The sequence below is a fragment of the Triturus cristatus genome, chromosome 8, assembly GCF_964204655.1.
Source record: "Triturus cristatus chromosome 8, aTriCri1.1, whole genome shotgun sequence".
Classification (NCBI taxonomy): domain Eukaryota; kingdom Metazoa; phylum Chordata; class Amphibia; order Caudata; family Salamandridae; genus Triturus; species Triturus cristatus.
Window position 1 is genome coordinate 802,434,531 of NC_140591.1, and position 72,089 is coordinate 802,506,619.

A 72,089-nucleotide genomic window follows, 5' to 3' on the forward strand; every position below is an offset into this window, starting at 1 on the left:
GCCAGCCAAATTCCTCCACGTGTCCTTGGTCTGCAAGGGTGGAAATAGGTAGTGAGCAATAGATTCTAGGAAATGCATTATTTGGCAAAAAAAGCTCATGGACTGTCATATAACTTGGGATTGATTTGTAATGCCAATCGAGTGATTAAAGTTTCCCAAGAAGCTTAAAATCAGAATTGGGGTATTTCACAAAGCCAATCTCTTAGAAATGTAAATATATCTGACAATGCCTCAGTGATGCCGAGGCTCAACTTGGGTAAATATCAGCCAAAACAGCGGATGTGGACATTGGGAGGATAGCTGTTGATAGCTGCTGAAAGAATCTGTAGCCATGTTGAAACAACTGTGCATGTCAAGGAATAGCTGATCATCAATAATTACTGAGGAAACAGGTTTAATATGCTGTGTGACAGCTGTAAGGCAGTGATGAGGCGACACTTGAAAGCATGACCACTGCAACTGCATTAAATAACGGAGGTGAGCCATGCCTAACTTCAAAAAGAGTTAACATCATTGGAGCGAAGATGCCTAGAAAACCTGGAGAAAAATAGTAGCAATTAGGGAACAAATAAACAGTATATGGCCAAGATGACCCTCACCCACCTTAAACTAGAACAGTGGTGTTATAATGGGAGTAATAAAGTTTGAAAGCTTCTGACATGCCGTCTAAGGGTTAAACATATCAAGACATGTACCTTGTATGATTTCCTGCTTCTCAGGCATCATAAAACACCATAAGAAGCCCACAGCTGAGGGCTTTGAGTCTCATTCACATGGGGCTGCCATCTTGCCATCTCCTGGTTGCTTGGTTTCTTTTCCTCTCTCCTCCAGCTCCAACATGACAATCACCTATCTCAGTGTATGAAGCTGCTCTTAGAAGCTACTCTGCAGCTAGTCAAGTTCAGGTTTTCGTTCTCTTTCCTTATCCTTTTCCAGAAGAGGATACGACCGCAATCCGCACCATCTCAGGTGCGCATTGCGGTCGTATCCTCTTCTTTGTGGAGACAGGCAGTGGGTGCACTCGTATCAAGGAGTCAGCACGCCACTAACTCCAAGAAATTTACTGAAAAGCTTCTCCTCATCCAATTGGAATGGACAACACTTTACTTTTATTGATGGTATGATTAACCACGCGCTATAGTGACTTTGGACTTCGTGTCTTTGAACCTCTACAGAATACTACGAACACCATCAATACAACCTTCGTACATTTTGTGCCTTGAAAAAGTCTTTGTAAGACAAAACACGTGTCGTCTGGTCCGTGTATTGGAACTTGCAATCCTAAAAAAATAAAGATGACAAGCAACTAATATCTAAGGGGTCTTGGATTTGTTATCAGACAAGACGACCAACTAATGGAACTGATCCTCTCATCATCTTTGTTGACAAGCATATGTGATTTGTATATAGCTGGCAATCTACATTAGTGGGGAATTTAACCTGTATACCGTGTGGAAGTGCCATTTAAGTCTTTTCTTCTGTAATTATCAATGTATGTATAACTTGCACATACTGATGATGCCTCCAGGTAGTAGACATCAATAATAGCTTTGGGCACCCTTTTGCAATTGTTGATCCTCTTACAGTTTGACGCCTTGACTTTATGCATCTATTTATCACTTGTATTCAGTTTGGTGTGCCGTTTTTTCCTATTTGAGGGACACTACTACCTAATTTATCCTTGTACTTGTCAAGCAAGTATCGATATCCACCATCAAAATTCTTAAAAACACAGTCCACATATGCTGATTCATCAACGTTTCAACCCTTTGGCATAAGTTATTTAATGCAGGGTCATCATCAGGACGTAAAAATATGTACAGGAAGCACCAGAGTGATGTATTTTATATTTTAAAAAATAGGAACATTAATTTGGATGACTTAAGCATCCAGCATTGCACCCATTATTCAACTGGGTTAATTGGAAGCTGCTTATTAAAGCACAATGTACAAAGTGCATTTAAAGAAGCAGCTTACTTTCGGATGGTTTTCAACTAGATGTTGTGATAAATATCCTTCCAGAAGTTATTTCACCCACTAGAATTTCAATTTCTATACGACTGTGCAATCTTCTGCCACTATTTTTGCTTCCTGTATTTAATTTTTACGCCCTGATACAGCACATTACAGTAATCCATGTGCAATACTACCAGCGCCTGGATAACATTTTTCTTAGCTGCTACTGGTAGTAAGTTTAAGAATTTTTGCAACAATCTTAGGATACCAAAACAGGTACCTGCGAGTGTGGAGATTTGAAGAACAAAGCTCAAGGCTGTATCAAACCTGAATCCTAAATTCTTCACTCTAGGTTTGGGGGTAGGGGGCTGGCCCAGTTCTGGAGGCCACCACACTGTGGACAACTAGGATGTCTGTTTTCCCAGCGTTCAGTTGCAGACAGCTCAACATCATCCAATTAGCAAGGTCCGCCAAACATTTCCTAAATTTCAGAGCCGATTCTGCTGCATCCTGTGTCAGCATGATAATTAGCTGTGCATCGGCCACACACGACACCATCTGTGCCCTATGGCTCTCCACAAACTCTGCTAATTACATCTTTTATGTGTAATTCTCAATTGTGAAGAGATAGACTTCTCAGGGTTGGTGTCACTGAACTCAGAATTTAAAATTCCAACTTATGGTGAAATGGATTTTAAATTACAGTTTAGCAAATGCCACTTTTAGAAAGTTGGGATTTTCTTACCTTAACCTTTCTATGTCTGATGTCAGTCTCTGAATACACATCTGGGGTGGGTGACAGCTGGGCTTTGTGAATTCCTTCTAAACAACCACCCACAAAGGGAGCTTAGGTGTGACTGATGGGCCATCTATATCCTAATGGGCCATCCTGGGCCGGATTGGAGGGAGGGGGTGACACGTACACCTGAATAGACTGTGTCCTATCCCCACACAAAGGGCTGCATACCTTCCTGTTGTGAGTTTGGAGCCAGGACAGAAAGGGAGGACCTCTGAGCACTTCAAAAAAAAATGAAGTCTCCTCAACTTCCAAGGCACAACTAGGCATAAGTACTGGATCTCTGACACCATGACTGCAGTACACTTCTGAAACTGTGACTACTCCGCCAGGAAGAAGAGCAGCTGAGCTGCTGAAAGGACTGCCACTCTGCTGGACTTCTGCCTTGCTGAGCTGCCCTGCTATCTGCTGTTCTCCTGCCTGGGTGATAGGACTGGACTTGTTTCACTTGAACCCAGAGTGACTCCACTGGCTTGATGGCTTGCCACCTGTACTAAGTCTCAAGTATATCACAGATTTCTACTACCTGCACCTGCATCTGGACTCTCCAGTCTGTGAGTCTGCCTTACCAAGTGGTGCCACCCCAGTCTTGGACCCTTGGAAGTGAGAGCAATGGTGCTTCTACAACCAGAACCCAAACATCCTCATCGAAACCAGCGTATCTTTGCCTTTGCGTGGGTAAAAATTGGTGCTTCTTTGCTTTTGCGTGGATCAGAGCCGGTGGATCCTCAATGAAGTGTGGAACAGAGCCAACGCATTACACTCAGATCCAGCACATCAACGTATCGCCTGCTGCAGGAAAAGTAGCTGGGGATCGTCTTCAGAGCCGGCATCTTGCACTCTGGACAGACGCATCACCGGCATTGCATGGAGAAGCTCAACGCATCTCGCCCACTGTGTGGCTCGTCACTGACACATTGCTCCGGCATACCCTCGTATCTTCTTCGACTTTCGACGCAAGTCTGGATCAAGTGAAGAACCAGAAACCTTATGGGCCTGGCAGCGCAGGGTACGCCTTAATCTCCTGGGTTCTCCTGCTTCAGCTAACAGAGACACGGGAACACTCTGTCGGCGTAAAAGATCAGATTTTATTAGCTGCAGCTACTACAGTTGTCCTAGAAGTACACACGGTATGTTCTCAGGAGACTGCCACTTCACTCCGTGGCGCACAATCTTTTATAGTACATAGATGACATATACATTAACGAAGGACACACCTAAAGCATACATGAAAAACCAATAAGAATAGTCTGAAAATAAGTCAGAGCAAATAGAAAGCTTTGGGAAACAAAGTATCGAGTAACTCGAAGAAGCCTCTCCTCCAACTGTGTTTGCCACCCCTCCCCACAGGTTAAGGTATTAACGTGTCTGTAACTGACTTGCAGGTGGCGAGATACGTTTGTGTGTTTTGGAGGACAGTTGTGAAACGAGAGAATACGAGCAGAGGACAGCGAAGGCCAGAAGATAAGATAAAGTCAGAAGAGAATAGTGTGAACCAACAGATAGTTGAGACAGGGATTAGAAAAACCAGACAGGGATTAGTGTACTCAGCCAGTCTCTAACACAAGCTTTGTAAACAGAGGCACAAGGCTATTTTGACACAATACTGCAGGAAAAGCAGAAAAGACTTCGTTCGTCGTGCTGCCCGAGTGAGGGCAACACAAAATGGCGGCGGAGCACAAAATGGAGGCTCAATACGATCGTGATCGAAAATCGAATTTCCTCAGACGCTCCTTTTGCCAGAACTCAGGCAAGATACACAGACTCACGGTAATCTGAGTCGATGTCGATGGCCATGAGGTCATCGAGCTGTTGCTGTAACATCATTCTAATATTCTCTGTTCTTTGTGTCTTAGGTTTTGGGATGTACACAGTAGCACAAAGGTCGCAGATGGCGGGACCACAGTGCATACAAAGACAACAAGAGAAAACGATGGCTAAAACCATACCAAGGAATGTTAGCACTTTCCAACCCCATTTGGACAGTAGTCCCCAAAACCATCCCAATAACAACCAATCTCCTTCGTCCTGATGAATCGACTCGGAGATTATATGTAATTTAGAGATGGCCTGGTATACTGTCGGAGCATCATCAGGTATATAGATACAGCAACTTGATTTGATCAATTTACAGACTCCACCACGGTCTGCAAGAATAACATCTAAGGCAACTCGGTTCTGTAAAGTCATAAGACGATCCGCCTGTAGTTCCGCTGTAATATTACTCAAAGCTCCTACAGTGATGTCTATGGTAGTCTCTACAACACGAACCAGTTGTCTCATATTCCTGCTGTTTGCCATAGGACCCCAAAAAGGAAGAAATCCTTTTAGGAAGTCTCCTCCCTCTTGTCCTGCTGTGTCTTTGGAATCAATAATTCCTCTGCCATATCTGTTCTTATGAAAATTTGAAGAAGCAGTGTATGTAGGGGGAAGAAGAAAAGCTATATAGCAAGTTCCAGAAAAATCAGTTGGCAACCACGTATAGGCTCTATCGTGATAAAATACGTGCCCTGAGATGGCACTAACGGCGGCGAATTCTGAGATGAGTGGATGTAAGTATGGAAACAAAGGCTTTTTCTCTGTTCGGTGTCAGTAGTCTGGCCATTTATTTGCAAACAGAAATTGCCTTGATGAGGTACAGTCCAAATTGGTGGAGATTTTCCCTGTTTAACCTTATCACTAAGGCTAGTGATATAATGAGTGACGTTCCAATTAGTATATGCTTTTCTCTCATCAACAGAAATTTTACTATTTTCCATGATTTTAGCCATGGCTGCCATTCCCTTTATCAATGAACTATGACTGAAATCTGGACCACCAATATAAGAACTGACAGGTCGTTTAAATCGGCTTTGATAGGCTTTAGAGAAAATTACAAAATAAGCCCAAGCAGAACCTTCATAAGAGAACGGAAGGACTAAATATGGCATCCCTTTTTCTGTGGTATGAGGCATTAGTCCACACACCCAACAATCGGTTGCATTAATTACTAATTGGTGTTGGTGTAATAACTGGATAAATGAATTATTGTAATATTCAATTCTTCTAATGAGATCATGTTGAGGAAGTGTATGAAATAGATGCGGAGAGATAGTAGAATAAGAAGGCACAGTAATAGAAGAAGGGACAACTTTTTGCTGCATAGCATGAACAATCCAACCTATACACGCCAATAAAATACATAATAATATAAAAACACATAATGTTATACTAAAAAGACTGTAAATTATTTTACAATGATTGTCTTTCATTTTGTTCTTTCTCTCTCTTTCGCCTAATGTAGTCTCCATCTTCTAAATGGATGCTCACGGCAATCTTCCTTAATCACTTGGTCACGATTGTCTGCCGTCCTATGACACTGCAAGTCCTGCAGGCCTATTGCCACTACTCAGATCACAACCAAGACTCCTACCATGACCCTGCAACCGGGATAGAAATTACATAGAAGAGAGAATCTCAAGTTTTCTTCTTCAATCTAGGTCTTAAATCGTAATGAGCCTTATCAGGTACAGTCTGATCCTGAAGCAATGTTCATGGATTTGTGGTATTCAGATGAAAATGTGGTGGTACAGCTTCTTGGAGAATGTCGTCGTTTTCTTTTTCTGACTGTGTTCCATTCAAGCGTGCATCACTAAAAGGTATGAATCGTGGAACCTTCTCGCTTTCAGAGTCACTTATACCCTTACGGACCCACTGATCAAAGGGCAAAGGCAAAGGAACCTTCTTGCAGTGCACGCCGTGAATCCAGTTCTTCTTTCCTTCAACCTTCACCGCTGTACGAGTGGTCAAGAGAACCTGACGGGGTTCTCTCCAGCGAGGCTCCCAATTCTTCGTCCTTTGGAAATTCTTCACACAAACCCAGTCACCTGTTTGGATGGAATGACCTGAGTCTGTGGAGGCCTCTGGCAAAGCGCTCTGAACCTGTTGATCGAGAACACGCAATTTAGTTGTGAGGTCGTGCAAATAATCAATCAACAACGGATATGGTATATCAGAATACTTTTTAGGGCAAGGGACTCCCCATATATTAGCTGGGCGTCCGAAAACTACCTCATAAGGGCTAAGTCCCAAACGAGAATGCACAGCCGTTCTGGTGGATAGAAGAGCCAAAGGTAGGGCATCGGGCCAACTAAGGCCTGTACTGGCCTGCACTTTCGCAAGCTTAAGCTTTAAAGTACCATTGTAACATTCCACTAGACCCGCTGACTGTGGATGGTTTGCCGCATGGAACTTCTGTTTTATACCAAGACCTGCACAAACTTTTTGCATGGCTTGGCCCACAAATTCACTCCCATTGTCACTCCAGACAATGCGCGGCAAACCAAATCTAGGAAAAAACTCTTTTAGAAGTACTTTGGCTGTAGATAAAGCAGTATTGTCTTTCAGGGGGTAAGCCTCTATCCATCTGGAAAAGGCACATACCACCACTAGAACATATTTGAGATTGTTGCATCGTTCCATGTGAATGTAATCGATTTGCAACACCTCAAATGGATAGGTTGGAGGAGCAAAATGACCGGCTTGAGTTGAGGTTCCCTTTCCTGGATTGTACATTAAGCAAATAATGCAATGTTTCAATACATTGTCTGCACACTTCGGGATTCCTTCGTTTTGCCACACTGGAGCCAAAAGCTTACATATTCCTTTCGCACTTAGGTGGGCTGGACCATGCGCCATAGTAACTACAGGTAGTACATAAGCGTCTGGTAACAGCCAACGTTGGTGCTCGGACAATTCCACCCAACATCCCATCTCGTCTAACATTCCTGTACTTTCTTTCCACCTACTCAATTCTTTCTCTGTAGCCTCTTCTTGAATTGATTTCACACTTTCTACTGTATCCTCATACATTCCTCTTTCTCTGACCCAATTTGCAGGGCCCGCAACATACATGCGACTTGTAGCATCTCTGGCTGTCTTTTTCGCTACCTCATCCGCAAATGCATTCCCGCGACCAACATTGTCAGTAATCTTCTTATGTGCACTACACTTCACAATTGCTATCTCGGTAGGCAAAGCAAGTGACTCAAGAAGGTCAGTCACCAACTGACCATGTTGTATCTTAGTGCCGTGGGAAGTAAGGAATCCCCTTTCTTTCCACAAACGTCCAAAATTGAACGCCACACCAAAAGCGTACTGGCTATCGGTATACACGTTCACTCTTTTTCCTTTGGATAACACACACGCTCTGGTTAAGGCTATCAGTTCAGCTGCCTGAGCTGAATTATGTCTGATGCGTGCTGTTTCCACGACTGTATGCAAGGTAGTAACAGCATAGGCTGAAGTTGTCTCTTCATTAGGAAGCTTAAAACAAGAACCATCTACCCATAGCGTTCCATCCGGATTCACTAATAGCGTATCTGTTAAGTCAACTCTACCTTTTGTCTCTTCCTCAGTACGGAGGAAACAATCATGTTGTTCTTGAACACCTTTCTCTTCTGGAAGAGGCAACAAAGTCGCTGGATTTAAAGTATTACATCGTTTGATATGCACGTGACTAGCCAAGAGCGTCAGCTCATATCCAGACAAACGAGCACTCGTGAGAGGCTGTGTTTTTGTTCTGTTTAGCAAAGTATCCACTGCATATGGCACCATGACAATGAGAGTATTATCTAGCACCACTCCAGCCGACTGTCGAATGGAAATTGCTGCTGCTGCTGTTGCTTTAAGACAACTAGGCAATGCTTTAGCTACTGGATCTAACGTAGCCGAAAAATAGGCACATGGTCGCTGTTTATCTTCAAATTGCTGTATTAAGACTGACAACGCACAACCTTCTCTTTCATGAACATAGAGCGTAAAAGGCTTACTGTAATCAGGAGTACCTAGTACAGGAGCGGAACACAGAGCAGCACGTAAGTTAGTAAAACTACTCTGACATTCGTCAGTCCATGGAAGGAGCTGAGGCGTATCTTTCAAAGTGAGTGCCAACAAAGGTTTGGCCAACAGAGAGAAGTTAGGGATCCACTGCCTACAATAGGAAGTAATGCCCAGAAAGGCACGTACCTCTCTTTGTGTGGATGGCACAGATATTTGCGCAATAGCTTGGATACGTTCTGGGGTTAATCGTCTTCCCTCCTTTGATAAGAGATGACCCAAGTAGGTAACCTCTCGGCGAACATATTGTAGCTTAGAAGGTGAAACCTTATGATTAAGATTGGATAAGTGTCGCAACAATGCAACCGTCACATTCTTACATATATCCTCTGAATCAGCAGCGATTAACAAGTCGTCCATGTATTGAAGGAGAGCAGCACCAGACGGCAAGGAAAAAGCATCAAGATGACAGTTCAGAGCTTGACTATAAATAGAGGGACTTTCACAATAGCCTTGAGGTGCGCGCTTGAACCGGAAGCTTCGGCCTCCAAGAGAGAAGCCAAAAATATCCCTACTCTCTTCGGCAATGGGAATACTAAAGAAAGCATTTTTCAGATCAATAACAGAAAACCAAACCGCTGTAGAAGGTATCATTGTCAACAACGCAGTGATATCTGGGACAACAGGAAACTGTGGTACAACAACTTTGTTTACCTCCCGAAGATCAATTACAAAGCGATAAACAGGAGGCTGAGAAGGATCAGTGCGTTTAAGAACAGGAAGAATAGGGCTATTACGTTTCCTCAACCACATCCTTCTGAATAAAATCATGAATTATTTCCAAAAGCGCTCTTTCACCTTCAGTGGAAATTCTATATTGAGGAACGCGTGGCAATTCAGCATTGGGCTTGAGAGTAACAACATAAGGTGGAATTTCAAGACAACCAACATCATTTGGACCCGTGGCCCAAAGCGTTGTAGGAAGAGAGAGCAATTCAGGTGGGAATAGATCTTTAGACAAATACATTGGAGAAGTCAGTTTCTGTCCTAAAGTAAGATATACACCAGAAGGAGAGCAATATATCATTGCATGCAATCTTTTCAATAGATCCAAGCCCAATAGATTCTCACCGCAACCATTCGTTAACAGAAGCGGAACTTCTAAATCATAAGGGCCAATTGAAATAGGCTAAGGGCAAGAAACCGGATTACGAACTGGGGCGCCAGAAAAACCTACAGATACATTCGTTAAGCCAGACAAAGGTGCCCCAGGGAGTTTTGAATGAATGATAGAACTTCTCATCGCACCAGTATCTAAAAGAAATGGCTCTGAAACACCCATTGTAGTGACATTAACATAAGGTCCATTCTGATCTACTGGAATCGACACAACTCCCTTACTTTGTCCATGGCTGTCCTAGTTAGCATGAAGACTTTCATTCTCGCCTTCAACATAACAATCCTCATTGTAATACTGTGTAGACCGAACGTTTCGCTGATCAAAGTAGTTCACGGAATTAGAAGGAGGAAGGGAACGCTGTTCTTGGGTCAACATACCTCGACCTCTACCTCTGTGTGCTGACTGGAGGCCACCACGACCTCGTGGAGCAGACAGTGTTTCATTGCGCTGTAATAAAACCGGACAACTATTCTTAAAATGGCCTTCCTCCCTACAATAGGCACATTGATTAGGACCTAACAAAGGTCGCGGAATATATGGCTCAGGCTTTTGATACACCCTCTGAAACTGTGGAGGCTGTTGAAACTGGGGCTGAGCATAACGAGGTGGATAAGCCTGTTGCAAGAGAACCTTAGATTTCAATTATTTAGTCTTTTTCTCTTGCTTATCTTTTTCTTCTTTATCTCTATTTTCTATTTTCATAATATTGAGCAGTAGCCAATATCTGGGCTGAAGAAGAAACAGCCCATGAACTCTCGGAGTCTTTCAGCTTATGCGACAGCTCGGGTAGCAAATTAAATACAAACTTATCTACAAATAATCGCTGTCCACCCTCCACCCTCCGTAGTCATGTCCTCACCACTGTGATCAATGAATGTCTCCTCGAAACGAGTGAAGAAATCGGAGACACTCTCATCTTTCTTCTGTTTACACGCGGCTAGTTTATCCCAGTTAACTCTCAAGGCAGGCATCATTGTTTTCATTAATGTAATAATCCTACCAGGGAGTTCTGAAATCAAAGCATCAGGCTTCGCACCACCCACTTGGGCTCTATCTGCGGCAATTATAGCATCCCAGTCTCCACCTAATTCTTGGGCATGATTCTCTTTACGAATCCTAGCCCATAACGGGACTACATTCCCCATCAACATATCAATATCTGCTAAATTCATGATGCAGGCATCAACAGTCTGTGACAATTCTTTATAATAACCTGCAGGGTTCTTACGAGGATCTGGTAGAGACTGTTTAAGAGCCAAAACTTCAGATCTTTTCCAGGGGACATGTACCCATATTCGCTGGAAGTGAGCAGAAATAGCTTGATTAGCACCTACTGCTGCAACCTCTTCTCTCCATACCGGAGGAACCTCTCTCATTGGGTAATTTTTCAGTGTCAACCTAACTGAGGGATCGAAATCAAGAAAAGTCTGTGAGGTAAATAAGGTTCTAAAGGTAACAAGTGTTTTTACAGCGTCCTCAACCTTAGAACCCACAATGAGTCCCTTATCAAAGTTAGCCTGAATATCTAACAGACCCTGAGGAACCCAACCCAAGTCCATATCCTCCCATCCTTTAACGAGAGTATCATACATAACATTGAAAACATATCTCTGCGTAGGCGCATTCCACTGTGAGAAGGTAGGCATAATGTCGAGTACACTATACTGAGGACCCTTCTCAATCCATTTGCGAGCGAGAGAGTCCAACCTTTCTCGTTCTACGGAAGCTGGGAACTGACTACGAGACTGTCTTCGAGAAAAAGCCGAAGACACATTTAAAGCCTCAAAGAAAGGAGATAAAAGACCAGAGACCGTATCTGTGAGTCTTTTACGCATAGACGGAGAATTGGACATAAGGATAGTGGACAAGGTATTAGGCGAACTAACTAAAGAGGAATCAGTAATTACCGGGGGAGCAGAGGGCAAAGAAGATGAAGGCAAAGGAGTCGAAGGCAAAGCTGGCAGAGGCGGCAATACTTGAGGAGGCAAATGTGGAAGAGCCGGAGCAAGCGGAGGCGCAACTGGCGGCTGAACAGGCTGTAACAACGGGGGTGCATTAGCACCTTGTACATAGGGCGGAGGCAATCTCAATAGGTGAGACATTAAGGGATCTTCCTCTAAATCTTTTCTGTTATCAGAAGGGGAAGCTGGCAACATCGGATAGCATTTATCTATCGCCATAAGATGCTGTCTCTCTGAAATTTCCATCGCATTATCAACTTCATCATCTTTAAATTGCTGAGCAGCCTGTATAATTGTCATACCCTGTGCTTTCCTATCTCGTTTTTCTTGCTTAATTTTTCTCTGTTTGGCTTCCTTACGCCAAAGGCGGAAAGAGTCAAACATTGCAGGCCGGGCTTTTCTTTTAAATAAAATAGTTTCCAAATTATCTAGTATGTCAGGCTCAAAGCTACCATTTTCTGGCCATTTTAAGACACCATCATTCTTCGTGTATCGGATCCATATCTCGTTAAAGGCAATGGGGCCAACACCATGTTTAGAATAGAGCTCATAAGTGGGAGTTCCAACCGAAGGAATCGGACAAGAGTCCTCCAGCCGGGAATCCCTATTACAACCAAAGCAACAAAGTTTCTTAAACTTAGTCAGACCAGGCATCGTTATTTCACTGGACTGTTCACAAACATCAAGGGGGTTAACTCAATTAACACAGCACAAATATACTTACCCCTCGGCTTCAGTTATTGCAATACCCGAATCAAAGACCCAAAGAACCTAAGAACCAAAGAACCAAAGAACCAAATGTGGGAGCGACCCACCAATACTTAACTAAGATGTCTTCTTACACCAACAGAGGCCCGTCTATCATCTCGCTTTACCATACATCACCAAAAAGAGGGCCAAGGCAGGGCGGCAGTCAGGGCAGCAGTCATCAGTATCCGTCAGGAGGGAGTAACCACGCTGCAAAAGACCTTCGGACCACTTTCGACATACAGGGGTCGCTTGACGTGGTTCGCGATTCCTCCAGAATTTTCTTGCGGGGTTCCTCACGACCTTCAGGCAGAACCACTACCTCTGAAGCCGCCCTACGTTGGACGCCATTTGAAGAACCAGAAACCTTATGGGCCTGGCGGCGCAGGGTACGCCTTAATCTCCTGGGTTCTCCTGCTTAAGCTAACAGAGACACGGGAACACTCTGTCGGCGTAAAAGATCAGATTTTATTAGCTGCAGCTAGTACAGTTGTCCTAGAAGTACACACGGTATGTTCACAGGAGACTGCCACTTCACTCCGTGGCGCACAATCTTTTATAGTACATAGATGACATATACATTAACGAAGGACACACCTAAAACATACATGAAAAACCTATAAGAATAGTCTGAAAATAAGTCAGAGCCAATAGAAAGATTTGGAAAACAAAGTATCGAGTAACTCGAAAAAGCCTCTCCTCCAACTGTGTTTGCCACCCCTCCCCACAGGTTAAGGTATTAACGTGTCTGTAACTGACTTGCAGGTGGCGAGTTACGTTTGTGTGTTTTGGAGGACAGTTGTGAAACGAGAGAATACGAGCAGAGGACAGCGAAGGCCAGAAGATTAGATAAAGTCAGAAGAGAATAGTGTGAACCAACAGGTAGTTGAGACAGGGATTAGAAAAACCAGACAGGGATTAGTGTACTCGGCCAGTCTCTAACACCAGCTTTGTAAACAGAGGCACAAGGCTATTTTGACACAATACTGCAGGAAAAGCAGAAAAGACTTCGTTCGTCGTGCTGCCTGAGTGAGGGCAACACAAAATGGCGGCGGAGCACAAAATGGAGGCTCAATACGATCGTGATCGAAAATCGAATTTCCTCACAAGCACCTTTGGTTCAGTGGGCCCAAGTGGGTCCCTGTATCTGGCCCATGCTCAATCACTGTCGTCCTGAACATTTGCCCCACTCCAGCGTGACCAGATAAACCATTTAAGAGCTTATTGCTTCTAAGTACTATTTTCCATTTATCCTTCAAAGATTCATATCTCAACTTTTTAATGTTGGATGATTGCCGTTTTGGTCTTGTTTTTTAATGAACATTAAGCTCTACGTTTCTAACCTGGTGTGGAGTCTTTTTGCAGTGTTTTCGCTGTGTTACTGTTTGAAGTATTGCACAAATTCTTAACACATTGCCTTCTAAGTTAAATCTGACTTCTCTGTGTCAAGATACCAAAGGGTTAGCACAGGATAATTTAATAATTTAGTGTGTGTTGTGATTTACCCGGACTAGGATTGTGGTTCCTGCTTGGACAGGGTGCATTCCTCTGTTACGTGATGCTGTGACGTTTTGTGCTATGACGCTACCTTTTTCTTTTGCACCCGCATGTCGTCACTATGCCTCGCGGTGTAAATATGATGCAGCAATAATTTTTTCAAAGCATGCGCACTGAGACATACACTTTGGTAAATCTGGCCCATTATTTCAGTTTATCCCGTCCACTCCGAACTGGACAGTTGTCTCACGAAATGTTTGTGTTCTAAAAGTACCTATATAATGTTACCGCTCCCTGAAACATCAGCACCTTGTTACCACTTTGTATTGTGTCAACACAAATACTTCATGTTGCCTAACAAACACTTTGCTGAAACTCTTGAATTACCTTTCAGAAACTACTTTGTGCCACTTTGACAGCTCCTGATCACGTTTGTGGGCTACATGCATCAATATTGTAAATTGCGAATACCTACGCATGAAACTCACAGAGTTTCAGATTGTGATTCCTAGGGGGTCGCAAATCGCTCTACCTCATTAATTTTAATGAGGTAGATCGCAATTTGCGACCCCCTAGGAATCGCAAAAATCACAGAGATGGTGGCCTATTGAGGTCAGCAGACCACCATGTCCATGATTGCTTTTAAATAAAGCAATCTTTTTTTTGTAAAGCTGCCCATTTTCCTTAAAGGGAAAGGCAATGCTTTACAAAAAGTAAAACGAAAAGTTTTCTTTTAAGTTTTAAGACCAGGCAGTGCCGGCTCTTAAAAATGAATTTACAACCATTCACAAAGGGGAAGGGGTCCCATGGGGATTCAAGTAGGTGGTAATAAGTGAATGTTTTAAGACTGCATTCATGTTCACAAAACATTCATGCATACTGTTAGGATTCGGTATTTGGAATAAACACGCCCCGTCCAAATACCGAATCGCAAACCCATTTTGTGATTCGGTAACAGGTTACCGAATCACAAATTGGTGTTTGCTGCATCTGCAAAGCATTTTTTGCGAATCGGCCCGTTTATGAAGGCAAAAATGCTTGATGCATGTGCCCCCTTATTCCTCTCCTCAAATGCAAAAGGCTGAATTGGCATTGCTGGGATTCAGTATTGTGATCTACAGACTGCACCGGATGTCAGCAGCGAGTTCTTTACTCATCGAGCCACTTTCTGAATATTCACCATGAAACTAATTCTTACTCATTAGAATCATTTTTTAAATGATAATTTTCACACAATTGTTCAGTTATGGGCGCAGTTACCCATTAGAGATTTCACTCAACTTTTCAACAACAGCTCCTTTGCCCTCTGGCTTTCCCCGAGGCAGCATTACTGCACATTGCTAGACTTAGTCAAATGTTTGCACAGATGAAAGCACTTACAGGTTCCTTCCATCATTCATGAAGCTGCGCGCCCATTAATGCCAGAGATGATAAAAATCTGTGTGTCTTCAAACAAACCCCTCTCATTTGTATTAGTCAGACAGCTTAAATGTCACTTTGTTTCTCCTTGGCATGCGCTACACAATGACAAATGGAGGCAACATTTGCAAGGACAAAAAGTACTTTAAAACAGACCATAGTTTTCGAGAAAGAACTCACGCAAACTATTCTTGCACCATATTGTAAAGAATGATGCACAAATATGGAACCGGTCACTAGAAGTAGAGATAGCAGGAAAATCAAATATCTGTTTCTAGGAAGTTTAGGAGTAAACCCTATAAAAACCTTGAAACCACCAGGAATATCTCTCAATTTTTCTAGTGCTTCCAAAAATACATTGAGGGCCAGATTAAGTAAACTATGACCCAACGCAATGCAACAAGGGAAGTAGCTGTGTTGCGCTGCATGAAATGGCAAGAGTGGAAATGAGCCATATCTAGTAAGATACGGCGCAGTTATGCTCTCTCGTAGCGCTGGCACGCTTCTGGCTGCCAAGCGCCAATACAGACACCCTTGAGCTACAATGCAAGGGTGCTGCATTGTGGACAGGATCGTTTTTGTGAAGGAAGAAATGCCTTCCCGTACAAAAAACATTCTTAAAGACTTAGGGGCATATCAGCAACAACCGGTGATAATTATCGCTAAGTGCACTTAGCGCTAGGATAATTATCGGCGGCTAGCGTGGATTTTTATCGCTGAGATAGCGTGCTATCAGCAACGCTTATCTCAAAAGCGATAAAAATCCTCACGCTAACTGCCTAATGTGAGATTATCGCTGGAAACCCAGCGATAATCTCACGCAATGTGGCGATAGCTTGATGATAGGGACTCACAAATTTAGCCATGATATCCACCTTCCATAGGGGTTATTGCTACTTTTCTTGCTTCATAGCGTGAGAAGCTTAGCGACATTTCTCCTGTCATGTCAGGTTAGGAACGCCCACTTTACATCTCATTAGAGATGCAAAGCTGGGCGTTAGGAATTCCTACGCTAACGCAAGTTTTCACGCGTTAGCGTGAGCTTGCTAATTAGGCGATAAAATTATCGCCGGTTTTTGGCCTAAAACGGCCGCAAAAGCGGCGATAATTTTATCGCCTCGCCTTGCTGATATGCCCCTTACTCTTCTTTGTAAGTGTGCTGCCGAATGCAGAAGGGAAGTAACAAGGAGAAATAATGACATTTCTCCTTGTTGCACTAGCCTCGGGTAGGAACACCATTTTTACTGATATTAGTAAATAGGGGTTTGTGTCGAAATATATATGAACTCCCATGCACCCCCAGTTTCTGCCTCCTCAGGACAAGGTAACTATGGGGCATATCAGCAACACCCGGCTATAATTATCGCTCAGCGCTCTTAGCGTGAGGATAATTATCGCCGGGTAACGTGGATTTTTATCGCTGAGATAGCGTGCTATTAGCAATGCTTATCTCCTCAGCGATAAAAATCCTCATGCTACCTGCCTAACGTGAGATTATCGTTGGAAACCCAGCGATAATCTCACGTAATGTGGCGTTAGCTTGCTGATAGGGACTCACAAACTTAGCCATGATATCCACCCTCCATAGGATATCACGGCTAAGTCAGTCCTGCAGCAGGCGTAAGGAAAGTAGCGATAACAGAGGTTATCGCTACTTTTCCTGACGCTATGCTTCATAGCGTGGGGCTTGATGATAGGAGAAATGTCGCTTAGCGACATTTCTCCTGTCATGTTAGGTCAGGAATGCCCACTTTGCATCTCATTAGGGATGCAAAGCTGGGCGTAAAAAATCCACATGCTAAAGCAAGGTTTCACGCGTTAGCTTGTCCTTGCTAATTAGGCGATAAAATTATCGCCGCTTTTCGGCTGAAAACGGCCGCAAAAGCGGCGATAATTTTTTATCGCCTGCTTGTAAATATGCCCCTATGTGCTCTGAGCTGCCTTGTTTTACTTTGGGATAAAATCCCACGCAAAGCCACATAACTCTTGATTTGTGTGTCTCTGTAAATCCCAACATGGATTTTGCCTCAGGGCTGCGCCACAAAAGTGGTGTAACTCAAAGACAAAACCTCAGTAAATCTGGGCCTGAATTACTACTACATTTCAATGATCTAGCAAGAGTGACATAGGCGCTAATGTAGATACGGAAAATGGGCATCCATAAGTTCCTTTTTGGGTATTAAGACAGCCATAATCAGGGTGCAATGGCCGCTTAGACCAGTGGGCCTCGGGGGCAAGGCACCCTGGTTTTCCATTTTGTACGTGAGCCAAGCGCCTCACTCCTGTGTTTAAGGTGGCTGTTATAAAATCTGTTTAACCTCAAGGACATACCTACTCATCCTTCCAAACATGTCAGTTGAAGCTTTACCGGGACTTGGGTCAAGGGTCTCCCCCTGGGTTCCAGTGTTGGTTCCCAAATACAGAATTACGGGAGAAATAAGAAGTAAGATGTGGATTTTCAAGCATGTTTGGTTCATACGACTGGTGAAAAAGGTGTTCCTGACTGGCACACGACTAACAGATGACTAACACTTCCCAGCAGACACAAACCACTCCCTTTTCGTTTCACCATTTCCCTGTCAGCCAGTTCAGGCCTCAGGTTAAATCTCCCCATCTCCTAATAGACCAGTGCAAGGGAGGTTAACAATTGGCTCCTTTCCTGTGGATGAAGTACATCAGCCCAGGCCTGTGGGTACATTTACCCTATTTGCTGCTTCAGGGCCGAACAGACCTATAGCAAATCTCCATATTTCCTTTTGCGTGCCAGCCTAGGCAAATAGTAAGTTCCCCGAATGCCTGTTGTTGGCCATTCCAGACCTCTAATAAATATGACTATTTCCTGTTGCAAACTAGTCCAGCCCTGTGGGTGAATCTACCTATTTCCTAGTACTGCGTGTGTGTCCTGGCATATCCATACTTCTAATAAATATCCCTAATTGCTGTTAAAGACTAGTCTAGGTCTGCAGTAAATCTTCCTAATTTGTGTTGTAGGCCAACCCAGGACTGTAGTAAATCTCTGTATTTCCTACTGTAGGCCAACCCTGGCCTTTAGGTGAATTTCCCTTAAACGTGTTGCTGGCCAGTCCAGATCTATAGTAAATCTCTCTATTTGCTATTGTGAGCCTGCCCTGGCCTGTAGGCAATGCTTCCTATATCTTGTTCGAGGCAAGTCAAGGCCTGTAGTAAATCCTCGTTTTGCTATTGTAAGCAGTCCAGGCCTGTAGTATATACACACACACACCCACACACACACTCACACGCACACACAACACACACACACACACACACACACACAGGGCAATATTGATCAAATTGTAACAGTGGAGCAAGTCACCTTGCTGTGCTGCATCATATTCCTGACTTTTCCCAGCGCTGGTGCAGAATTTGCTACCTAGTGCCAACGCAGGCAATCTTGCACCATGGTGTAAGGGTGCCTGTGTTGTAAGGAGGATTTGTTTGTGTAGGAAGGGGCAGCTCCCAGCACAAAAACAATCCCCTGAAGCATATTCCTTTTTCTATGTGTGCTACAGAATGCAGCACAAATAGAAAGAGGAAAGAACAAGGAGAAATAAAGATATTTCTCCTTGTTACGCTTCCCCTGGGAAGGCCTAACATTTTGGTGCATTCCCAGATCTACCAATAATGGCAAATCTGGGAATGTGTCAAAATTAGGCCTGGGCTAAATTTCCGTTCCGCTCGCGGAAATTGCGATAATTTGACATTTTCGTGTTCCGCGGAGAGCGCGAAAATGTGAAAATTTCCGCATTCCGCAGTTTAGCGATAATTTGGTTCTTGCTCGCGCTGTAAAATAATACATTCTCGCGCGCGCGCGATCGCCTTACCTGAATCCCCGCGTTCGCCGTCAAGTTTTCCCGATCCGGTCACGTTCTCCACAAGATGTTGGATTGTTGGTAGCCATTTGCGCTGTCTCGCGACAGTTCGCGCCCCCAGTAACGTCATGCGTCGCGCGATCACGTCTTTCTTCTCGCGATCATGTACTGCGAGAAGAGTAAAAACAACAAGATGGCCGTGCCCGCAAGCAACCGCATGGGTAAGTTGGCGAACCGCGAACACGCAGAAAATACCGCGAACGGGCGGGAAAAAAACTTCTGCATCTTCGCGATATTTCCGCGTGTTTGCGGAGATTTTAAACATTTCCGCCCACCCCTAGTCAAAATCTATGGGTTTTGCTTGGGAACACAAATCAAATCAAATCAAATCAGATGTTTGTTAAGCGCAAATACTCACCCGTAAGGGTCTCAAGGTGCTGGGGGTGTGGGGGGGGGGGGGTTCACAGGTTCCAGTCCATCAAGGAGGGGGTCTGTTGAAGAGCCAGGTTTTGAGGTTTCTTGCGAAGATGGGGAGCAATGTTATCTGTCTGAGGTAGAACAGAAGGTCGTTCCAGGCTCTGGCCGCGAGGAAGGAGAATGAGCGGCCTCCCGATCTGGTTTTTCTGGTGCGGGGGACCACTGCATTGGAGAGCGGGGCTGATCGTAGGGTCCTTTGGGGTGTGTGGAATTTGAGTCGGCAGCTCAGGTATGCTGGTCCGGTGTCGTGGAGGGCCTTGTGAGCGTGGGTTAGCATCTTAAAGGTGACTCTAGCTTTGATGGGGAGCCAGTGGAGTGCTGGGAGATGTGGCAGTGTCTTGGCAGTTTGAGGACCAGTCTTGCGGCAGCGTTTTGGAAGTTCTGTAGCTTGCGGGTGAGGTTTTTGTTTATTCCGGCATAGAGTGCATTGCTGTAGTCGAGCCGGACGGTCTCTCTGTGTTCAAGGGGGATCCATTTGAAGGTCTTACGTAGGAGGCGGAGGGTGTGGAAGCAGGAGGACGAGACGGAGTTGATCTGGCGGTCCATTTTGAGCTCTGAGTCCAGGATGAATCCCAGGTTGCGTGCATGGTCCGTGTGGGTAGGCGGGCTTCCGAGGGCGGGGGGCCACCAAGTGTCATTCCAGGCATCTGGGTTTGGGCCCATGATGAGTACTTCCGTTTTGTTGGTGTTTAGTTGTAGGCAGCTGTTTTTCATCCATTTGGCGACGGCTTCCATGCCTTCTCGAAAGTTGTGTCTGGCGGTGTAGGGTTCATTGGATAGGGAGAGGATGAGTTGGGTGTCGTCTGCGTACGACACAATGTTGAGTCTGTAGGTTCTGACGATGGGGGCGAGCGGAGCCATGTAGATGTTGAAGAGCGTAGGGCTGGGGGACTCCGCAGGTGGTTGGTGTAGGGTCTGAGAGGAAAGGGGGGAGTCTGACCCGCTGCGTTCTGCCGGAGAGGAAGGAGCGGATCCAGTCGAGGGCTTTGTCTTGGATCCCTGCGTCGTGGAGTCTGCGTATTAGGGTGCGGTGAGAGACTGTGTCGAACACCGCTGAGAGGTCGAGGAGGATGAAGGCTGCTGTTTCTCCTTTGTCCAGTAAGATATGGATGTCGTCTGTTGCGGCGAGGAGGGCGGTTTCCGTACTATGGTTTTTTCTGAAGCCGGATTGGGAGGAGTCGAGGATGTTGTGCTCTTCGATGAATGTGGTGAGTTGGCTGTTGATGGCTTTCTCAATGACTTTCGCTGGGAACGGGAGCAGGGGGATGGGTCTGTAGTTTTTGAGGTCGGTGGGGTCCGCCGAGGGTTTCTTCAGGAGGGGGTTGATCTCAGCATGTTTCCAGTCGTTAGGGAACGAGGCGGTTGCCAGGGAGTGGTTGATGGTGTGGCAGAGCATGGGTGCGATGGTGTCGGCGGCTCTGTTGAAAATGTGGTGGGGGCATGGGTCCGTGGGGGCCCCGGAGTGGATTGACTTCATCGTCTTCAGTGTGTCTTCGGTGGTGAGGGCTGTCCAGTTGTCGATCGCTGGCTTAAGGGTGTCGGGGATGGTTGGTGAGGGTTCAGTGTGTTGGTTGTCTTCGTCGAAATTGTCGTAGATGCTCTTGATTTTGTGGTGGAAAAAGGTGCTGAGTTTGCTGTAGAGGTCTTGTGAGGGAGGGATGTCGGTGGACTCGCTAGTGGGTTGGGCGAACTCCTTGATGATGTTGAAGAGTTCTTTGCTGTTGTGTGCATGAGTGAAGATTCTGTCTTCAATCGCTTTTTTCCTCGTTTTTCTGATGAGTTGGTGGTGGGCGTTGGTGGCAGCTCTGAAGTTGTTGTGGGCTTCTGTGGATTTGGTGTTCCTCCAGGCCTTTTCGAGGTGGCGGCAAGTGCGTCTGGACTCTCGAAGTTCGGTGGTGAACCATCTAGCTTTCTTGGCATGGGTGTTGTTGTTTTTCTTGAGGGGGCTATGGTGTTGGCGCTGTCGGAGAGCCATCTGTGCAGGGTTTGGGCTGCGGTGTTGGCATCGTCGTTTTCCACGATGGTTGAGGTGGAGTTGCTGAGTGATTAGGTTAGCTTGTCGTCGGTGATTTGGGTCCAGTTTCTTCGTGGGAGCAGGTGCTGGTGTCTGTGGATGGTGGGTGTTCTGAAGGTGAAGTGGACGCATCGATGGTCAGTCCATGAGAGTTTGGTGGTGTGGCTGAAGGTGATGGAGTTTCCTGTTGTGAAAATAGGGTCGAGGGTGTGTCCTGCTGAGTGCGTGGGTTCGGTCACGATCTGGCAGAGTCCAATGTTGTGGAGGTTGTCCAGGAGGGATGTGGTGCTGGGGTCCAGTTGGTTGTTGAGGTGGAAGTTGAGGTCTCCCAGTAGGGTGAAGTTGGTGGACACGATGGCATGCGGGGAGATGATGTCCATGATGGAGTTGGCGAAAAGTCCACGGGGTCCAGGGGGTCGGTAGATGAGGGTTCCTCAGAGGGTGGCGGTAGGGCTGGCCAGTATCTTGAAGTGAAGGTGTTCCATCAGGTCTGTGAGCTCGTCGGGGAGTGTGCTCAGGCAGAGGGTGGATGTATGAACGATGGCGATTCCTCCTGCCGGGCGGGTGGGTCGATCCTTCCTGGAGATCTTGTATCCTTGGGGAATGGCGAGGGCGATGTCCGGTCCCGAGGTGGAACACCCACGTACCACGCATTGAACACCTTCCTTGGGCAGAATAATGCAACTCAGTGATTTGCACTGCATTGTTTTACTCTGGATTTATCAAGCCATTCAGAGCTACGAAAGGTGGTGCAACGTGGTGCAAACGTGATGCAACCCTTGATAAATATGGCCCCCATTTCCTATTACAGACCTGTCCAGGACTAACGTAAATCTTCCTGTTTCATATTGTAGGCTATTTCATGCAATGAGTGTGGAGCAACCTAATTTTGGCTTCACCCTTTCAGGTTTGACTAGGTCACATAAATGTTTACGTATGGCCTCAAGTACTTGTATGATGTAACATTATCAATGTAATGTAGTGCACTTGAACAGTTATGGAAAGTGCATTTACTGTGTAATCTCGACATTTATATGAGTGTGCTTATTGACGTTTTCTTTACAACAGCAACAAATTGTTGTTCTCATATATATCTCCATTTGAGTGGTTTGAATATTACTGTTTATTCTCATTTATATTCATATCTCATTTGAAAAATACTTGCATTTATTTAATAACTGAAATTGTATTCATTTGATTAACGTCCTATATCCCTATTGTAACCGTATATGTGCCTGTAACCATGCATTTAAATATGCATTGAGACACTTGCTACAGTATATTGACCCGGGCCTCAAGCCTTTGGATTTCACAATGTTTAACCTTCAACATGAATGTTGTTTGCATGCAATGTTTTTCTCTCCTCTGCAGGTGCAGACGTGATCTAATGAATAGAGAAGGCACATTGTGTGAAGGAGATTGTGAGACCCGGGAGGAGTACTTTTGGCAAGAATGAAAAGTTTTTGCGAACGTAGGGAGGACTTCTGTCCGTACAGAAGGGGAGACGGGAGGAATTCAAGGACGTTATGAATGTGTAGACAAAAGGAAAGAAATCTCCACGATGAATTGCTTCATGATGAAAAATAATTGGACATGTGATCTAGGATTCTTGAAGGTTCTGCTGTAAATATAATTGGAGATTACACTTAAGCTAGTTTCAGATTCCCTTTAGACTTTGAGAGTAACAGACCTCTTTGCGACATCTCTGTTGTGTGGCTTTAATTCTATACAATACTCTTTCCCTTTAGAGAACTTCTACAGAGGATCTGCTATGCTGACACCTTTCTTGCTTCCCTGACTTAAATCTCTGGATTCTAGGTTAGAATAGAGTTTAATAGTTTTCTTGGACTACCTCATGTATAGGCAGGAGGAGCAAAACTTCCAATCTACTCATCAGACTTTGGGCCTGATTATGATATTGGTCAGAGTTGCGTCCGACTGACAATTTTGTGGTTTAGGAACCGACCGACCTCCGGTTGGCGGTCCCAAACTGCAATCATGATACGACCACATATGGTTCGGTCACAAACTCCCAATTCCCTATGGGAGCTTGTGAGGTGATCACAAATCGGCCACATCACAAGCTCTCTTAAAGAAATTGGAGTTACTGTAAATCCCTCTTGGTGCCTGCCACACAGTGCAGGGATTTACAGGGGACACCATAGGTTCCCCCCCACGGCTCACATCCAGAGGCAGCGGAAGGAGGGGGCCCTGCTAGGGGCCTCAAAATTGCTTTCTGACAGGCTTTCCATGTCGGAAAGCCCAACATAGAGAGCCTGTTGGAAAACGACATCATAATCCCAACGGGGAAAAAGCCGTCCGTTAGGGATTATGATCGTTTTCTGACTGGCCTGCCGGAGCCAGTTGGATTGACTAGCCGGTTTGTACTCTGACCGCCTTCTTTGTAATAAGGCAGTTGGAGTTTATATCATGGATGTTAGTCGGAAAGCTTCTGACCAGCGGTCGGAGCAGCCGCTGCAGGTAAGAGCGATGGGGAGGTGGGGCTGGCTGGGGGGATTTTGAAAGATGACCACAAGGGAAAATAAAATAAATAATTAATTTTCCATCATGGTTGTCTCTCGAAATCCCCCCCAGCCGGCCCCACTACTCTTACCTGCAGCGGCCGCGGCTGAGTTGGAGGCTTACTGACCGACATCCAAATGAGGCCCAATGGGGCACATGTATCAAGATAAGGAATTGCGATTCCTTAATAGAGATTTTTAAGGAATCTCTATTTAGAAGTCGCAATTCCTTATGCATGTAGGAATCGCAAAAAAAATAATGATCCCTACACATTCCGTAATAGTGAATTGCAAATTGCGATTCACTATTAGGGAATGCATTCCTATTCATTCTTATGGGCCTAGAGGCCCATAGGAATGAATGGGAAAGCATTCGCAATTTGCGATTACCAGATAGGTTTTCGTAAATTGCGAATGCCATTTCAAGGGTGCTAAGGGGCCTAAGGCCCTCCTGATGCACCCCCCAAAAAGGTAAGTGTGCACATGTTGCACACACACATGCCCTAAGAGCATGTGTATGCACCACAGTGCACTTAAAAAAATGCAATTTTGTGCATGTTTCTAAGGATTTGCAAATTGACATCAACTTGAAGTTGATTTTAATTTGCAATTCCTTAATGCAAAGTCGCATTTTGAAAATGCTTCTTGCATTGCATTTAGGGAATCGCAAATTGTGATTCCTTAAATGCATTCACAAAATAGGTAATCACAAAAATTGAGATTACCTATTTTGCAAATGCATTTTGGGTTGATGCATTGCAAATTACTTTTTATCAGTCGCAAATGGTCCAAATCTGCGAATCGGCCCGTTTGCGACCTGTAAAAAGCTTGATGCATGTGCCCCAATGTTTCTTCATTTTTGTACTGCAGTCACGAAATTCCACATTTGTTGTCTGTTATTGAGGATATATTTTCTAAGGTGTTGCAGGTATTGATTAGGGATTCTGTATTTTTATACTATGTTTCTGAGACTGATTTATATCAGCTTGGCATTGAATTTGTAATAAATCCTTACTAATCCCACCTATTGACTCTGAGCTTTACTATGTGGCCAAATGGGTTACACTGTAATTGTTAAGTTGTAGTTGATCCTAACTCTTTTTATTTCTCAGGTACCTATAACCTTCCACAGCATGGGGCTTGGAAGAAGGAGTCCACATTCTATGCGTTCTCAAATGTTTCTCTTATTGTTTATGTTTCCCTTTCCGCTTCCAGGCGCTGCCAGAGTATGACTCTTGGGGGCATATGTACAAGAACTTATTATCACTGCTGTAGCGTCAATTTTTGTATGTTACGGTGGCTTTTTTTTTAATCGCCATATGTACAAGTTGCCACTAACTGCAGTTAGCAGCACTTTTCTGATGTAAACATGAACTTTTAAGATTGCCACTTCTGTTAGCAGGACTTAATGAAAATCAATCAATCAATCAATCAATCAATCAATCAATCAATCAGTCATTTGTAAAGCGCTGGGGGGGCGCTACTGATCGAACAGCCAGGTCTTGAGCATCCTCCTGAAGGTCAGCAGGTCTTGGGTCCGTCGTAGGCTCAGTGGGAGGGTGTTCCATGTCTTGGCGGTGAGGTGGGAGAAGGATCTCCCGCCGGTGGTTGTTCTTCTGATGCGTGGGCCGGTGGCGAGTGAGAAGTCGGTGGAGCGTAGCTGGGGATTGGGGATGTAGAAGGAGAGCCGTCTGTTGAGGTAGGCTGGGCCGGTCTTGTGGAGTGCCTTGTGTGTGTGGATGAGGAGCTTGAAGGATATCCTCTTGCTGACGGGGAGCCAGTGCAGGTCCCTCAGGTGGGGGGGTGATGTGGCCGTGGCGTGGTACGTTGAGGATCAGTCGTGCCGAGGCGCTTTGGATGCGTTGTAGTCATTTGATGAGCTTGGTCGGGGCTCCCGCGTAGAGGGCGTTTCCGTTTGTCATTGAGAGCATTGAGTCAAGGATGATTCCCAGGTTGCGTGCGTGGTCGGTGGGTGTCGGGGCTGCTCCCAGTGCCGTCGGCCACCAGGAGTCGTCCCAGGCTGAAGGGTTGGAGCCGAGGATGAGGACCTCCATCTTGTCCGAGTTCAGCTTCAGACGGCTGGTTTTCATCCAGTTGGCGATGGCCTTCATTCCTTCGTTGAGGATGGCTTTGGCGGTGATGGGGTCCTTGGTGAGGGAGAGGATCCTTTGAGTGTCATCGGCGTAGGAGATTATGTTAAGGTCGTGCTGTCGGCGACATGTACGAGCGGGGCCATGTAAATGTTGAATAGTGTCGGGCTGAGGGAGGATCCCTGGGTTACGCCACAGATGATCTCGGAGTCTTTGGACCGGAATGGGGGGAGGCGGATGCTCTGGGTTCTGCCGGATAGGAAGGAGGTGGTCCATTCCAGCGCCATGTCTTGGATCCCTGCAGCATGGAGGCGTGTGCTTAGTGTGCGGTGGCAGACGGTGTCGAAGGTGGCTGAGAGATCTAGGAGGATTAGTGCTGCGGTCTCGCCGTTGTCCAGCAGGGTCCTAATGTCGTCGGTGGCAGCGAAGAGGGCAGTCTCGGTGCTGTTGTTGCTGCGGAACCCTGACCGGGAAGGGTCCAGGATTCTGTTTTCTTCGAGGTATCGGGTTAGCTGTCTGTTGATGATTTTCTCGATGCAGAGAGATGGGCCGGAAGTTCTTGAGGTGTCTTGGGTCAGCCTTGGGTTTTTTCAGCAGGGCGTTGATCTCGGCATGTTTCCAGCTCTCTGGGAAGGTTGCGGTGTCGAGGGAGAGATTGATGATGTTGTGCAGGTGGGGTGCGATGGAGTTGCTTGCTTTGTTGAAGATGTGGTGCGGGAAAGGATCTGACGGAGAGCCGGAGTGGATTGTGCTCATGGTCTTGATGGTGTCATCGATGCTCTCGTTGGCCCAGGCTAGCAGGGGGTCGTGGTCGATGGTGTGCATAGGGTCTGTTGTGTTGCTGTCTGTTGGGTCTGCCTGGGTGTTGAAACTGTCGTGGATGTCTGCTATCTTGCGGTGAAAGAAGGTGGCAAGGGAGTCGCACAGGGCTTGTGACAGCGAGATGTCGTTGGAGCTGGGGTTGGAGAGTTCCTTCACGATGTTGAAGAGCTCCTTTCTATTATGTGCGTTGTTGTCGAGGCGGTCTTTGAACGAGGTTCTCTTGGCGGCCCTGATGAGGTGGTGGTGGTTGCGGATGGCGTCCTTGTGTGCTGCGCGTTTGTCTGGAGTTTGTTTGCTGTGCCACTTCTTCTCTAGTTTCCGGCAGGCTTGCTTGGAGGCTAGGAGTTCTGGGGTGAACCAGCTGGCCCTCTTGCTGGTGTCTCTGTGGGGGGGGTTTCTTCAGCAGGGCGAGGGTGTTGGCGCAGTCTTCGATCCAGCGTCTAAGACTGTGGGCAGCGTCGTCGGTGTTGGAGGGTTCGGTGGGTGGGCTGAGAGCAAAGTTTGCATGAAGTTGGTCTTCGGTGATTTTGCTCCAGCAGCGGCGGGGGATCTGTTGGGTGCGGTGGTGTGTGGTGGGTTTCTGGAAGGTGAAGTGGATGCAGCGGTGGTCGGTCCAGAGGAGTTCGGTGGTGGGGCTGACGGAGACATGCGGGCTTGAGGAGAAGACGGGGTGGAGCGTGTGGCCGGCGGAGTGGGTGGGCGATGTGATGAGTTGCTTTAGTCCGATGTTGGCGAGGTTGTCGATCAGGGTTGTGGAGTTGTTGTTGTTGTTGTTCTCAAGGTGAAAGTTCAGGTCTCCGAGGAGGATGGAGGTCAGGGCGTGCGTGCTGATGAAGTCAGCGATGGAGTCGCTAAACTGGGGGCGGGATCCGGGGGGTCGGTAGACGAGGGTGGAATGGAATGGAATGGAATAGGTTTTTGTATAGCGCGATAGCTACCCGCAGGCATCCCAGCACTTTAGCAGAATACAGGTGGGTGAAGCGGGTCGAGGTTATAGGCTGAAGAAGAAGGTTTTTAGGTTTTTTCGGAAGAGCAAAATGTTAGGTTCTGAGCGGATAGAGAGTGGAAGGGAGTTCCAGAGCCTTGCCGCATTTGTTGAGAACATTCTTCCTCCACTTCTTTCTCTTTTGAACCTGGGATTGATGACTTGGAAGGCGATGGTCGACCTCAGCTGCCTATTGGGATAGTAGGGGGTGATCAGGGTGTGATTCAGGATTGCTCCTTTCCTCCAGTAAGCCCGGTGGGTGATGCACATGCTTTTGAAGTTGACTCTATCCTTTACTGGCAGCCAGTGAAGTGCTCTTAGTTCAGATTTTACTGATTGCCGGCAGGGAATGCGCAGGAGAGTGCGAGCAGCGCAGTTCTGAATAACCTGCAGTTTTTTCAGGGTGGAATCGGGGGCTCCTAGGTATAGGGCATTTCCGAAGTCCAGCCGGGAGAGGATTAGACCCTGGACCATGATCTGTCTGGCCTTAAAAGGGAGGAGCGGTAGGATCTTTCGTATGAGTCTAATAATGCCCATGCAGGTGGCTGCTAGTTTGGTTGCCTGGTGGCCGAAGGTTAATGCGTTATCCAGCCAGATGCCCAAGCTCTTGATGGTATCCCTGGCTGGGGGTGCTGGGCCGAGTGCTGGCGGCCACAGAGAGTCAATGGATTTTTGGGGGGAGTTGCCCAGCACCATTAGCTCTGTTTTGTCGCCGTTCAGCTTCAAATAAGACTGGCTCATCCAGGAGCATACTGCTTCCATGCAGCCTCTGAGATCGCTGGAGTAAGAGGAGGGATGAGTCAGGGTAACCACCAGTTGCGTATCGTCGGCATAGGACACGACTTGAACGCCGAAAGGGCGTATTATTTCTGCGAGGGGGAGCATATAAATGTTAAACAGTGTGGGGCTCAAGGACGAACCCTGGGGAACCCCACAACTGAGAGGTTTGCTGGGCGAGGTGGTATTACCCTCACAGACTCGGAAAGAGCGGTCTGAAAGAAAGGAATGTAGCCAGGCCGCAGCAGTGGAGGTTATCCCTAGCTCTGACAATCTGTGGCGTAGGATGTCATGATTCACAGTGTCAAAGGTGGCACTGAGGTCCAATAAGATAATGGCCGCAGTGCCGCCCTGATCCACGATCTTTCTAGCTCCTTCAGTTACTGCTAATAAAGCAGTTTATGTTGCGTGCATGGGGCGGAACCCCGTCTGTGAGGAGTCCAGAGTTGTTTGTTTCCAGGAATTCTTTGAGACATTGATTTACGTGTTTTTCCGCAATTTTAGTTATCCACGGTAACAGGGAGATCGGGCGGTAGTTCCCCGGGTTCATCTGATCTAGATTGGGTTTTTTCAGGAGGGACTTAACTGTAGCTTGTTTCCACTTCGGGGGGACAAGCCCTGCTGAGAGAGAGTTGTTGATCAGGTTCTGGATGATGGGGAGGATGGTGGGGGTAATTGTTCTTAGGAAACGAGCTGGGGCTGGGTCACTGGGGGATCCAGACTTTACCTGTAGTATTATAGTTTCTAGGCTGGTAGGCTCCAGAGGTGGAAAGGTTTCCAGGGAGGTGGGAGGGGTAGGTCTGGTGTGCTGCTGTACTGATAGGGGGTGAGGGGGTGGGGGGAAGGAGGTGTAGATCGTGGCTATTTTGTTATAGAAGTAGTCGGCCTGTTCATTGCAGCGAGTTTGTGCGGTCAGAGGATCTGGTAGCTTGTCGGGGAGTTTGAGCAAGCTTTTTGCGATCTGGTAAATCTCCTTGGGTTTGGATGCTGCTTCATTAATCTTATTTTCGAAGAAACTGGCTTGAGCTTTTTTTATGTCGATTTTATAGATTTTAATGGACGCCCGATATTCAATTTTGCTGCTGTGTGAATAGTCGAGGCGCCATTTCCGTTCAGTCTTTTGCATTCTCTCTTAAGAGTGCGCAGGTCCTGTGAGTACCAAGGGGCATTTTTTGGTCTCTGTTTGGTTTTGATGTCCTTGAGTGGAATAATAAGGTCTAAAGAGGTGGTGATCCAGTTATTAAAGTTGTCATTGCTGACAATCGGATCGGGGTTGTTCTCTGGAGCAGAGGCTTCCAGTGTGGATGTCCACAAGTTAGTATTGAGTTGCGACCATTTGCGGTCTCTGCTAGGGGCGGGGGGTGATGTGGGGCTAGATCCTGATGGTGCCCAAAAAAATGGGATCAGAAAGTGGTCCGTCCATGGGAGGATGATGGATGGACTAACTGTGAGATGGGTACAGTTACTAAAAATTGGGTCCAAAAGGTGCCCTTTTTCGTGGGTGGGTTGCAGTACTAACTGGGAAAGATCTAGTGCTAGTAGATTATTACGTAGTTCGGCGGCTGCCGAGTCCAGGGGGTCGTCCAGGTGCACATTAAGGTCACCTAATAGGGTGTAATTAGGTGAGGAGCAGATACCACTGGCTACCTCTGGGGCGAGCTGGTTTATAAATTTGTTGGAGTGCCGAGTGGTCGGTAAATAAGAGTCCCTGAAAATGTGCAGGTGGGGGAGAAGTCCAGCGAGAAAGTGAGGTGTTCGCAACTGGATAGGTTGGTTGGAGAGGAGCGGCAGGTAAAGCAATTTTTATAAATGATAGCTATACCGCCGCCCTTTCCAGAAGAGCGATCTGCTCGGAGTATTGGTATTCTGCAGGGAGTGCTTGAATGACATTGGGGTCGGAGTCAGTTTGGAGCCATGTTTCCGTGAGGAAAATGGCGTCGGGGTCTTTGTCCGAGATCAACAGGGATATTTCTGTGGCATGTTTAGGGAGGGATCTGCAGTTAAGCAAAAGCATGCAGAACGAAGGGGGGGGTGTGGCTGGGTGGCTTTGATACTTACAGTGTGGGCAGTTGAAGTGTTTTGTGGTGGGATCCCATGATGTGAGGCAAAGATCATTAGTGTAGCCTCGTAGTTGATGTAGCGTGTAGGAGGAGTATTGTGTGGGAGAATTTTGGCCAGCGGTCGTGGCCCCTGGTCCCGGTCGGTCGCGGACGGGCGCAGACAGACTTGCCGTTGGCGCGCCTTCGGCGCCCCGCCGCTGCGCCTCCTGGGAGGGGGAATCATTTTGCAGTGGCGAGGGCCTCGGGGTGGGAGGGGCCTAGCACAGGTGATCGGGTTCCTCACCCAAGATGGCGGGCCCGGAAGTTCAAAATGCGGCAGGAGAGCCGAAGGCTCTGTCGATTTCTCGAGGGGGGGGCAGGATCCGCTCTCACTCAGCAGCGGCCTGGATTGTAAGTACCAGAATACAGTATGTAATTTTTAAAAGGTGCTAATTCTACAAAATTCGATTTTCTAAGTGCGCGATTAAAACCAATAGAGGGCTTCTCAATCAAGCGGCAACGTTTTTAAGCGCTGTCCCGGCTTCCGCCTCAGGACCTAAACAGCACACCACACTCACTTGTAATCAGTGAGGGTGCCTCTGAGGGAGGAGTTGGGGTCTGTGTGAATCTGGAAGTGCATGTGTTCGGCGTTGCTAAGCGCGTCGTCTGTGCTAGTCGCGATCCTGATGCTGTTCTTGTGGACGATGGCAATTCCTCCTCCGACTCCGGTGGTGAGGTCTCTGCGGGTGATCTTGTAGACGTCTGGGATGGCTATGGCGATGTTGGGTGCAGAGGAGTCGCTCAACCAGGTCTCTGTCAAGAAGGCGACGTCCGGGGATGTTGTGTCGAGCAGGTCCCAGAGCTCGACTGCGTGTTTGCATGCGGAGCAGGTGTTCAGTAGTATGCATCGCAGGTGGGTGCGGTCATTCTTGGCGGGTGGTTCGTCGGTTCTGAGGCTGGAGTAGCTGCAGTTCCGGCAGGTGAAGGGACCGTGTATGCATTTCGGCGCTGCCTTGAAGCAGGTGTGGGTCCGCCCGGGGTTGAGAGCGTGGAGTGTGCTGGCGTCATAGCGGCAGCAGTCCTCGTGGCGGGATCGGGGACCAGGTGTTCTGGCGCTGGGCGCGGTACAGCCGCAGACGGGCTTGCTTTAGCAGCTGCCGGCATTTATGGGGAGGTGAGAGGGAGGAGCAGTTGGGAGGCGGGAGGCGGGGGCAGCGAATGGGCAGTGGGCAGTCAGGGGGGCGGGGCCGCAGGGGACACAGCGGCAGGGCGGTGAGGGACGACGGAGGGAACAGAAGGAAAAAGGGGCACAGAAATCAATAAAAAAAACGAGTGTTACAGAAGGCAAGAGGGGCACAAAAACGAGGGGGGAACAAATGGCACAGAAAGCAAAGGGCACAGAAATCAATAGAAGATGGATGGCACAGAAGTCAAAAAAGACACAGAGATACGGGGCAGCTGGGGAACAGAAGGCAAAAGCGGGCAGAGAGGCATGGGGGCAGCGGGGGGAACAGAAGGGAGAAACCGGGCAGAGGGACACGGAGCAGCGAGGGGTACAGAAAGGGAAAAAAAACGAGATGCAATGTGGGAGATAACCCCCCAAAACGACTGCTAAGTCCAGTTAGAGGCAGTTTTTTAAGACCAGAAAATAACTGGTCTTAAAATTGGTGCAAACACTTGGGGCTTCATTTCAGATGTTTTGGTGCTGGACAGTGCTGCAAGGAATGTTGCTGCACTGCCCTGCAACAAAACAAAAAGGCAGGAATGCGCTCTATCCATAAGATAGGGCGCATTCCTGGGCCTCATTCATGAAAAGTGTTGCATCGCTGCAACAAAACAGCGTTGCGAACACTTTTCACTGTGCCCTCTGTGTGACACCATTGATGCACTGTATTCAATGTATAGCGCTTCACGTCAGATGTCTGGAATACTGACGTATCTGAATGCACTAAAGTAATGCATTGCTACAGTTGTATTGCAAGCATGAAGCAACTCCAGCAATACATGGGGCCATCCTATCCCTATGGCACTACATCACCCTTATGCCTGCCTTAAGGTTTTGAGGCAGTGGTGTCCTGTTGCGTGGGAACGCCCACCCTGCATGTATCATACCAGATGCAGGTATAATGTGGCACATGGCTTCACAAGGTCACCCATATGTCTAGATGTGTCACTTTGTAAATAAGGCGCAACGTGGTGCAAAATTCACGCTGCAAGTACATCAACAAAATGATGCACCATCAGCGTTAAACTGACGGAAAGGGGCTCAGTATTAAGCCCCCCTATCTTTTTCCCCTACGATGATGCACAATGGCTTCCATGCGCTAGCGTAGGCACCTTTGCGCCATGGTGTTGCAGAGTTGATTGATGTTGTAGATCCATCTGTACACAAGATGTCTTCTTATGCGTCTGCACTAGTGGAGGGCAGGTGTGAACCAGTTGGCATTCTTGGAGTGTTGTTTGCCTGGTCTTTTCTTGAGGGGTGCCAGGGTGTTGGCGCAGTTGGAAATCAATCGGTGGAGGTTGTGTGCTGCGGTGTTGGTGTATGTAAGCATTGGTGGACCGGTGGTGCTGACGGACTTGACAAGAAGTTCTTCAGTGGCTTTGATCCAGCTTGGATCGGCGGGGTGTGATGATGGCGGTGATGTACAGTGGGCGTGGTGAAGGTGTGATGTATACAATGATGGTCAGCCCAGGAGAGTTCTGTGGTGCGGCTGTAGTTGAAGTTCCCGCTGGCAGAGAAGACGGGCTCGAGCGTGTGTCTGGCTATGTGGGTTGGTGCGGTGACTAGCTGCATGAGTCCGATGTTAGCGAGGTTCCCCAGGATGGGGGTGGTGCTCTGGTCACTGTGGTTGTCCAGGTAAAACTTGAGGTCTCTGAGTAGGAAGAAGTCGGTGGATGGTAGAGCCTCGGTGTGATGAGGTCTACAATGGCAATGGTGAATGGAGGTTCATGGCCCGGAGGGCCTGTAGACACGGGTGCCGCGGAGGGTGATGTTGGGGTTGGTCCTGATCTGGAAGTGGAGGCGTTCCATTGTCGCTGTTGGGTCATTAGAGTGTGTGGTCAGTCAAAGTGTACTTTTGTAGACGATGGATGGTCGGGTGGTCCTTGCAGGTGAATTTTTAGCTGTCGGGGAAGGCGATGGCTATGTCTTGTTCGGAGCTGAGTTTGGTCCAGGTTTATGTGACAATGGCAATGTTTCAAGAGATGGCGTCAAGTAGGTCCCAGATTTCTGTGGCATATATCTGGAGTGACCCCACATTGAGGATGCAGTTGAGCTGGTCAGGTGCGCTGTTGGTTGGCTGGGTGGCAAGAGGCGCTGCTGTGTTGATGTGGTAGGGGGTGTGTTTGCAGTTTTGGCAGGCATAGTGTGCAAGGGTATTCTTCGGTGATGCTAGATGGCAGGCGGCATGGTGTCCAGGGTTGAGGGTGAGGAGGGCGCTGGTATCGTAGCAGTGGAGTGTCCGAGAGGCAGGGTCCCTGGAGCTGGGCGCAGTACAGGGGCAGATGTACGCAGACAGGCTTGCCTTTGGCTTGCCTTCTGCACACCAGTGGCACCCCACTGCGCATGGCCGCACAGTGTCTGCCATTAAGTAGTGCTGTAGGGGGTGCTGGACAGCTAGGAGACAGGAAATGTGGGAAAAGACACTGGAGGGGGCGGGGACTTGGGGGATCGCAGTAGCAACTAGGGAGAGAATAGGGAAAAAGGAACTGCAAAAAAGCACACGAAAAACAAAGCCAAACAATGCAATGCTAAAAAAAAAAGGCAAAGGTAGAAAAGCAACGGAGAAGAGCAGAAAGATGAATAAGAACAGCAGAAAAGAGGGGCAAGGAGGGCAGTCAAGCTTCGGAGCTGTGATACTCTACTACTGGACCACCAGGGATGAGGCACAGGCAGGAGCCTGCGGGTGGAGGAAGGATACGAACACCTGACCTCCGGGTCAGAGGAACCAGCAGCAGCAGATGGGGACAGCAATAGCAGTAACCAGAGGGCGCAGCACTGTGGCAAGATGAAGTCCACTAAGGGTTAGTCCCCCGTACACCCAAAAGCAAACTAACAGGGAGCAAGGAAAGGCAGCACCACCAGTTGCCTCTTCTGATCTGACAGTGGTGACCAGATTCTGTGTTCCCCAGTTCCCAAGTGAATAACAGCGGATCAAGCTGCATACCCAAGGGCCTTGGCCTAACTTCCCCAGGGCCTCCTCCGCTACACGTCCCACCTTCTCCTCACTGGGACATTGACACCGGGGCACAATGCGCTGCACTCTCTCAAAATCTGTGACTCAGTCAGCAGGAGCTGCAGCCAGGTGGGATTTCACAAGCCTGGGTACAGCACTCACCGCCAAGTCCACTGGGGAGTCTCCAGATGCAGGTGATGCAACAGGGCCCCCTTAGGCATGAAGTTGCAGCTCTTCTGCCACACAAGTTGGGCGCCGCTCAGGGGACTTACCCTCCACAGCATCTGGCCAGCCCAACACCCTCCGGCCTGTGGTGCAGAGAGGCACTGGCCACCATTGGTAATCTCCTCCGTGCACCCCAGTGTAGTGGTGATGCCTGGTATGCGATGCAGACCCCCTACGTTAGTGCGCATGACCACCTCTACCATTCACAGCTCCAAGGTGCGCCAGGCGGTCTTCTCACACAGGTCAGCAACGTGTCTCCATGCGACCTGCCAGACCTCACCACCAGGTAAGGGAGATCACGTCACCTCAATGTCTACCAACACGACCCAGCAACTCCACAGCACCTCTGCCTCCCACTCCGGGTCACAGGCGCATGCCCAGCAAGGCCTCCGGGCCCCAGAGACTAGCCCTTCTTTCAAGGTTTTGGCTGCCATGGTGTTGCAAGGAGGGCGCCATGAAAAGAGATGCATCACTGTTTTTTCCCAGCGATGCGCCTCTTTTCATAACTGTAGCCCTGAATCTGCATTTCCTTTTTCCCTGGGACTCTGGCTGGTCATTCTGGCTGTTGTGGGTTTTTAGGGGGTTGTTGATCTGTGCTGCACTTGGCCCTGGCAGCTCCATTCTGCATTCTATTGGTTTTATTTCCTATTTTTCATTGGAGGTGAAGTTATAGTCAATTTGTGCCTCTAGAGGCAACAATAAAGTCACGTTGTGCTGACTAACGTGAGTTTTTTTGCCACTAATTGGCCTTTTGTCACTTTTCTCCCACTAACGTCAAACTTTTTATTGACTTGACACTAGTGTTAGCAGTAGTTTTCACTGCAGCTAGCCGTTATTATCGCCATGTAGTAACGTATTGTAAATGCATCGCTAGCAGGGAGATAGCTTTTGGTGCTAGGCTGCATTAAGAAAACTGCCGCAAATTAACGCTAATGCTAGTTAGCGGCAGTTCTTGTAAACATACCCCTTAATGTTTTTAGTACTTGGCATGTAAATCCCTCTTTCTTCTGTTCTTTTTGTGCTGAACATGTTTACATTTTATTTTTAAATCATGGTTCTGTGGGGCATGCCTACTACATGCTGTCCCTTCTTGGAATGTGTACTGATAGGTGGAGAGAGTGTTAGCTGTTCCTTAAGAGAAAACTGGTTGTTATTTTTTCACCATGCAGGCTGCATATTTATTCAAATTAAAACAATGGAGGCACTCAAACACCATTCGCTCCCATTCTGGTTTTACTGTTGCTCCCATGTACTAGATTTTTGCTCTGAACACTGTGTAAATACAGGGGGGATATGTAAAAAGGAAGTGGCGGAGTGCAGCATTACCCTCCTTGGCTTAACACTGCGCTCCGCCACTTCTGAAACGCAAGGCTGCACCATATTTACAAGAATGTGGTGCAGCCTCGCGTTTCCCCCTGCGATGTCACTAAGTTTAGCAAGTTAGCGCCAACTCAGGCACCCTTGCACTGTAGTGCAAGGGTGTCTGCGTGCAGGGGAGGATTGTTTATGTGTAGGAAGCTGTCCCTTTCTGCACATAAACAGTCCTAAAATGCCATTCTGTCACTTTCATGTGTGCTTCATAAAGTGACAAAATGGCATTTTTTAAAGGGTTTTTTATGCACAGGAAGGGACACCTTCCTGTACATAAACAAACCATGGCATTTAGCTTTTTCCATGTGTATTGCACAAGAGTATCTGAGGCTGGTTTAACGCTTGATCAGTGGTAAGAAAGAGAAAACTTCACATTCAATTATTAGTAACTGTATTACCAATTTGGCTATACAGTACTACCCAACAAATAAATTGGGTTTAATAAATGTTATTAAAGATGCAAATAATAAAAAGTAATCTCAATAGCATCGTATAAAGATACAATATAGAAAGATTAAGGCTAAATCTCCTAAAGAGATGAACACTATTGAATAAGAGGCACACAGTTAATTCAGTTATAGATATTCAAATATTTAAAACAAGAAATGAATCTTAAAAGTGAAAAGTGAATTTGCTTGAGTCAGCATGAATCAGCTATCTTTCCCTACTCTACCTAATCAGGGATTGCACTAAATCTAGAAGGCCAAAGAATAAAAAGGTGTCAGCTGTCAGAGTCTTCAGTGGAAGAAACTCCAATCTGAAAGACTCATGTAGCATGAAGCCACACAATAGAAACATATCAAAGAGGACTGTACCTCTCGAAGTGTTAAAGATATATCTGACCCTTGCTGACATTGCAACACAAATTTTTAGTCCACACTCAAGGTAAATCACGTGACATCTCCTGTACTTTTCCAGCAGTTAGGTACAAATTGGCTTCAGCGGACCTCTTTCCCACCATGACAAGTTGATACTTCTTCTCCCGACCTTGGACATTCTTCCCTCCTTCATAAAAACTGATCTCGGGTCTCATTAATTCTTCTTTTTTGCACCCAGTTCTACCCATGCATTACTATCTATACCTCATTTCTTTCACTAACGAGGCGTTGTCCGCACCTGCAGGGGATAGAAAAAAAATAATGCAATCAAACAATTTTCCACATTGACGACTAAATCTGTAAATCCAAGCCTGAGGCCTCTGATCACGCTAACTTAGCAAAGTAATTAATTGTGCACCTGGGTTACAATATACCTGCACATTTGTGGAGACATAAATGCAGTATTTCAATATATGCTTGCAGAATATAAACGTATACAGAATGTAAATAAAAGTTACACCTTAACATTTACTTGCAAATACGATCACTTACCATATTTTTATAAACGTCTAAATATTAGCATACATACATTTCATCTCTTCTTTAAACTGTCATGAAATATTTCAGCAATACAATCGAAATGTCATGTCTTTATTGTAGTAAAGTTAAATCAATCTAGATACATAAAGTGTTACTATTACGTAATTATGCTAAGCATGTTATATATGAGGAAGGAGCCAAAATAATGCTGCTCCAAACCCTAAAATGTTGCTGCACATGGGGGAAAGGAACAGTTGACACCTGCCCTGTGGCCTGTTTGTTATTGCAGCCAAGATGGATGCCAAGGACAGCAGCCAGCTGCCCTGGTGCCAAGTTTGTAATTGTATACACGACTCCGGGGTAGCAGTCAGATGTCACTGGCCTCCTTCGGCCACAAAATATTGCAGGCCAATGAGACCAGGGAACCTGCACCTGTTCTCTGTGTCTTATTGACAGACTCACCAGAGTCCCATCTTCCAGAGTCAACCTTCTTTCCCATTGTTCTGTAGGATGAAGGAGGTCGGTGACAGCTGACAACGGGCTACTGACAACTGCAAACAGGGCACCATGGCAGCTATCATCTATTCTGGGTCCGGTTGGGCAATTGTCACCGGGGTAGCTGTCACCTGTACTGGGGCTTGTTGGTCAACGCAATGTTGTGGCCCAAGGGGGAGTGAGGCAACTGACATCTGCCGTAGCACCCTGTTTGCTATTGACCTCAAAGTTTTGGGCCAGCTGTCAGCAATCCAGGGCCTTTTTTATCCTCATTTCGTAGGGTGGAGGAAACCCAGGACAGGTGAAAGAGCTGGCCTGGAGCCCTCATCTCAATTGTGAACAGGGCAGCAAGGAACTACCATCTATCTCTGGGGCTCTGTGATATACAAATGGTGGGGACAAGAAGGAGCGGGACAACTGACTCCTGCCCCACTCACCACTATTTGCTATTGGAAATAGTGTGCCAAGGCAGCTGCTAGCCTTTCTCCACCTGACAGGGCAGCATTCAGTTGCACTGGGCCTCATTTACCCTCGATTTGTAGAGAATGAAGGGGGAGTGGGACAGCTGCTAGCTGGCTATTTCCTCCTTTCCAATTTCAAACAAGGTGCCTGGCAGCTGGTTTCAACCGCTGTGCCTTGCCCAAGACTGTGTGGGTGGATTTTCAACCCCTGTCTTGCCCAAGAGGGACATATGTGTGTTAACTCTGCCACCTTGCCCTAGGATATGCTGGTCAGCATTTATTTTTAAAAACTCTCCTCGCAAGCAAGGCTGGGAGGATTGTTCATGTGCCTCCAACTCCCCCACTTTAAAGAAAACGGTTTGTTGCCGCTGACTTGTCTAAGATCAGGGGCCATTTTTTGTCCCTTCTCTCCGTTGTCTGGGGATATTGTTTGTCAATTTGAACCCACTTCCCCTTTGCCAAGGTTGTTTGTTGTTGGTGGACACTGGGATAGCCTTTCTTAACATTTTGCTTTGCACTGTCCTTGCCCATGTTGAGAGGTGCAACTTTGGTTTAAACTCTCCTGCTCTTCACATCTAGTGCTAAAGATTTTCATAAAAATGTTGAGAAGGAGGGTTCCGACAGACAGATGCTTTGTCCAATGCCAGGAGTGGCATTTTATAGCTTTAATCCCTTTCTGTGTGGAAGGGCAGGGGGGACATTGTCCCGCCTTGGTTTGCCAAAAGGCTGCCATGATGTTTAATTGTCCCACCTCTGCCATGCCCAAGGTCCCGGTGAATATATGCCCATGGCATAAGAGTAGTTGTTTAGTCCCCACTCCTTGCCCAAACAGGGAGGAGGGGGTAGATTTAACACTGTCAATGTTGAAAGCTACCATAGTCCTCTGGACCTTCACATTTTGCTTACCAAGGAGTAAAGTTGGCATCTCATTTTTAAAAATTGTCTGTTGTTAGCAAGGGGGATGGGGTTTGAGTTCACAAATACCCCTGGACACCAAGACACTTGGGTGAAGTGTGGTAGATATGTCAAGTACACCCCCAACGGAAGGCACTGTTGGGTAGTGGCGTTATTTTATATATTTTTTTTAAATGTTTCCATCTTCCCCTTGGTAGATCAGGGGGACTCGTGAAAGGTGGTTGTGAAAATAGAAAGTCATGGTGACTCCGAAAAACCTGGTCAATCACCGCCAAGGCCTCAATCTGGAAAATTAGTTTTATAGCTGGAGATGTAACATGAAAGTACACATGGTGAGACCTGAACCTCCTGCAAGTTCATGACAATCTGAGGGGCTGGACAAAATTACCTTGATTAGGAAAACAATGAGTTGAAGTAATCGGCTCTTATATTCTACTATCATTAGATATTTGTCTTTGAAAGGGATAATAGATGCAACTTGGACCAGCTAAGTAGGAGCGGAATTTGTATGAATGGTTGGAAAATACTTATGTATATAATATAGGGATTAGAATGAGCTCATTACATAGTTTTTCAAAAGTTCATTCATCCACCACTCGACAAAGAAGTGCCTGGAAATGTATTTCCAGCATTTGAAATGATTAAGTGAATAGACGTTTACATTTATTGCTACAGGGCTACCTGGAGGGAGGGACATTGAGCGCATATTGGGCGTATACAAAACAGAACGAAACTCACAATGTAGCCTGTTAGCTAATGAATACATAATACTAGCCATACACACCGCCAAGTTAATACTGCATAGTTTTCTGAACGATTTACAGCAGGCTGCCGCACACACATTGCGATGCATAATGTTGTCGTTTGTGTGTCTCATAATTCCAGGGTTTCTGAATGTACCCAGGATTACTGCACTTGGTACTAGACTAGCGATTTTCCGATTAAAGTCAATTTAGAGGAGACGGGTTGACAAAGGAATGTAGGCGGTTGTGCAAAGAGGAAAGCGTGATTATCACAGAACCGTCTAAGCATATATTTAGCAGCTCTAAAACCAATACACTCACAGGAGGAAGGAATTGTATTGCAGTATGAAAGTCAAAAGTATGGCACAGTTTCTCCAGTTGGCTAAAACATGCATAGTCATAATTTATTTCCTGGGAAAGGTTCATCTTTGCAAGTATTTTTTTAAAGAAAAAACACAAACATCAAGTTCACAGAGGGTTACAAAGGCAATAAGTTATAACCCACAGTGTAAAATATGATAACTCCCAATTTAAGAGTTGATAAAGCTATGAACGCTACAGTGTATGCTTTATAAGCCACACGGAGTGGCTAGCTGACTAGCCAAGAGGGAAGAGATGTGATTTTGCTTGCTTCACTGTAGACTGCAAATAACCTGGAAATATGTAAGCAAAATCTCATTTCAACTAAAGAAAAACACGTTAAACGAAGACAAGAGACAATTGCAATGATGGAACAGTAGACATGCTGTTGAAATGCATTTCCGAATAACTCTGGGATCCAGGTGATAAATTCCATTATCTTCTCAAAAGGGTTGATACTCAAAGCAAAGTACATGAATTGGAAATGTTCTCATATAAGAAATGCACCTTACCACCAACATAATTTTTTTGCATGCTTCTTATTAACTTTAAAGAAAGTGGATCTTCCCCACCTGGAGAAGCTAGTCCCAGGGCTGAGTCTGAAAGATAATCTGAGACAAGGCCCATGAAACCCTTCTTAGATGGTGGCAGTATGGGTACTTTGCCTCTCGTAGGTGACCAGACTGTGATACCAACAGCATGAATCGCTGCTTTTACTCCTCCCTGGGGCAGAACCTCAGGATTCTCCGACACTGCATCTCACTTTATCTAAGACTAAACCTCAACGACAGACTAATTGTGATGACAGATGTGAGGAAGGGGCATGTTGTGGGTACTTTGTGTTTAAAGAATGGGAATCCCCATCAGTTCTGATTCACCACATTCCTAGACACTCTCATTTATTTCAACACCTTTGATATCCCTCTAATTGAGTCCTCATTTGTAGGCTGGACGGCATGCTTTCTGGTATGGGTATTCTCCCGGGTTGGACTGGCCGTACTGGGCACCAGGCGCTTTCCCGGGAGACAGGAAGGGTGAGGGCCAAGTTTGCAGTGGTGGGGGCTGGTTTTGTTACTGGGGGGTCAGTTCTGCAGCATTGCTGCACTACCAGCCACCAGAAACAGAAACAGCAGTGCTTAACGCTTGCACTCCACACCCTCCAGGGGTTGGTTTGACAACATTTCCAGTGCTGCTTAGGGTTCCCACTCTGGCCCCGGCATTTCCTATTAACACTTGTTAAAATCATGTAGTTTCTTGTTGTTTCCTGCTCCCTTTGGTAAGTTTTGGGTATCCTACATTTCTTAGAGAAGAAGGGGTATTGGTGTATTAACACAAAATGTTTGTTACCGACAAAGGAAAAATTGTTTAAGAAAGGACGTGAGAAAGATTTCCACAGGGAAGCTGACTGCTTTCTCCTGACTGGCTCTGTCGAACAGGCAAGTCACATGAGATTTGGTGGTGGGAAGGTACCACCATCCATTGTAGTCTGGATTTTAATCTTCGTTCGAGGCCTAAAAGTCTGTATTCCTTGGAGTTGATTCCGCCTGCCACCAACATGTTCTATGTGAATGTACTATTGTGCTGCTAGCCTGGTGCAGCTATATGCCCTGTCTGTGTTCCTCTAGGGCCTGTTTTTCGACCGACGTTGCAATGCTGCTTCTTCATGTGCATTCTCATCAATGGTCCTTTTCTCCTAAGGTTCCCCGCACAGAAATAAGGCCAACCATCTGTTAGTGATGGCTTCTATGTCAAGGGTCCACTGACTATGATGTTCTTCTTGCCATTGCCATATTTCTGTCTCAATGGGTCTTTTCTTGACCTGTAGCTGAGAATTCATGAATTGGATGACATTGAGACTGGTAGTCCATCACACTTCCCCATCAGCATCATCTGCATCATATTTAAGGTTATGCTGGAAATATTTTACTGAGATTATAACACACTGGAATTGTAGCTGAGACTAGGGAAATGGGTAACCCTGAACACTTATTGATTTCGGTTTACTACTTCCTGTCATGGGTCAGGCAATTGTCCTGCTAATATTCTTCTGAGACACTATTTTCACTGGAATAATAGCAAATCCAGAGAGAACATCAAAGACAGACACTTGGAATTGGCTCACATACTCATGTACAAGATACTGAAACAGTCCTTTGTTTGACAACGGTAACCAATTCAAAGACAACCCACTTCCTGATTCTTGCACATAACAACTATGAGCTTGCTATTCACAGATACAACTTTGTGCTTGGTGCCCTGGATTATTCATTTCAAACCTTATGTTAGATGGCAGCAAATGTATTTTTGGGTTTCCATTGGCATCCATTACTTGTCATCTTTATAGGTCATAGTAGGAAGCCATCAGTAGCCCAAGTTTTTCATTCCCTACCAGTTTTACTGGGTGTTAGAAATGGGGTCTCTAGTTGGCAGTGGTGATTACCCTGTCCAAGTAGGGTCCCTCTCTCTAGTCAGGGTAAGTAAGGTACACGCTAGAAGTTTGCCTGTGCTTACCCATCGGTAGCTAGGCACAGAGCAGTCAGGCTAAATTACAGAGGCAATGTGAAAATCATTTGTGTACGAACACAGTAACACAGTGAAAATATCACAAAAGGATTCCACATCATTTTAGACAAATAGGCCATATTTATCTGATTAAAACACGACCAAAAAGATATGAATTTGACAAGAATAAATAAAAAATTCAGTGCCTTGAAGTAGATAGCTCCAACCGGGGCTATCGTAGTGTCATAACCAACACAAATCCAACAGTTCAGAGATGCGGCATTAGGAAACCTGCAAACAGTACCTTTGGTAATGAAGAGGACTCAGGGACCTTGCAATGAAGTTCAGAGGTGAGGAGTTGCTGGCATCATGAGGCGTCAGTTCCGAAAGTGCAGAAGTCGTAGAGGCCTTTGAAGCCACATACATTGCTGATCGATCACTGTGAGGTCGCGGTCAGGAGCGCTAGCGTCAGCAGCTGCGATGTCGGTGCGTTCAATCCATTGTGCTCTTCATGAGTGGGACTACGGCTTCGGTGTAGACAGTGGCACAGTGTCGGTGTAGAGCGTTGTCATCGGCAAATCCAGAGCTGCGATGTGAGACGGGGCCATACGTCATGCTCTGCATAAGCGGTGGCCTCAGTCACGGTGCAGGCAGCGGCGTCGATGGCGCTGTCATCGGCAAAGCAGGGGCTGCAAAGTCGTCAAGGTGATGTGTTGTGTTCTTTGCGAGTGGTGCCCTCGGCTCTGGTGCAGACAGCATGAAGTGATGCGGTAGGGGAGGCCAGGGCTGCTATGTTGGCACAGTTGATGCGTTGGGCTGTTCACGGACGGTGACCGCGGCTACGGTGCAGGCAGCGGCATCATGACTGCGTCAGGTTGCCTTTCTAGGTATTACAGCACAACCTCTCAGTTCCAATGGCCCAGGATGGGGTCTGGCACCCCTTGGGAACCTAGGATTCACATTAGAAGAGTCTCAGAGCTTGTAACAAGATGTGGGTGAAGTCAGGCCCTTGAATAAACTTGGAATGGAGGATGTAGAAAGCAAAGTCCAGTCCATTCACTACCCAATACAAAAGCAGCTGCAGCAGGCCAACACAGCAAAGTAACACAGCAAAGTGGTATTCTCTATTGGCAGTAGTCCCGCTCTTCTTCTGGGCAGAATCTCCTCAGTCCAGAAGTGTTCCTAGTTCCTAAGTTATGGTGTCAGAAGTCCAGTACTTATACCAATTTCAGACATTGAAGTTGGCAAACTTCAAAAGAAAGTCTTTGTAGTGCACAAGGCCCTGCCTTTCCCTGACCCGGCTCCAGACACACTACAGGGGGGTAGAGACAGCTTTGTGCGAGGACAGGCACTGCCCTATTCAGGTGTCTGTGACAACTTCTCCCACCACTCTAGCTCAGGATGGTCCATCAGCCTGGTGATGGGCTATCAGGATATGCAGGGCACACCTCAGCTCCCTTTGTGTGACTGTCTAGAGTGAATGCACAAACAGCCCAACTTTCAGCCAACCCAGACATGTATTCTACAAACAGGCAGAGGCACAGATTGGTTAACAAGAAAATGACCACTTTCTAAAAGAGCCTTTTTCAAACACACACTTCAAGAATCAACTTCACCAAAATATGTACTTTTAAACTGTGAGTGCAGAGACCCCAAATTTCAAATCTCTACCTGATCCCAATTGGAAATTTCACTCAAAAGATATTACAAGGCAATCCCATGCTGTCCTATGGGATCAATAGATCTTGCAATAGTGAAAAACAAATTTAGCAGTTTTTCACTATCAGGATATGTGATACACACCAGTACAGGTCCTACCTTTTAAATACACTGCTCCCTGCCCATGGGGTTACCTTGGGCTAACCGTAGGGATGACTTACACGTAATAAAAGGGAAGGGTTGTGCCTGGCAAGTGGGTGCACTTGAAAGGTCAAAATGGCAGTTTAAAAACTGCACAAACAGGCTCTGCAATAACAGGCCTGAGCCATGTTTAAAGAGTTACTGAGTGGGTTGTGTGCTACAAACAGTGCTGTAGGCCCACTAGTAGTATTTAATTTACAGGCCCTGTGCACATACAGTGCACTGTACTTGGGACTTACAAGTAACTTAAATGTGCCAATCATGGAGAATCCAATTACCAATACAGTTTACACAGAGAACATATGCCCTTTAGCACTGGTTAGCAGTAGTAAAGTGCCCAGAGTCCTAAAGCCAACAAACAGGTCAGAGAATTAGGAAGAAGGCAAAACGTTTGCTGATAATCCCTCAAAAAGGTCCGGGACCAACATTGGGCGTAGTTAATCGATCTAATGAGACGCTTGCTCTTATTCCCGTCAGCTTTTTGGCAAATAATAGATGTATTTTGACTGGAGACAAGTTCATTTGTGCTCTGTCAACTTTTTTAGTAACTCAATTTTTTCATTCACAGTTTTACCCAATCTGCCTTCTTTGTGTCAGCAGTGAATGATGGCAATGGGAGTTTCAGCACATTGGTAGTTTAGCTGAAAGACTTGTACAACATATGGGCCCTGATTATGAATGGCATGGTATTGTCAGCGTGCAAACAAAACATGAAATTTACATTATTAAGTGAGAACACCACAACAGTACCATGCAATTACGAGGTAAACCCAATGGAACGAATGTGAAAAGAAACAAACATCAGGAAAGCTCATAGACGTCTGACACACGTTTATTGAAAAAATAGCCAGCAAACATCACAAACATCTAAGAGCAAATTGCCATTTCAGCGGACAAGAGGCTCCCCTTCCTAGTCATATGGAGCATATAATCCTAAATTCCTTACATTTCAGTGCCACTTTTATACACTTTTTTCTTAGTGTATTGACTGGAGGAAAGAACACCTGGTACATCTGAAACTACTGACAAACACTCAGCCCAGATAGTGCAGGGCTCTTCTCATTGGAAAAATGCAAGAAGACCTTGATGATTGATTCTGCAACCTAGAGTAAAAATCTGTATATGCTCCCCTCTGCCAGAAAAAACATGGGGGGAAATGGGGAAAGAGGCTCGCCTGCTACTGAAGCCAAAGCCTCATGCAATTTTCTGGGCAATGTTGAGGCCAGGTAAAATAGGTTCCAGTGTTCCAGCAGCTGAGATAACCAGCAGAGGTAATACTGATCCACTCAGAACCAGGCAGTGGTATTTTAGGCACACTTACTATTGGATAACACAATAATACTCCAGGTTGACCTAAATTGGGTCAGTCTCCTTTGCAAAGACAAGAGCTGAGCACCATTGCATACATTCAACAATTCATTTTTTAGAACCCCAAGTGTTGCTTGACTCTGTAAGCACATTGCAGTGTAGTTCTAGAGAATCTCCAGTGAAGCCAGTGTCAAACCATGCCATCTCAGAGTCCTGTGATCATTTTGCTGTTCCACTTTTTATTCAAATACTAATCATTAGTTTATTTGTTATGTCCAGTGAGGCAAACATGCTGTTCAGCTCATTCTGAGTAAAAGGGATTGACCTTTTGTTAGCATTTTAACTACCACATTTTTTTTGTGGAGATTGCTAAGTTCATAGTTTAATTCGGCACTCACTTCTAAGTCAGTTTTACCAAGTAAAACCACAGTCCCAGTGCTGGCCTTTGCAAAGACAGCGCCTAAGGCGAAACTAGATTTGGCATCCCTCCTGATCCTCCTCCAGCCTTTATCCATCCGCCCCTTCTCATTGGTGATCATAGTTGGGGACCGTTTGCACTCATAGGTCACATCCTGGATGAATACCTCAGAGCAGTGACTGGCCTTTTGCACCTTCTCTTCTCACCTTAGTCCCCTATTCAATTGCTACACTGGAGACAAAAGCCTATAGAAGGGGGCAAGGGAGAGTGGGAGATGGAAGTGGAAGAAAGGGAATCAGAGGGAACCTAAGAAAAGTAAATAAAAGAAGATTTTATAGCCAGTCTGGAGGTAATGAACTGAATGGCGGCCTGCAGTTAAAGCATTATTTAAGGCAACTTGCAAGATCAGCCATGTGTGCACCCCTCTAAATCTAGGCGCCCTGGGCCCAGCCTGCCCATGCCAAATTTCTCCAATTTCACCCAAATTTCTCCCAGTAAAACAGTCTGGTTCCTTTGTCTCACTTTTATACTTTTTGAATGTAACATCCTTCTAATTTCATTAGAATACATGGGAAAGCCACTCAGTCTTTTCAATTTTAATTCACAAATAACAGTATAGTTTTGGACATAAAAACTATACAGCATTTGCTATGCCTTCTCCAGGAATCACTTAATCCCTAAGCAAGTCTTATCATGGAAAGGTGCTATCACAATTTAAACTAATTCCCTTAAGTGAGGAAAAAGTTATGGATTAAAGTGGACCAATGGGAATGGGGAAGATGATAGCTCGTAGTCAGGGTCATCATTTAGGCTTTGGTTTGCTGTAAGAATTAGAGCATCAGCAGTGCCTGTTACATTTATATACTGATTTTCAGCAGCAATTTATTTATAGCCTCCAGGAGCTGATGTTTACATAGTATACCCTAGTCACATCATTGAAATGCCTGACCCTAGTATGCAAATAACGCTGTCATTCTCTTCACAGTTCTACTGCTTAAACAATATATTCATGGTATTGTCTGTGCTAAATATATCATAATCGCTTTTACCTTGAATTACAATGGCAGAGGTCCCCAAAATGTTTTGAAGTCAGGCCACCCTCCAAAACTTTATGGCAAGAATTGGGGGAGTGGGGGAGTGACTGGGAAAGGGCTGAGTGTAGGGTGCGGAGCTTTTGAGCTCATTCCAGGGGTACTTTTCTGTATTTTATAATCCACACTAAATGTGAGACTAATAAAACAGCAAACAAACCCAGTAATTGCCCCTCGCACTCCACAGCCCCAATTCAAATGAATCTGCTGCACTAATAATAACTGAGACAATGGGCATGAGACTATCATCTCTGCCTATTTCACTGTTTCCACACCATGCCTTGCCATCACTCCAATCTTAAAACAGACTCTGTCCCCTTTCAAGAAAAAAAATGAGCTCCCACATGTTGCCCTATTTTTTTCTGCATGAATGCCCTCGACTCTAATGCTTGAAAGTAAAATAAGCCCTTGGACCTGCTTTTGACAAAAAGTGAAACAGTCATAAATGTGATGCACTGCCCCCCCCCCCCAAATTCCTAAGCTCCAATGCTGCAGCACCCGCTTCACTAATAATAGCTACTACCTTGCAAAGCAGGCTATTTCCTCTGTCTCGTGTCAAAAACAGCGCTCTCATATTGCCACATCCTCTCCTTGCCATCACTCTGAGGTCTAACTAAGGTGTTTCATCTGCTTCAATATTCCCCCACCTCCTTGAGCCACTGTTTCAAGGACCAATACAACACTGGCATTGCAAGTGTTCGCAGGGCCTTAATTCAAGGAAGGATAGTAAAACAGCCATGATTGGGGTTTAGTTGGGGCCTCATACCTTTGGGGCCCGGTACCACTGTACCTGCAGCACCAGGGCTACTTCCTGTCCCTTTCTGTTAAAAAATAAGCAGCAAGGGTGACTTGAGCTCTAATGGTAGCAAGGACAATGGGCCCCCACTCGGGCCAGACATAATTGGGATGCAGTGGCCACTTACACTCTTATGTAAAAAACAACGGAAGAGGAAGGGAGAAACAACTAAGGAGCACTCTCACTCCCCTCGGTAAATATAGACAAATCAACAAAAGAGTGTTCCTTATTATAAACGAAGAACAAGCATGTATACAAAAACATTAGGTTTGTCGAAGTATAGTAAGACCCTTTAGGTTCTTAAGAAAACCCTCACTCACCAACCTGGTTGGTGACATGCTTCATCATCGGGCCCCACCAGGAGAGGCCGAGTGCCACCCTGGTGTGCTGCAACGTCAGAATTACTGCGGAGCTGGAAACAAGTGATTTTTGAAGGGTGAAGAGTGAATTAAAAATGTCTAGACTGTGTCAAATTGTTTTTTAATTAGATTTGCCGATCGGACATAAATAAAAATCTAGTGTGGAATAAAGAACCAAATTAATTGTTCAGTTTTATCCCTAGTAGGGTGGTCAACATGTTTCTGCCTATGTGTGATTTTTAATCAGGCTTTCATCAGGACCAGTGTGAAGTGAACCTCGGCGGTATGGGTGCGCTAAGGCCCACCCTGACCTGAGGTTATTAGTGTGAAAAATTATTAAAAAACACAAAATGATAAGAGATCCTCTTTAATTGGAGAGGAACCGAGTTTATTGGGAGGTTTAATCACTAATTACACCATGGGTCACGGGAGGGGGGTGGTGGCAAAATGGCACAGCCCCATCAGCGCCAGGCACCCGCTTGGTACCTGTGTGTACCCTCATATTACCGGACCCCGTTGATTTTTCACACTAATAACCTCAGGTCAGGGTGGGCCTTAGCGCACCCATACCGCCGAGGTTCACTTCACACTGGTCCTGATGAAAGTCTGATTAAAAATCACACATAGGCAGAAACATGTTGACCACCCTTCTAGGGATAAAACTGAACAATTAATTTGGTTCCTTATCCCACACTAGATTTTTATTTATGTCTGATTGGCAAAACTAATTAAAAAAATGTTTTGACACAGTCTAGACATTTTTAATTCACTCTTCACACTTCACAAATCACTTGTTACCAGCTCCGCAGTAATTCAGGCGTTGCAGCACACCAGGGTGGCACTCGGCCTCTCCTGGTGGGGCCCGATGATGAAGCATGTCACCAACCAGGTTGGTGAGTGAGGGCTTTCTTACGAACCTAATGGGTCTTACTATACTTTGACAAACCTAATGGTTTTGTCTACATGCTTGTTCTTCGTTTATAATAATCAATCAATCAATCAATCATAGGCATTTATAAAGCGCACTACTCACCCGGAGGGTCTCAAGGCGCTAGGGGGGGGTCCGCTACTGCTCGAACAACCAGGTCTTGAGCTTCTTCCTGAAGGAGAGGTAGTCTTGGGTCAGGCGTAGGTCGGTCGGGAGGGCGTTCCAAGTCTTGGCGGCCAGGTGGGAGAAGGATCTTCCTCCTGTTGTCGCTCTGTGGATGCGGGGGACGGCTGCGAGGGCGTGACTGGTCGAGCGGAGGTGGCGTTTGGGAGCGTAGAAGGTGTGGCCGCTGTTGAGGTAGGTCGGGCCTTGGTTGTGTAGGGCTTTGTGTGCGTGGGTGAGGAGCCGGAAGGTGATTCTTTTGTTGATCGGGAGCCAGTGCAGGTCTCTCAGGTGTCTGGAGATGTGAGTTCGTCTGGGGACGTCGAGGATGAGTCTCGCCGAGACTAAGGAACACTTACACTCTTAACCTCAGCACCTAGTATCTGCTCTACTAATGGTAGTGATGGCCATTTATAAAAAATGAAATATTGCCTATTTCCTTGGAGACACCTCTATGAAGAAGCTGTCACTGTCCATTTGTAATTTAAGGGAGTTATACGCTGAGATCTGGGGTAATGGAGTTGCTCACAAGAATGTTTGCACTAGGTACATCCTGATTACTTTTTTCTAAAATATCTATTTAGATTAAAAAAAATGTATCTCAAACACTACCTCATTTTACTGCAGCCTAGCTTATAGTGTGTAACACTATTTTAATATAAAGGCATACATATTCACAGTTCTTTCTGTCACAGGCTGGTAACTTGTAGCACTATAAGGGCCTGTTTCTCAAAGGTAACACACTTTTGAGTAAGTTTACTCTTTTTCGGTATTCACAAACAAGTGATGTAATAGTAACTTTGCAACTGTGAAGCCTCCACATTTGGAGCGGAGAACTTCCCACATAAAGGATAGGCCTATCCTATTGTAGCTCCTATGCCCCTGAGTTCAGCGCCCTGGGCATATGCCAAGCTCATCTATGCCAAAGGCCAGCCCTGCCTGGCACCATTACCAGCACTGTGCTTCCTTAAAATATTGCTGGTGACACAAAAAAGAAAGGATTGTCTAGTCACAGGAAACTCACATAAATCCAGTCACAAGTTCAGCCACATCAAGGAGCACATAGTATAACAAAATAAAAAGCCTGCATTCATCTTTAGTTGATCTGTGTGGCGTATGCTTAGTAAGGAGAACGACTGTAAGGCTTAAAGCCATCTGAAAACATGCTAATTGGCATCTTTACTTAAATATAAACCAGGTCAAACGACTTACAATCCTGACTATAGACTACAAAAATATGGACCTGTCAAATACATGAGGTCATATTATTGACTCAAAACATTGTGCACCCTATGCTAAAATAACAAAAGGATATTTTTAATTAAAAATATTTAAAACCAAAATAAAGCATGAACAATATTGAGAATACAATTTCGAGATATTAAATGAATTAAAATTAATTCAACATTTTAAATAGAAGCACTATTTTTTACAAACACATTTTATATACTCAAAATTAATATATTTGGAAATTATTCTTGAAAATTATGTATTTTAAATTACAGATAATCAAAAAATAATATAAATTGTTTACATTGAAAAAAATTAATTTACAAAATATAGATCAATTGGCTTTTGTAGACATCTCTTTATCTAAAAGTAAAAATAAAATGAAAAAGCTTCACAAATAAATAAATTTTTGCAATTTAAAAAACATCAAATAATTTCTTATGAATCTGAAAATGTAAAACAATCATTAATCAAGAAAAATATTTTAATAAATTAACATGTATGCGGTGAGTCTCTTATTTACTATTGTAATGCCAATTGAACTAAAATTGGGGAAAGTACATCTACATCTATTTTGGGGGTGGGGTCACATGTACGATTGTACCTTCAATCCATCTAACATTAGGAAATACGCATATATTTGCAGGGTGTTTGATTTACTATTCCCACTCAACACTAAGCAACACCAGTGGATGTGTTGGACTCTGTGAGGTGTGGACCATCAGATTTACTATACATTTGCAAACAAAGCAATATTAGGAATAGTGTTGGATTCTTGTTGGAGGGGGTAGCTCGGAGGGCCTGACGGATTTAGTATAACTACTCCAAATTAAGCAATAAAGGGAAAATGTTTTTCTTTTTACTTTCAACCATGCTGCACAGCAGTCATGCAACTGTACAACATGGCTAAAAAGCACATTGATAAAGCTGTATAGCCATATAGTTCTTGCGTATGTAACAGCTATTTGACTTTGTCAATGTTTTTTATGGTGAGAGGGGTGCTGGCCAGATAGGGCATGGAACAAAGGTTGGGAGGTGTGAGGCAGGCAGGTGGAACGGTCCAAGCAGCAATGGGTGGGAGAGGATTGAGAGGGTAGTGGTTGTCATGGGCAAGCAACGATGAGGGTTGGACAGAATAGGGATAGCAACAAAAATGGTGCAAGAAACAAAGGGGCAAGTAATGATGTCGGGGGGAGTGGGCACTGGGCAAGCAAAAACAACTGGCAAACAAAGACACAGAAGGGGGATGGAGAAGCAACAACAGCGGGGCACGCAAAGACGGGCAAGCAACAACGCAAGAGGGATCGGGGAGGCAACCATCACTGGACAAGCCATGAAGCAGGAAGGTGAACGGGGGAACAAGCACAACATTGACAATGGGGAAAGGGGATAAAAAAAGAACCTCAATCCCAGTGAAAGCAGCGGAAGAACACGAATAAAAAAATAATCAGTATTCGGTGCATGCTCCACAGAAGGGAAAAACAAACAAGGAGAAAGTGAAACCGATATGTGCTGACCAATCAGGAGCCAGCAAATAAGAGTGACAATGAATTGAATGAATGGTGGTGAAGCAAGCGAAGGAAGGTACGATGGTGGCTTTGTAATCATGGTCGATCTGTGCTCCTCGGGATCAAGGTTTCTCACGGCTGATTGCCTCTAACTTGATACAGAGCCGGAGCATGCTGTGAGGATTGTTGATGTGCTCTCTGCTGCTGCTATCCCATGGCCAGCAAATTGGCAAATACCAAGCGGCGAGGTTCACTATGCTGCTTGAACGCCCTGCCTGGCTTCTCGTTTTTTAAGCAGCTTCTTTGAAAGCAGGATGCCCTCCTTCAAGATACAAGACATCAGAGATGCCGCCAGAATCTACAAAATCCCTGGGGGTTCCTGGTATTGCACAAATACCTGGTGTGGATGCAGGATCGTGGAGCCAAAGTGCTGTAAGGAAATCAGGTGATGATGGGGGAGAATCAATCAGGCACCGCATGAGGGAGAATTCACTGGATAGCATATTAAGCGACATGAGCAGCTTGGACGAGAACCGAACACCCCAACCTCAAATGGAACAGGCATGGAAATAGAAGGCACAGTTAAGAAAGTAAAAAAGACCAGAGTACACCAAGATGAAGCTAAATCAAAATAACTCCTTTGGGAATACTCTGGCATGCCTAGTTTGGATGAGTCTATCCCAGAAGCAAGGGCTATTACGAATGAGCCAGCATCATTGGACCTCATTTATCAGAATATCATGCTGCACTGGGATGAGACATGGGCAGGGAGCCCCAATCTGCATGCCGTAAAATGCAGAATGCTGTTCACAGAATCACTAAATCATGTACAGATTTCTTGGAGAGAGTTGGGGAAGCTGAAGATAGAATTGTAACAATGGAGAGTGACCTGCTGGCTCAGAAAGAAACAACCATAATGCTGGAAACTCAAACTGCTAACATAAAATGGAAACTTGAGGACTTCGAAAACAGACTTCGCAGGAATAACTCAAGAGTCTTGGGTATCCCGGAAAGAGTTGAAGGGGGTGATGTCCATAAATTTATTATTAACCTTATGAAGGGAGCCATTCTTGAACTCACCAGTTGGGACTGGGACTCAAAAGTCGAGAGGGCACATGATTTCCTTTTACACATCCTCAGGGGGAGCAAGGAACCACAAAACCAAGAGCAACCCTGATCTACTCGGGGAACTTCTTGCTTCGTCAAGACCTTTATGACTTGGCTCACCCGGATAGGAAGCGGAGAGCTAAAGGACATGAGTTCTTTGTCAGACCGGATTTTTGCCATGTCACGGTCAAAAGGAGATGGCGGCTATGTCAGATGGTTACACTATTTCAATCTAAAGGTGCACAGGTTTATTTATTGAATCTGGCTAGGTTGAAAGTGATCATTAAGGACAAGGCACATTTTTTTCATGTCAGAAATTAAGGCAAAGGAATTTCTTAAAACATTGAGTGTAGTACAAAGGAATTTCTTCCCTTTTCTTAGGAAATGATTGGGGAGAAAAGAAAGACGGGTAACATATATAAATATATTAACATAAATAGGGGGGAATGGCGAGCACTCAGCTTGAGAGGAATGCACACCATCAGTAATGGACCCCAATGGTCTTGCAACCTATGGGAATATAAGGGTTGGGGGTGGGGATGTTCAAGAAGAAGAGGGAAGGGGGTTTGGGAGGAGGTAGGAGTAAGGCAAGGTGGCACAGGAAGTGGGTGGTGGTATAAAACAGAGATACAGGGGAGGCTGTAAGCAGGACTGCTGAAATGTTGATAGTAATCTATATATGAAGCATTTAAGGAAGTAAAGTGGATATGTATTATATAATACCTACAGACTGATTAATAAGATCATACAGGGGGATAAAACAAATATAATTAGCATCATGTGTCTAGCTAGGAAACACTGGTGTATATATATAAATGGAGCATAAGGTGTGAATTTGTACAGTTAACATCTGTGGCCTTAATTATAGGAGAAAAAGAAATAGAATTTCCCTAAGCTTAACAGCATTGCATACAGACATAGTCTATGTGTAAGAAACGTATATCACTTGGGGGAAACGCAAGCTGTTAAATGACCTAGGCCAAAATCTTTTGGCCTGTACACAACAGAGGATTACATCATGGGGGGGTTGCAGTTTTAGCCAAACGTCACTGCTCTGGTGAGCGCAGCTTAGCTGATAAGCTAGGTTGATGGATAATTGTTGAAGCTAAGGTAGGATCAGTTTGATTCACTCTATGTACAATCTATGGATCTAATATTGATGAAGCTGACACCTTTGATTTACAAAATATGGAAAAAGCCCTATGGCCCTGCCCCTTAGTTCTATGTGGGGATTTAAATATCAATTTATAGGAGGGGACAGACAAATTTGGGAACAGGAGTACGAGGGTGGAAAACCAAAACCAAAAGTATTTAAGTCCTTCAGCATCTGGTTTTGGATCATGGGTTAATAGATAACTGGAATAAAATTAGAGCCCCGGATCCTGGCTTCATGTACTACTCTATCCTGCACAATAAATTAGCATGATTGGATTACTTTTTTATTTCAAAAGACAGCGCTTCAGGGTCTAAGATATATAAACTACCCAAGGTATAAACAGATCGCAACCCACTGATTCTTGAAATCCCTATGGCAAGCCTTGTTAAGCCTAGGGGGTAGTCTACTTACATTAGGAAACTACTACTGACTATACTATATCTGGAGCATATGAAGGTTTGAATAAAACAATTTATGGAAACTAATTGGGGAACCATGGAAACAAGGATGGTGTGGGATGCAGTGAAAGCGTTAGTCAGAGGGGAGACATTTAGTTTTGGATTACTCTTGCAGAAATTTCAACAAGGGGAAATTCCGACCTGCTCAAGCAAATGTCACTGGCTGACGAAAAAAATTCTAAAGGCTTGATTAGAGACCAGGTTCAAATTTAATCTGTATTTTAGTAATACAATTGAAGCTAAGTATACTAATTGGTCGTAATGTCATGAATAGATTGCTAGCTAGAAAGATTAGACAGAAAGAAGGGGGGAGAGGAATAACTGCCATAAAGTATTCAGGAAGGAGGATTGTGGAAATCCTGATGGACATACTTAAAGTATTCAGACAATTTCATGAATCCGTGTACGTTGAAGATCTAGAAGATCTGGAAGATGGATATGGTGCTTTTATGCGTCAGCATCTTGAATTGACATCTCTTCTGAATTGGGAGCCAGTAGACCTCCCTGAGGTGGGAGTGATGTAGGTACACTTTGGGAGGTTAAAGATGAGTCTGACTGTTGAATTCTGTATGGTCTGCAGTCTCTTCAGAAGGTGCGAGGTGGTTCCTATGTAGTGCAGCTGGCTGGTGACTATGACTTGAGGGACGGGTCGTCTGGTGTATACAGGGAGCCATTTGAAAATCCTACTGATCATGCACAGAGTGAGGAAGCAGACGGAGGATACTGCATTGATCTGGCTTTTCATAGTGAGCTTGCTGTCCAGGTTGATGCCAAGGTTGCTGAGATGGTCTGTTGGCGTGGGTGAAAGTCGTAGTTTGGGAGGCCACAAGGAGTCGTTCCACTGGGAGGTATTGTTTCTTAAGACCCGCACTTCCATTTTGTCTGTGTTGAGTTTTAGGAATTTGTCTTTCATCCAGTTGGCAATGCTCGTCAGGCACCTGCAGAAGTTTGCGATCGTGGAGGAAGGGCCTTCAGATAGCGAAAGGATGAACTGGGAATTGTCAGCATATGATACGATGTTTAGTCCATGGGTTCTGACGATGTTGGCCAAAGGGGTCATGTAGGTGTTAAACCGTATAGGGCTGAGGGCCGAACCTTGAGGTATGCCACAGATAATGTTCTTTGGTTCTATTTGAAGGGTGGTAGGCATAATCTCTGGGTTCTTTCGGTGAGGAAGGAGACAATCCATTTGAGGGTGTCTCCTTGGATTCCAATGTGAACCCTCTTGGTGAGGGTGTGGTGGGATATGGTGTTGAACGCTGCTGTGAGGTCGAGGAGGATCAGGGCCACAATTTCTCCCCAGTCAAGGATGGTTCTGATGTCTTCGGTGTCAGCGATCAGGGCAGTTTGATGCTGTTGTTGGTGCAGAAATCTGGATTGGGAGGTGTCCAGAGATTGTTGGTCTCCAGGTGTTCTGTGAGTTGGTAGTTGATGGCCTTTTTGAGGACTTTGGCAGGAAAGGAGAGCAGAAAGATAGGGTGGTAGTTCTTGAGTTAGCTGGGGTTGGTGGTCTACTTCTTGAGAAGGGGATTGACTTCTGTGTGTTTCCATTCCTTGGGGAATGTGGCCGTGGTGATGGATTCATTGAAGATGGTGGTGAGCTTATTGCTGATGATCTTGCTCCCGAGGTTGAAGATGTGTTGGAAACAGAGGTCCTTGGGTGCTACTGAGTGGAAGGAGTTCATGATGGGTGTGGTGTTTTTTGTGGTGAGCTGCTCCCAGTTGGTGAGCAGATGGGTAGGATTTGCACCTGTGAGAGCGAGGAGGCTGAGGATGTCAGTGGCGGTGGGTTGGGGTTCAAAGTTTTAGATTGTGGAAGAAGTCTGCCCGGGTGTAGCAGAGTTCCTGGGAAGGGATGATGATGTTTTTGGTGGCTACAGGGTTGGAGAACGATGTTGATGAGTTCTTTGCTGTACCCAGAACTGTCTTCAATGCGGTCAGCAAGGGAGCTCCTTTTCATCCCTTTTATGAGTTGATGGTATTGGTTGAGGGATGTCTTGAACCTGGCTTGGTCTGTGGGCTCACTGCTGGTACGCCATTTCTTTTCCAGCCACTTGCAGTTGCGTTTAGTGGTTCTCAGTTCCATGGTGTACCAACTGGCCAATTTAGAGGATCTCTTGAGTTTGGTGGGCTTGGGAGGGGTAACTCTTTCAGCGTAACCGGTGATCCAGGTGGAGAAGTTCTTGACTGTCTGTACTATATCGATTGCAGTGTTAGAATGGGAGGTGTTGAGGGTGTCTGTCCACTGGCTTTCTGATACTTTGTTCCAGCTGCAGTGTGAGGTGCTGGGCGGCTTGGTGGCGGTGCCAGGCGAACTTGTGATGATGAAGTGAATGATGGTGTGGTCTTCCCAGGTGAGCTCGTTGACATGGCTGTACTTGACTCTGCTTCTGGCCAATGAAGATGGGGTGGAGTGTGTGTCCTGTGATGCGTGTGAGATTGATGACTAGTTTTGTGAGCCGATGTTGTTCATGCTTTCGAGGAGGTTGGCGGTGTTGGTGTCATTAAGGTTGTCGAGGTGAAAATTGAGGACTGAAAAAAATTGAAGGATGTAGTCACAGAAGCTGAGGCGAGGTCCAAGAGGTCTGTAGGCGAGGATGTCTCTGATGGTGGTTTTGACATTGGTTTGGAATTGGAAGTTGAGGTGTTCCATGATTAGGGTGGTGTCGTCTCTGGTGTGGAAGCAGTGGGTGGGTTCTATGTGGATGATGGCAACTCCACCTCCGGGTTTGTTGATGCGTTGTCAGTGTGCTATCTGGCGGCATCAGGCTTCGTTGTGGTGATATCAGGTGCGAAAGCGGGGTTGAGCCAGGTCTTGGTGTGAAAGATGACATCAGGGTGAGGGAGTTGATAGTGTTTCAGATCTTGGTGGCATACTTGCAGAGTGATCGTGGGTTGAGCAGGAGGCAGTGGAGTGGTTCTGGAGCAGGCGTGGTAGTCATGGTGGTAGTCGTGCATGCAGGTGCTGCGGTGTTGCAGGAAAAGAGGCAGTGGCGGCAGGAAAAAGGCCTTTCTTTAGATCGTGGAGTGCTACGGCAGCAGTTGTTGTTCCGGGGCCCAGGGCTCGGAGCTTGGTGACAGCGTATCTTCAGGTGGTGGAGGAGCCAGCGTTCCTAGTGCTGGGTCCGGTTCCAGCATGGGCGAATAGAGATGGCCTTGTTTGTGGCACGCCGGTAGCACTGCCATGCTGCAGCCTCCATTAAGTAGGTCCTGGGAGGTGGGAGGGTCGCTGGGTGGCGGTGGGTGGGGCAGGCAGAAGGCAAGAAATGGGAGGGAGAAAACAGCTGGAAAGCAAGCAAGTGGTGGGGTCAATCAGAAACAGGAAAAATAAACAGGATGAAGCAAGGGAAGAAGTGGAAAACAGTAGAGAAAGAAGAATTGTAAAACAAGTGAGCAATATGACAAGTACTAGGCAAATAACCTAGAGGCAATGAAGCAGCAAGGGTAGAGTGTCAAGAGGACCTGCTCAATGGGTCGTGCTGCAGCCTCCATTAATTAGGTCCTGGGAGGGTCGCTCGGAGGCATTGGGCGGGGCCGGTAGGAGGCGGGAAGCGGGAGGGAGAAAAGGTGGGGAAGCAAGCGGGCAGCAGGGGCAATCTGAAACTGGAAAAATAAACAGGAGGGAGCAAGACAAAAAGCAGAAATCAAGAAAGCAAGCAAAATTTTAAACAAGTGAGCAATATGACAAGTACCGAACAAACCAGAAGCAACAAAGCAGCAACGGTGGAGCTGTCAATAGGACCCGCAATTCTACTCACATTCAGTTTTTCTCTGCAGAAAACACAAGACTTGTGAAAATGGAGACATTCAACTTCCATAAGTTTGATGCCATCAAGTTTACTTCACCTCACTACCATATGTCTGCACCATTTAATGCCACCCAAGGCAGACTAACCAAATTACAAAACTAGCTTAATTTTACTATTCATCCAATTCAGAAATGAATTAACAGCAAAAATAATACCCTTCAGTTTCTCGTTCAGTTCATATCGACATGTGGAAAATTGGGCCTACCGTAAATACTCATTGTCACAAAACGTTTGGAATGTGCCACAGAGCCAAATAAGCTTTGAAACCCTTGTCTAATGGAGGTCAAATGGGTTTGTGCAGTAAGCCTCATCGTAAGTATTACTAGAAACCCTCTTTTAGGAGATCCATACAACTATGAATTTTATTGCTGATTATCAGACTATAGAGCCGACATGATCCACAGTGATATGTCTCTATCCAAATTGGTAAGGGAAGATTTAACAAACCTCTGCAAACAAAGTTAAACCCTGCAAGGTATGCTTTCCTGCACAAAAGCAATCCTTAGAGGCAGGTACCTCATTGTATGTGTGCTGCAAAATGAGGAAGTAATGAAGAGAAATAAAGATGTTTCTCCTTGTTACGCCTTACTGGGGAAGGCGTAGCATTTTGATGCATTCTCAGGTTTACTAGCTTTAGTAAATCTGAGAATGGGCTAAAATCCATGCCCATGCTCCACCCATGGAATGTCTTCCCAATGCAAGGTAACACAAGGCAGCCCTATGTACTAAGTTGGGTCACCTTGTATTTACTAAACCATGCAAAGTGGGTTTGCATGGCTTAGTAAATGCCAAAAAGTATTTTGTGTCGTGCTGCACTACAAAAGTGATGAAACCCCGATACAAAATCATAGTAAATTTGCCCTTCAATGGGGCATATTTTCAAGAACATGTGATAACCATCGCAAAAGTTACTTAACGCAACCCTCAACATCGCAGTCCATCGCGGGAAATTTACGCCGTGTTAACCAGGTATTCACAACACGGTGGTACCATGAGATATTCCCAAGATAACGCGTCGACTGACCGCGATTAAATCAACGCCATGCCGCAAAAATGCGAAATGCGAACGCAAAAAAAGCTGCGATGAGGCCAATCGCGATAAAAAAATCAGTGAAAACCAGCTACAGGCCTGCAATTCACATGCGTCAGGTGGGAACAATCACCATAAAAGTAGAAAAAAATCTGCCAAACAAATGCCAAACAGCCAAGCACAATGGATGTTGCCGGAGCAAGTACGAAGGAGAACCAGAACCACACAAGCCCCCCGGAGAACCAGCCTGGGACCTCGGGGTCAGGGAAGGCCAAGGAGAAGAAGAGTAGGAAGCAACGGTTCAGTCCTCCGGAAAACAGGATCCTGATAACGGAGGTGATAGAACACCATCAACTACTGTTCATCACCTCCACTGTGTCATTGGCTACAAAAAATGGAATATGGCAGTCTATCGGGGACAAGGTGAATGCAGGTGGAATGCTGAAGAGGGCAATGGAGGAGGTCAAGAGGTGCTGGAATGATGTCAAGCACAAAACAAAGCTGAAACTCGTCAACAACCGGAAGGCAGAAATACAGACTGGAGATGGGAGTCCTGACCCACAGAATGAGCTGGACGACATGGAGGAAATGGTGTCCACAGTCATCAGTGGGTAGACATTAGCAGGAATCGGCGGACTGGATACTGCTCAACAGGACCGGACACAACAGCACCAGGATGAGTAAGGACCAGGGACTAGGGGGACGGGGGAGATGAGCACAATGGCACACATGCACAATTGAGCTGAGCACATCTGCGGACAAACCATGCCCCAGACCCCAACTCCCACCAAGCGAACAATGTACCCAAGTGTGCTACATGTAAGCACTGTACAAGCACAGAAGTCAAAAGCACAAGGCATGAAAGGGATAAGGGGCAGCAAAACAGAACAGCAGGGGCCACCTTGCAATGCAGCACACACACATAACATGCAGAGCACATCAACACTGACAAAAAAGAGGCACAAACCCCAACACGTCCACAACAGAACACAGGACACAACTGACACCCACTGGGTGTAGACACTGGCCAATCACAAGTGACATTGCAGGGAAAAGGGAGTAGACAATGCACAAGTTCAAACACACATCCGTGATGTTGTCGAAATGTCCACTATCCCGCAGCAAATAGGCAGCCCCTCCAAAACAGCCACGATGTACACAGTTATGCAGTCTGTATGTGAACATGTACAAGCTGACAACACACATGTGAACACATTGTCAAACTGCATCTCCCCTTCACATTGCAGAGGGACAGTCAACACATCCTGCAGAGCAGCCCGAACCTCTCTTCTCTGATGACGAAGAGGACCACCACAGCTTTGACTCCGAGGCCCTCGAGAGTTCATTGACAGTCTCCGCAGCCCACCTCCAGGAGCAGGGCAGCCCAGCTGCAACGGGGACACCCCACCATCTGCACAGACCACACAGCAGGCAGCACCCACCACCACGGCTGCCTCCCAGGACCGCCACAAAGAACACATGGCCTTCCAATGCCATGTGTTGGGATACCAGGAGCAGTTGACTGAACAGGTGTGGGTGGGCTTCGACCGCATGGCAGACAAACTAGATGCCATACGTGGGTGGCTAAGTCCCACCAGCAACCACTCATAGTCCCTAACAGACATCCACAGTCCGCTCCATGCACTCCAATGAACCATGGCTGACATCGCCAGAGTCCCGACTCTGAGACAAGAACGTCTGTCTAGTCAGAGTGGCTCCAGGGAGCTCGCCCGGGAGTTGGGACTTATGCGGAAGCTCATGGAGAACATGGAGCAGGCCACTGCGGAAAGAGCGGCTGCCACGGTGGCACACCTGCAAGAGGTAGCTGGGATCCTCAATGACTTCAAAACCATCCTCATGGCATTGCTGCCACAAGGCCCTGCACCGACGCATGCTGCTGCTACCACTGCATCCACATCTCCGCCCCCTGAAGTGTCAGTGCCACACAGTGTGGCAGACATTCCACCTCCGGCCCCTGAGGTGTCACTGCCACACATTGGCAGCACCACCCACAGGTGAGGCACATGACACAGCAGAGGACGAAGATGCAGATGAAACCACCTTACTGGTACGGAGAAAACTGTAGCATTCATCTCTGCCACATGGCTGGTTTCAGCTTGATTCGGCCCTCTGCATCATCACCTTCCACTGTCCCCAGATACACTCTGCGACACTCATTTTGGAGCTCGCAATGGACTGCCATTTTCTGTATGATCGCCAATGACACAGCTATCTGACTGCAGACTGAACTCTTCCTTTGGACTTGTCATTCCCTGAAGGACTCTGAAAGTGGGGTTTGCATGGCCCTGTACTGCTCCAGATGCAACACTCCACTGAATGTGCATTAAACATTCCAAATCACACAGATGTGTTGTGTCTATGGTCTTTCAAGTGTGGTAGTATGGATGAATGTATGGTCAGTGAAATCCTCTTACGTCCATGTGGCTCATGTCGTTGGACTTAGGTCACAGGGTGACACATTGCCGAATGTTGTCTGGGTGGCACTGACACAACCACAGCTACACATGCATTTGTTACTTCCTTGTCCAGCCCCATGCGGAACAACGCCCAGAGCCCCGGGGTCATTGTTCAAACCCTTATGCTGGACTGGCATACACCAGGCCAGCCTACTCCACCTACGTTCACAGGGGGGAGGGACAATGCTACATGTCCCAGGTCTTCCCTGTAGGGATCTGCTGGTCAGAGGTCTAGTCGTTAGCATGCCACAGCCACTCCCTAACGGCTGGTGTACACCCACACCACACCCATCCAGCACACGTGTCACAGCACATGGGACCATGCCAATCAAAAGGGCCGGGCACACGTGCTCGACGCCATTTCTAACCTCTCTCGGGGTGCATCCGTGTGGTGTGCATGTAGGCATGGGGGCCCAGGGGCCTGCGACATTACATTCCGCAGGCCCGAAGGTGACATGATGGTGTCCGCATCACGTGACCCAATCATAGAGGGTTCATGACTTGCGGGGCACAGACTTGGTGGCACCGGATACACTGCGGCTGGTACAGGCACACCGCCATGGGACGGTGACTTTTGGTGCACTGAGGTAGGGGCACCTTAAGTGCTGAGCGGGTGTGTAGCCTGCGATTATGCCCCGTCCCGGCGGTCCAGACTGCTCAGGTTTTGTGTGCCCTGCTGGACCGCAGTGTTGGCCTGAGATAGCGGACAGCGGGGCCTACCGCCACGTGGCGTGGCCTTGTGGGTCACAGAGTTAGTGGCACCTCAAGTGCTGAGCAGGTGTGCATCCTGCGATGAGGCTGGGTGCACTGGTATGTCCTTTGCCATGGTGAAATCAAGACCCAGCACCAAAAGTGAGACCTGGTGGCCTGCGGAGTGGGGCTGCATGATGTGGAGGGTGCCATGACCGTGGGCCCCGGGCTTGTGGCTTGCAGCAGCATGTGGTGGGCCCTCATTGCTACACGCTAAGGGCGGAAGGTGAGCAGTGACGCCTGGGTGCGCAAGGGCGGGCATGCACCGCTGGGTGGCGGGAGGGGCTGGGGTGCAGCTGCCTGGGTGCGCAGGGGCGGGCATGCACCGCTGGGTGGAGGGAGATGCTGGGGTGCAGCTGCCTGGGTACACAGGGGCGGGCATGCACCGCTGGGTGGTGGGAGGGGCTGGGTGCAGCTGGCTGGGTGCGCTGGGGCAGACAGGCGATGATTTTGTGTGCACTTGTATGTACTATGCCATTCATGTATCTGGACTCTGTTACAGATGACGGGTCTATTTTAATACTTTTTCATTTGTTGCTTTGAAGGTGAATGTGTGATGCTCATTTTTGTGACGACACATGCATGTCACCAGATGTGACAGACTGATTATTTGGTACATGATTGCAAGTAGTTGATGTGGCATGTCTTTGGCCGGGAGGGGTGTCGGGGAGGGGGGGTCCTGGGGGTGGTGGCGGTGGGTGTTGTGGCCCTCTTGGGTGTCCGACATGCATGTTCAGTGGCTCCATGACATCTGTTGTTCTTCAGGTGTGGCTCTGGGATGGGCTCCCTGTTCTGTTGCAGGCTGCCATCCGACTTTGCACCAGGAAAGAGCAGGTGTTCGTTTTCTGCTGCTAACACGCCTTATCACATGTTTTGTGATCTTATCACCGATCTTGCTGGTGGTTGAGAATGTTGTGGAGTGGTGTTGTCGCGGCTTTGTGCACAGGAATGCCTATTCTACATCTCATTAGCGTTAGTTGCCGGGGTCATCTGTGGCGATGTTTTTTGTGCCTGCTATTGCAGGTAAACTCGTGCTATGGGCTGTTAGCACCAGCTTGTGAATGGGGTGATAAATTTATCGCGAGTTTGGCTGTGCTAAAGTGCCGTTAACTCGGCGATAGCTCCTTGAGAATATGCCCAATGTGTACGCAGGAAGAGGCGTCCTGCTAAGAACCACCTCACAAACATCTGCTTGAAACTACGTTCTCAGATAAAATACAAACTGTATGTGCATTTCAAAGCTCTTCACTGTTCTACGATAGTTATTTGCCGCTTTGATTAATAAAAATCCTGCTACTACCTGGTTCGAAACGTAGTACAAACAATGCTGATTGTCATACAGCAAAACACGTGCGTTTTGTAACATTCTTGTCAAGCTGTATTTATATAATAGGTTTGATTTGAGAGAAAATTGAAAAGAAAGGCTTCTGGAACATACTGCATTTATTTTCAAAACTGACCAAAAAGGTGCAAAGAGAAGTGGCTTTGAATCTGATTACCTCATTCCTGGGTTGCTAGCGCTTAGGTATTAAAGATATCATAGCTCACATTTTAAGTTCAGGTTTATAGCATAAACTACTTTTGCAAAACACAACAGCACAGTTTTAAGCACTTCGGCCCAAAGTTCATAAAGCCATCAAAATTATTGCAAGAATATTAACATTCCACACAAACGTTATTGTACCCTGGAAATGAAGCCTTGTATTAGTGCAAATAGTGCTCTCTGCTCCTTTGCATCACTTTGCATCAAGCAGTTGTTACTTGAAGTAACTTAGGTGAAACAGCCCAAACACCCATAGCTTCTGACGCAAAAACTGACTTGCTAATATAGGCATACTGGTCTTTGGATCAAAAAATAAGTTGTGTTTGAAGCAGGCTTTAAAAAGGAGAAATTCATTTCTTTTTTCAGAACAACCCAAGCAGTGCATGTGTGCTGCAGTGCACAGCACACATCCAATGTATGGGATACTTCAGAGTTTGTCGAGGCATGGGAGATTCTTTTGGAAAGGTGTGCTTCCAGTACAAATCCTAAACTATCCTCAGCTTTGCAGCCTGGTGTGAGGTTGCTCATTGTGCAATTCAGCCATTTTAGTGTGCCAGTGCAGGGGATGACATCAGCAGCCGGACATTTTTAGGTCGATCATTCGAGACCTCTTGCATATACTTTTGTATATACTTATATGTGTATGTACTTTGTGGGCTCTGGGGATCATCCCTAGAACTTGTCTACTGAGGGACTTTTTTTCCTGTTCAACTGCCTCTATTTAACTGTCTTGATAGAAAATGACAGGAGAGGTCAGTAAAATTCCAGAATTGCTTTCTGCTTGTTCAACTGCCTCTATTTAACTGTCTTGATAGAAAAAGACCATTACAGGTCAGTAAAATACCAGAATTGCTTTCTGCTGAGGGAGTTTCTTTTTTACATTTTTCTGGCAACTGCCTCTATTTAACTTTCTTGATAGAAAACGACCAGCAGAGGTCACAAAAAAATACCAGAATATTTTTAGCATTCTCTAGATTTCAGTCCATAGAAATTGTCTTCCACGAGCACCCGTAGACAATAATATTTTTTTCAAATGTGATATGACCACCAAAGGCCCTGATTTTATATCAAAAACAGACTATATCATTTCCCGCTGAAATGCAATATTTCTCTCCATGTGTTCCCATACCTGGTGTGTCACACAGTTTGGTGCTGACTTCCCCTCCATGTTAAAGAACAGTAGATGTTTCAGTTCCCAGGCTATAAGCTGCATAGCTAAATACACATAAGGTCCCAAAGACGAGACCGATTGCATTGCAAATTCTTCTTAATAATTGTGTCTCTGCGCTGCTTTCTACCCCCTGCGCGAAACTGCACACGTTGCACAAAAACAAATACACATGGGTCTTACTTTCTTCTCCAGTTGACAATATAACAGATTTTTAAAGATTTTTTAAAGATTTCAGGTCATTGCTATGTGGAACCCTTTTTATAGACTATAGCGTATACCCAAAGGACTTCTAGGTACTTTAAACTAGAACTGAGTAATGTACTTAAGATACGATATATCTTTTGTGCACTAAGGACCATATTCACAAGGAGCTATCGCCAAATTAATGACACTTTATCGCAGCGAATGTCGTGATAAATTTATCTCCCTATTCACAAGCTGGTGCCAGCAGCCCACGGCACCAGTTTACCCACGATAGCAGCCGCAAAAAACATCGCCACAGAGGATCCCCGCAACTATCGGTAATGAGATGCAGAGTAGGCATTCCCGTGCCAAAAGACGCGACAACACCACACCTCAACATTCTCAACGACCAGCCAGATCGGCGATAACAACACAAAACCGGCGTTTCAGCGCATTAGCACCAGGAAATCTACACCTGCACTGACCTGGTGTTAAGTCGGACGGCAGCCAGCACAACAAAAGGGAGACCAGCCCAGGGCCACATCGGAAGTGCAACTGATGTCATGGAGCCACACATCATGCGCCCCGGCCACAACACCCACCGACACCAGCCCCTGGACCACCCCTCCCTGGCACACCCCCCAACAAAGACATGATACATCAGCTACACAAAAACACGTACAAAATATACTGCATGATGTCGCACAATCACAACAGTTGAAAGGCATGTGTCGTCACAGAAATGAGCATCACACATTCACTTACGTAGCAACAAATAAAACTTTATGAAAATGAACACCAAAATCGGCTCCCCGAAGGACAGTCCACAAGTCACAGCCTGCAAGACAAACAAAAAACATGATGAGAAGGTGTGTCCTGCGCACATCAAAGGACAGAGAGAGAGTGAAGGAGAGAGAGAGAAGAAGAAAGGGAGAGAGAGAGAAAGAAGAAGAGAGGGAGAGAGAGAAGAAGAGAGGGAGAGAGAGGGAAAGAGAGAGAGAGAGAGACGCCCCTGCGCACCCAGACCACACTGCTCACCTGCTGCCACCGGTGTGTCTCCAACCACGTGCCGGTATGTATAGCAGTACACCAGGACACACATCTGAGTCAGAGCCGTCATCTGAAACAGAGTCCAGATACATGACTGGCACAGTACAATCACTTGCACAAGACAACAGCGCCTGCCCGCCCATGCACCCCCAGGCCTCACTGCTCACCTTCCGCCACCGGCGTGGAGACAGGATGTCCCACCATGTGCCGCTGCAAGCCACAAGCCCGGGGCCTGCGGACATGGCACCCTCCACACCATGCAGCCACGCTCCGCAGTCCACCAGGGCTCACGTTTGTTGCTGGGTCTTGAATACTCCATGGCAGAGGACATACCAGTGCACCCGGCAACATCGCAGGCTGCCACCCACTCAGTTTTGATTTGTTCAGCATTACGTACATCAATTGTGTGTCTTTTGCACACCCGATCAGCCCAATGGGTGCCACTAAGTCTGTGACCCGGAAGCGAGGCCACGTGGCGGTAGACCCACGCTGCCCGCTGGCTCTGGCCTACACGGCGGTCCAGCAGGGCACACGAAACCTGAGTTGCCCGGACTGCCGGGACGGGGCGTCATCACAGGGTGCCCACCTGCTCAGCAGCTTAAGGTGCCACTGAATCAGTGCACCCAAAGCCACCGTCCCGTGACGGGGTGCCTGTGCCAGCCGCAATGCACCGGGTGCGACTAACCCTGTGCAACCCCAGTCAGCGCCACGTGTTGGTCGGGCCGTGCCGTACGCAGGCCTGGGTTGCCACCAACCCTGTGCAACCCCAGTCAGCACCACGTGATTGTCGGCCCATGCTGTACGCAGGCCTGGGTTACCACTAACCCTGTGCAACCCCAGTCAGCGCCACGTGGTGGTCGGCTTGTGCCGTGTGCAGGCCTGGGATCCCACTAACCCTGTGCGCAACAAAACTCTTGTGCCCTTCATGATTGGGAACCATGGCATCTGTCATCCAGTCACCACGGGCAGAGGACAATGTGACGTGTTCGGCCACTTATGTTGGCAGAGTCACATGGCCTGTGACACCTGTGCCGGATGGGTGTGGTGTGCGTGCAAACCTTCCCTCAGGGAGTGGCTGTGACATGCTGACAACTAGACTAGTGACCTGCACACCACGATGGGTTCGACTGTGACGGAGAGCAATGAGGGCCCCCCTCTGAGCATAAGCGGAGTGGTCTGGCCTGCCGCACGCCGGACCAGCGCAGGGCTTGCCACAATGACACGTGGGCTCTGGGCGTCGTTCAGTCCATGTCCAGACAAGGAAGTGACCGATGCATGTGTCCCTGTTGTAGTGTCCACGGGACCTGGCACACAAAATGCAATGTAGCACCCTCTGACTGCCATCCCACAGGATGAGCATCATTGACGCAAGGGAAATCAATGTCCCTACATTCATCCACACATGCATACATGACTGATGAAAGACATGACACAGCAGTGCGTCAATGGATGTTTATTGCATATCCAGTGCAGTTATGCAGTTGGAGCGGTTCAGGGCAATGCCCAGAACACTACACAATATGGGCCATTGGAGGGCCAGCCAGAGTCTATCTGTGGATGACAAGTCTTGCTGAAGGGAAGGGTACAGTCCACAGCCTGATCGCCGTTGTCATTGGTCATCAATCCAGAAGTGGCAGTCCATGTCGCTGTCCAAGGTGAGTGCATCGGAGTGTATCGTGGGTCAGTGGAGGGTCATGAGGCCATGTGCGGGACCAAGCAGAAACAGGCCAGGTGGCGGTAATAAATGCTAGTGCCTGGTCCTTCTGACCACAGTCCCATCCACGTCCTTTTCCCTGGGTGTGTGCCCTACCCCACCTGTGGGTGTTGCAGAACCGGCTGCCACACTATGTGCCACTGACACATCAGGGGCCTGAGTGGATCCGACTGCTGCAATGGGAGGCACTGACACATCCAGGGGGCGTGGATGTGGATGGTGTGGGGGCAGCAGCATTCATCAGCACCACGCCTTGTGGCGGCAATGCCATGGTGGAGGTCTGTAGGGCATGGTAGATCCCAGCTACATTTTGATGATGTGCAGCGGTGGCTGTCATCCTTTCCGCCTCCATCAGCACCATGTCCTCAATGAGCCTCTGTATGTGTGCCAGCTCATGGCTGGCATCGCTGGAGCCACTCTGGGCGGACAGCTGTTCTTCTCTCCGCGTCAGGGCTCGTTGGAGACCATGGGGCAGACATAGAAACCCAAGGATGGTGTCCAGTTTGGCAGCCATGATGCCGAAGCCCACCCGCACCTGCTCAGCCGTCTCCATCTGGCACTCCAGCATACGGCGTTGGAAGGTCATGTGTTGTTCCTGGAGGTCTTGGGAGGGTGCTGGGGCTGTGGGTACCTCCTGCTGGTTGGTTTGGGTGGTGGGTGGGTCTCATCGATGTAGCTTGGATGCCCTGAGCCTGGAGGTGAGTGGTGGTTGAGGTCAATGATGTCTTGGATGGTTTGGGCGTCGATGCTGGTGTTGTCCTCCTCGTCATCCATGAAGAGTGGCTGGGACTGCTCCGCAGGAGGTGTTGACGGTGTCCTTGCGATGTGCAGGGGAGATAGTGTATTACAATGTGTCCACATATGTGTAGACACATGGTGCAGGTTGACATTCAGACAGCATGACATTGTACATTGTGACAGTCTGTAGATCTGGGCGATGACCCAGAGTCATTGTGGGTGTGCACTGGGCTCTGCTTGATTGTGCATGTGTGCCATTGTGCCCATCTCCACCGGTCCCCCCAGTACCTGGTGGTCACTCATCCTGTTGTGTTGTGTCCTGTTGAGCAGTGTCCGGTCCCCCGACTCCGGCCACAGTCTCCTCACTGATGACTGTCGACACCAGCTCCTCCATGTCATCCCGCTCCAGCTGTGGCACTGGGCCCCCACCTCCAGTCTGGTTTGCTGCCTTCTGGTTGGCGGAGAGTTTCTCCTTGGTCTTTCGCTTGATGTCATTCCATCGCCTCTTGACCTCGTCCATTGTCCGCTTGTACTCTCTGACGGCATTCACCTTGTCGACGATGTCCGGCCATATTGCACTTTTGGTGCCCAGTGACAAGTTGGAGGTGACGAAGAGTTGTTGATGGTGTTCCATCACCTCCGTGACTATGATCCTGTTCACCTGCGGACTGAACTTTGTCTTCCTCGTCTTCTTGTCCTTGCCCTTCCCTGTCCTCGGGGTCTGAGGCTGGTTGTCCGGGGTGCTTGTGGGGTTGCGCTCATCCTCTGTGCCTGCTCCGGCTGCCTCCATGGTTCTTGGGTGTAGGTCAGTTTGTGTGTAGGTGTTTTTTTCTGCTTTTATGGAGATTTTTCCCACCTGCCAGGTGTGTGTTGCAGGCCTGGTGCTGCTTATCGCTGATTTCCTCATCGCGCTTCGGCCCATTGCAGGTTTTTTGGTGTTGTGGTTTGTGTTTTTATCTCCAGGTGGTTTTATCGCAGACATTGTCCGCGGTTTCGGCAGACTATCGCATGCTACCGCCTTGTTGTGAATCCCACATTGCCACGGGGTTATTATCCCGTGATGGGCTGAGATATTGAAAGTTGCGTTATGCTACTCTTGCGGTAGTTATCACACGTTTTTGTGAATATACCCCACAGTCGTTTCAATTTACTTGTGAAAGTAATTTTCTTTACCCCAATAGATATCAGCCGAAGAAGGAAGGTATCTTGCAAGACTAGGGCCTGAGAGGGTTCTGCTGTCAAACTAATATTTCCTGACTCTGTGCCACTCTGAGGAGAAACATGCCAGATGATCTCAAGGATCTCAAGGAAGTATAAAGGAGCAGTTATGGTTTGGGACATGGAGGAGGGCCCTGGTACTGAGCACCTGGTGTATAATACAAAGAACATTAAAATCCTCCTGTTGGCCTCGGCGAGGTAGCAGAATGGCTGTAAGGCAGGAGTAACACGATCACTGCATGGTAGTCCTGCATGGTGATACTTCTGCATGATAGTCCTGTATGGCGAGGAGCTGCTGAGGTCTGTGGCCTTTAAAGGCAACTAAGTAGGTGTTTTGTTGTTCTTCTTGTCGGTGCGAGGCAGTTCTTTTGGAGGTTGCACAAGAGCCGAAAAGCATGGCCTCTAAACCTTCTTGTGTTGATCAAGCCACGTTTAACTATCGGATAGAAAGTAGATCTCTCATGAGGCCCCCTTGAGTTATTTCCTGG